This window comes from Bombina bombina, chromosome 7 (genome assembly GCF_027579735.1).
Source record: "Bombina bombina isolate aBomBom1 chromosome 7, aBomBom1.pri, whole genome shotgun sequence".
NCBI classification, from domain to species: Eukaryota; Metazoa; Chordata; class Amphibia; order Anura; family Bombinatoridae; genus Bombina; species Bombina bombina.
Window position 1 is genome coordinate 458,812,130 of NC_069505.1, and position 72,089 is coordinate 458,884,218.

The following is a 72,089-nucleotide window of genomic DNA, read 5'->3' on the forward strand; positions in this document are numbered from 1 at the left end:
AAATCATAGTCGATGAAGTCTCCAGTGGCTCCGGAATCAATCACGGCTCGAGTACGTACTTGACGTTGCACCCACTGCAGAGAAACAGAGAAGCATAGGTGAGATGTTGATTTATAATTTGTGACATGACAGACAGATTCTCTTGTGTTATAGAACTTACCCTTCCTTTGTCTGGTGAGGTTAGGGCAGTCCTTCACTGTATGGTCGGTACTAGCACAGTACATGCATAGGTTCAGTTGCTTGCGGCGGGCTTTCTCCTCTGGTCTGAGGGGCCCCTTGACGAAGGCGATCTCCATGGGCTCCTCTATTGATCTAGAGGGCGCAACTGTACTGAAGTGCTTCTTTACATGATACTCAGGGGTACCCCTTTCGGATTTCCTCTCCCGGAGACGTCTGTCAATTGAGATGCAAAGTGAAATGAGACACTCCAAACTGGTGGGCATAGTGATACGTGCCAACTCATCTTTGATGCTTTCGCTGAGGCCCATTCGGAATTGGTTTTTGAGCGCATGCTCATTCCAGAGTGTGTCAGGGGCCCATCTTTTGTATTCGGCTATGTAGTCTTCTACGGGGCGTCTGCCCTGTCGGATTCCCCTTATTGTGGTTTCGGCAGTGGCTTGCCTGTCCTGGTCCTGATACAGAAGTGCCATTGCCGAGAAAAACAAGTCCAGTGAATTGAGGATAGGGTCATTGGACTCGTAGAAAGTATTAGCCCAGGTTCTGGCCTCTCCAGAGAGGTAAGAGATCACTGTCAGTACTCGAATGCGATCATTTGGATAGGTTTTGGGTTTCAACTGAAAGAATAGGGTGCAGGAATTCTGGAAATCCCTGAACCGTGCCCTATCCCCTGAGAATTTTTCAGGGGGGCATATCTGTGGTTCAGGTGAATCAGTTGTTTCTGGTTTTACTTGCATTTGTTCATTGATATACTTCCTTAGTTGCTGATTTTCAGCCTTGATCTCTCGCAACCCTTGGAGCATAAGGTCCATATTTTGGGACAGGGTGCCAACCCTGGAGGATAGTTCACTTAAATCCATATTTTCTGATAGACTGGTATGCTATTCTTTTGTGGCTAAGTATTATGTAAGGTTTAGTAAGTAGACAATTTTGTGTAGCATGCAGCCTATGAGTACCGCTCCGTCTCACACCAAACCTATAGACTTTATAAGCATAAAGTCCAGATCTTGCTCATTGACGTGAGGGGACTAAGATGTAGTCAGAAAACAAGGAAGGAATGAGTGAACGAAATGTAAAATAAAAAGGAGTGAGTAGCAAGGATGAAAGACTCCTAGAGTGTGGGAGTATCAGAAAGAACACACAGATAGTTGCATGCAACCAAGCATTTAGAGTGTAAGAAGTGTGTCAATGTTTGAAACTAGCTACAGTATCCACTGAGAAAGGATTAAGCTGATTAATATGTTGCACTAAGCTATAGGTATCTCTCAATGTTCATTAGCTGAGTCAGAACAGACTCAAGGACATTCATAAGAATCCCAGTAGCGTTCCGGTTTCAACAGGAGAATAACATATAAGTACTGTCTGGCAATTTATACTTGCGGTTCCGTATGGTTCTGTGAGGAGGTATCGAGTGGTGTTTGTTAACCTCGATCTCAGCGTGGGGTATGGCGTGCTGCCAAAGAAGCGTGATGCACACAGCGTGTGGGAGAGGTGAGGTGCTGCAGAGCGCGCTGTTTACAGGCGTGCTGCCGATGCAGCGTGTGAGTTCAAACAGCGTGTGGAAGAGGAGAGGTGCTACAGAGTGTGACTCTGTGTTATGAGCAGGTTGCTTCCCAGCGGCACTTGGAGTAGATGCGGGTAGCTGAGGATTGCTCAAGAGGAGGATGGCGAAGTAACCTGCAGCCGGTTCCGATGTAAGAATTATTGTCACAGTACTTGGAAGTGGAGGTGACTGGAACTTTAAGGTATATTTAATTTGGAGAGTGAATCTCTCATAAAAGGCTAAGGAGCAACTTCTGTTCACAGTTTAGTTAACCTAATGAATCAAAATACTTAGCAATGAAACAGGATGAGGAGGGGCCTTATATAGACTTTTGAGCCATGCCTTAAAGGTACAGAACAGAACATTACACTTCCCCTCAGTGATAGTGGAAATAATAGAATCCAACTGAGAACCAAATAAATGATTACCCTGGAAAGATAGAGATAGTAATCTTGATTTAGATACCATGTCAGCATTCCATGATTTAAGCCATAAAGCTCTTCTAGCCAAAATAGCTAAATACATAGATTTAACATCAGTCTTGATGATATCAAAAATAGCATCACAGATAAAATGATTAGCATGTTGAAGCAAACAAACAATACTAGACAAATCAGGATCTGCTTCCTGATGTGCTAAGCTATCCAACCAAAAAGTTGATGCGGCCACATTATCAGCTATAGAAATGGCAGGCCTGAGAATATAGCCAGAAAATAAATAAGCTTTCATTAGATAAGATTCAATCTTCCTATCTAAAGGATCCTTAAAAGAAATACTGTCTTCCATAGGAATAGTAGTACGTGTGGCAAAAGTAGCTCTGCCAACCTTAGGGACTTCTCCCCAAAACTCTAAATTAGCCACTGGTAAAGGATATAACTTCTTGAACCTAGAAGAAGGATTAAAAGAAGCACCAGGCTTAGACCATTCCTTAGCAATCACATCAGAAACCGCATCTGGAACAGGAAAAACCTCAGGAGTAATCACTGGAGGTTTAAAAACAGAATTTAAATGTTTACTGGATTTGTTATCAATAGAACCAGACCCCTCAATATCCAAAGTAACCAATACTTCTTTCAATAAAGAACGAATATATTCAATCTTAAAAAAATAAGAAGATTTATCAATTTCAATGTCTGAAGTAGGATCTTCTGAACCAGAGAGATCCTCTTCAGGAGGATATTTCAGTATGTTGATGGAAATTACAAATTCCATCAGTCTTATGAGAAGTTTTAAAAGACCTTTTACGTTTATTAGAAGGTGGAATAGCAGACATAGCCTTTTGTATCGCATCAGCAATATCATTTTTCATATCAACAGGGATATCATGTACATTAGATGTTGAGGGAACAACAGACGCTGTACTAGTACTAATAGAAACATTATAGGCATGCAAAAGCTTATCATGACAACGGTTACATAATATAGCCAGAGATATAATCTCATCTTGCTTACAAAAGATACATTTAGCTTTGGTAGCACTGTGTTCAGGCAGCATGGTTCCTACAGTAGCTTCTGAGGCAGGATTAGACTGAGACATCTTTGCAAAAATGTGAAAGAAAAAATAACATTTAAACAAAATATCCAATTTCCTCATATAGCAGTTTCAGGTATGGGGGAAAATGCATATGCTAAAGAGGCAGAAAGCAAACAGCATAGCCCTCTAGAATATAAAGAGAGCAAAAGCATAAAAGAAGTGGGGTAAAATACCTAAAAAATATTTGGCGCTAAGTATGACGCACAACGCAAATAGAAGTGAAAATATTTTGGCGCCAACCAACATCTGGAAATGATGCAACTCGCATCATAACAAGCCTGACTTTGCGCCAAACAACCTAACGATAACAAAGACGCAGAAAATGCGAAACTTGCGTCACTATAGACAAAAATTTGCAGCAAAAATGTTTGCGCCGAAAATAACGCAATAAATAACAGCATTTTTGCGCCCTTGTGAGCCAAGATTTGTCCATGAAAATAAGAAAAAACAAGTCAAATTAAAAAAAAAGACTAAACCCTAGGTAAAAAAATAACTTCCTAAAACATGATTCCCATAATGAAACTGTTAGACTGCAAAGGGAAATGCACATAGACCTGTCTCATGGCAAATATAAGTAAATACATATGTTTAAAACTTTATATTAATACATAAAGCGCCAAACATAGCTGAGAGTGTCTTAAACAATGATATATACTTACCAAAAGACACCCATCCACATATAGCAGATAGCCAAACCAGTACTGAAAACTATCAGCAGAGGAAATGGTATGAGTATATAGTTGATCTGAAAAGGGAGGTAGGAGATGAATCCCTACGACCGATAACAGAGAACCCTTAAAAAGATTTCCCATGAGTGAAACCATAAAAATCAACAGGCGATACTCTCTTCACATCCCTCTGACAAACACTGTACTCTGAGAGGAATTGTGCTTCAAAATGCTTAGAAGCGCTTATCATAAAAGAAATCAAGCACAAACTTACTTCACCACCTCCATAAGAGGCAAAGTTTGTAAAAACTAAGGTGTGAGTGTGGTGGGAGGTGTATTTATAGGCATTTTGAGGTTTGGGAAACGTTGCCCCCTCCTGGTAGGAATGTATATTCCATACATCACTAGCTCATGGACTCTTGCCATTTACATGAAAAAAAAAAAATTGATGTAAGAATTTACCTGATAAATTAATTTATTTCATGGTGGCGAGAGTCCATGAGACCCACCTATTTTTTGGGGGTTATGATTTTTTTTGTATAAAGCACATTATCCTGTTCCTCTTTTTTATGCTTTTACTCCTTATACACCTCACTAACGTGGCTATAAATTAAACTGAGGCATGAGTGAGATGGGAGGTTTATTTATAGGCATTTGAGGTTTGGGAAACTTTACCCCCCTCCTGGTAGCAATGTATATCCAATCAGAACTAGCTTGTGGACTCTCGTCACCATGAAAGAAATTAATTTATCAGGTAAGTGCATATATATATATATATAGATCTGACGAGTCCACGGATTTCATCCTTACTTGTGGGATATTAACCTCCTGCTAACAGGAAGGGGCAAAGAGCACCACAGCAGAGCTGTATATATAGCCCCTCCCCTTCCCCTCCACCCTCAGTCATTCTCTTTGCCTGGTTTATACTAGGAAGACATGGTAAAGTGAGGTGTTGGTTTTAGTTTCTTCAATTAAGAAGCTTTTTATTTTAAATGGTACCGGTGCATACTATTTTCCTCAGGGGGATATGGAAGAAGATTTCTGCCCTGAGGTTTGATGATCTTAGCATTTGTAACTAAGATCCATGCTGGTTCCCACAAGACTTCTGAAGGTAACCATGAGACATCTTCAGTGTGGAGACCGGTTTCATGCTACAAGCAGCATTAAGGTATGTGCAGCCTTTTTTCTGAGGAGACTTGGTGTATCAGAACTGGCTGGCATTATTTCCCTGTATGGGAATGGGGTAAGCAGTAAAACCTATTTTAATAAGAGGGGTGTTACTGGAGTCCCTATATTATATTTATCATTAGTTGATATTTGGGCATTATGTGACATGGGAGACAATATAAAAAACGAGGGTTATATTGTGTGTGTATTTTTACTTTAGTGCAAAACTGCATTTCTCTTGTAAGGTGTATCCAGTCCACGGATTCATCCATTACTTGTGGGATATTTTCCTTCCCAACAGGAAGCTGCAAGAGGATCACCCACAGCAGAGCTGTCTATATAGCTCCTCCCCTAACTGCCACCTCCCAGTCATTCTCTTGCAGCTCTCGACAAGGGAAGTAGCTAGAGAGATGTGGTGCATTAATGTAGTTTATCTTCATTTTTTTTTTTTATTATTTTCAAATGGTACCGGAGTTGTACTATTTTAGCCTCAGGCAGAAAGTTGAAGAAGAGTCTGCCTGGGGTTTTTGATGATCTTAGCAGCTTGTAACTAAGATCCACTGCTGTTCTCACACATAACTGAAGAGATGGGTAACTTCAGCTGGGGGAATAGCGTGCAGGGTCTCCTGCTCTGAGGTATGTGCAGTTTTAAATTTTTCTAGAGAGATGATAAGCTAGAAAATGCTGACAATACCGGATTTATTTAAGGTAAGCCTGATTACAGTGATTTAATAACGACTGGTATCATGCTTGCTGTAAAGGGTAATATATTTGTTATTTACTCCCATTACTAAATAGATATAACATTTGTTTGAGGTATATTAATGTTTATTATATATTGTTGATAAAACTTTATTCTGGGGCCCAGTTTTTCCACATGGCTGACTAGATTTTGCCTAGGGATAGTTTTTTTTTTTTAAATAATTTTTATTTGAGGTTTTTTTTTAAAAAAAAAAAAGGCATACAAAAATCTTGAAACAGTAGTACAGAATAGCATTGGGTTACAATAGTAATATGCAATTTAAACATACATGTATGAAATGCCTAGTACTCAACCTACCTCCAAATTCACACCACTCTTGGGCCTCAAACAAAAATATACCAAGTTTAGGAGGTTATTGCTATCTGGAGAGACCACTCACGGGCCTCAATGACAAACCTTTTTATATTTAAGATAGATTTACATACATTCAAGCGTATAGCAATTTTCTTGAAGTAAATGAGATAGTTAGAGTATAACCAATATATATAATGCTATGTAAAATATAGAATAATATTCACTTCCTGTATTGATAAGCAGAGTTTGAAGTAGGGTATTTAAGTGCAACATTTGCTTCCTGTAGTTATAAATGCAATCTGAAATGGTATATTTAACCCTTTAAGGACACAGCTTTGTTTGCTCAATTGTTTTATGACAATTCCGTCATATGTCCTTAAGAGGTTAATCTAGTACCTTGATAGGGGCTACTAGACACTGTGTTAGAATCATATATACAGGTGGAAAGCAATAGAGATCAGACCTGCTGATCCGGGTGGTCTTACAGATTTTTCTCTTAAATGTTATGTGGGGATTAAAGCTTAGGAAGTGAGGGATGTGATAGTTAGGTTGCGGTATACACAAGACAAACCGCGTATTGAGCCCCTCTAAAATAGAGGGTACATTATCATGGGTGGGGGGGGGGAGGTGATTGAAATGTATGAAGTGATCCATATTTCTAATATTCTATATATTGACCTCAAGATGATTATAGGTTATGTGGGTTGTCCCACCATCTCCAAACTAGGGCTAGGGAAATGAGTGTGCAATCACTCGGCATAACTTTTCATACATAGAGACAGTTGTGAGCAACCAAAATTTACAAAGAGACGCTCTTACTCGTGACACTGCCGAAGAGAACTGGGAATACAGTTAAGGGTGGGCTGCAGGGTAAGTATACGTAGTAGAATGTGGTAGGGACTGTAATATCCTACATATAGACATATAAACTGCATTCCAAAACTCCGCCATCTATATCTGGCCCTCACCCAACTGTCATAGTTAGAGGATCACTAAGGCGTGATCTTGATATGTATGCTAACTAATATATTAATGAGATAACAAACATAAGATAGGAAGCAACATTACTCCACGCTGAAATTGGTATCTATTTAGGTCGAGGGGAGGAACAGAAGCTCACAATAGGCAGGCACAAACCTATTAGGTATTGCTATTAGTAGCTAGTTATCTAAGGGGATCTTGCCCTTGAAAATATATGAACAGGGAAGCGTCTCCTCACACCCATGAATTACAGTGTACACACTTGGACAGAAGAGATATTTGAATTTACAGAAAAGTGTAAAATACAATTGCTATCACTGGATGGTTCCTATAGGGAGAACAAACGCTGAAGCAGCTGAAAAAACTTTAGTATGCTCTGTTGCCTAGGCACATACCTTATTTAAACTGTCACCCACACCTTAGGAAGTATAAGAACTGCTATAGGCGGAGCACTTAATTAAAGGTGTAAATGTTCCTGCCAAACCTACTGCGTTATCCAAACCCCCCCTCAAATTAAACAGAACAGGGATTATACAAATTTTCAGAGGAGCATCTTATATTAACCTGTAAACAGATAGAATTTTAGTTCAACATTTAAGAACGCAATTGTAGAGCTATTATAAACAAGAAGCCAGAAAGCCTTATTACGATAGCTTAGTAGAGACATACAGTCTATATATTTTAGCACAGCAAGCAGTCCCACTAGTCATTGAGAGGGTAAATGTTCAAACTCCTCATATGCGATAACTGTTGTAAAGTACATATAACTTTAGGAGTAAATATATGTAAGACAGCACTGAACTTACTGTAACTGTAACTAAACCATTTGAACTTCGTGAGGTAGTAAACATATAAATGCAGCTGCGGCTGCAACAACAGTGAAGCAATGTTCTGCAAGTTTACCCCCCACCGGTAGCCAGAATTGTTTTTTGAGTCACCTCTCCTGATCTCAGCGTGGACTTCAGCATTGTAGCATGGTGCGCAGCGCATAGAGGCAACAAGGACAGCGTGGGGCCTCCTCTGCACGGCCATTCCTCCATCGTGACAGCGTGTTCTGAGGGTAGGGTTTTTAAGCATATCTCTCTCGAACTCCTGGTGTGGAGTAAGGGCTGAGTGGGTGTCAGTAAAGCTCTCCCAGTTGTGCATTGTGGCTATGGTAGTAGCGGGTTCCAAGCCCTTAGCGCATGCGACTGTATTCCTCCCCTCAACTGCTGAAAGTAATGCGCCGTCCAGAGTCGGCTCTCTCTTGGCACTGTGACAGGTATAAGTTAAGTCCCTGGGCTCCGAACCTCTGCCATCTCCTCGGTCCATCATACCTGGGCTTTGAACAGGAGGTGAGGAGGTGGTTGTAGGTTGGAAAGCATCAAGCAACGCTGCTTCCAGAGCAGTGTGATGGTCCTCCACGAGACATAGCAGATCCTCTAGGAAGCCGGTAGTGAACTCCATGCTAGACTGCCTTTTAGCGTTGTACTGAACGCAATCTGTAGCCTTGTACTTTGGATTAATTAGTATCCTCGTGGTCACCAAAATGGCCGGCCTGAAGCTGTGCATTGGTCTCTTCGGCAAATATTAATCTCTGATTTCAGGTATCTTAATGCATCTCAGGTAGCACTAACTTGATCCTTGGTACTAGATAGATCTGTGATAGCATTTGATAGCATTTTAAGCTGGGTTGAACAGTCTGAAAACAAAATAATAAAACATTGCAATGGAGCTGAAGTAATATGCGTCTGTTCAGTTGCTAGGCTTGCTCCGCCCCCTAGGGATAGTTTTTTAAGGCCCTCTCACTGTGAGTACAGGTTGGGAGGGGCCTAGTAGTTTTTGCAGCTTGACACATCCAGCTTCCCTGAAGGAGTCCCCTGAACATATAGGACCTCTCTAAAGGGTTTTTGTGCCTTCCAAAGTCTTTGTATGGGCAGGTAGGGCCACAGCAGAGCTGTGGCAGTTGGTTGTGACTGTTTAAAAACATTTAAATCGTTTTTTTGACCCGGTTTTGAAACTAAGGGGTTAATCATCCATTTGCAAGTGGGTGCAATGCTATTTCAGTCTATTATACACACTGTAAAAATGTCGTAAGATTTACTGCTTTTTTCACTGTTTTGCAGTTTCTGTGATTGTTTTTTTCTCTTAAAGGCACAGTACCGTTTTTATTTTTTGCTTGTTCACAGTTATTAAAGTGTTTTCCAAGCTTGCTGGTCTCATTACTAGTCTGTTTAAACATGTCTAACTTAGAGGAACTCGTTGTTCATTATGTTTAGAAGCCATTGTGGAACCCCCTCTTAGAATGTGTACCAAATCCACTGATTTTACTATAGATTACAAAGACCATATTCTGGCTTTAAAAAATTTATCACTAGAAGAAATTGACGAGGAGGAAGTTATGCCGTCTAACTCTCCCCACGTGTCAGAACCTATAAATTCCCCTCAGGGGACGCCAAGTACATCTAGCGCGCCCATTGCGTATACCTTGCAAGACATGGCGGCAGTTATGAATCATACCCTTACAGAGGTATTATCTAAACTGCCAGGATTGCAAGGAAAGCTAGACAGCTCTGGGACTAGAATAAATACAGAGCTCTCTGACGCTTTAGTGGCTATGTCTGATACACCCTCACAATGTACTGAAGCTGAAGCAGGGGAGCTTCGATCTGTGGGTGATTTTTCTGATTCAGGGAAGATACTTCAACCTGATTCTGATATGTCTACATTTAAATTTAAGCTTGAGCACCTCCGCGTATTGCTCAGGGAGGTCTTAGCAACTCTGGATGACTGTGACACTATTGTAGTCCCAGAGAAATTATGTAGATTGGATAAATTCTATGCAGTACCTACTTACACTGATGTTTTTCCAATCCCTAAAAGGTTTTCTGAAATTATTACTAAGGAATGGGATAGACCAGGTGTACCGTTCTCTCCCCCTCCTGTTTTTAAAAAGATGTTTCCTATAGACGCCGCTACACGGGACTTATGGCAGACGGTCCCTAAGGTGGAGGGAGCAGTTTCTACTCTAGCTAAGCGTACCACTATTCCTGTCGAGGACAGTTGTGCCTTTCTAGATCCAATGGATAACAAATTAGAGGGTTACCAAGGTTTTATTCTCCAGCCTCTTGCATGCATTGCCCCAGTCACTGCTGCTGCAGCTTTCTGGTTTGAGTCTCTAGAGGAGGCTCTACAGGTTGAAACCCTGTTGGAAGATATTATTGACAAGCTTAAGGCTCTTAAGCTAGCCAATTCATTTGTTTCTGACGCCGTTGTTCATTTAACCAAACTAACGGCTAAAAATTCAGGTTTTGCTATTCAGGCGTGTAGGGCGCTATGGCTTAAATCCTGGTCAGCTGACGTGACTTCAAAGTCTAAACTTCTCAACATTCCCTTCAAAGGACAGACCCTATTCGGGCCTGGACTGAAGGAGATAATTTCTGACATCACTGGAGGAAAAGGTCACGCCCTTCCTCAAGATAGGTCCAACAAATTAAGGACCAAACAGTCTAGTTTTCGGCCGTTTCCGGCAGCTTCAATTTCCTCTAACACAAAACAAGAGGGAACTTTTGCCCAGTCTAAGCCGGTCTGGAGACCTAACCAGGCTTGGAACAAGGGGAAACAGGCCAAAAAGCCTGCTGCTGCCTCTAAGACAGCATGAAGGAGCAGCCCCCGATCCGGAAACGGATCTAGTAGGGGGCAGACTCTCTCTCTTCGCCCAGGCTTGGGCAAGAGACGTCCAGGATCCCTGGGCATTGGAAATTGTGTCCAAGGGTTATCTTCTGGAATTCAAAACCTCTCCCCCAAGAGGGAGATTTCATCTCTCACTTTTATCTGCAAACCAGATAGAGAGAGGCATTCTTACATTGTGTTCAAGACCTCCTAGTTATGGGAGTGATCCACCCAGTTCCACAGGAGGAACAGGGACAGGGCTTCTATTCAAATCTGTTTGTAGTTCCCAAAAAAGAGGGAACATTCAGACCAATCTTAGATCTCAAGATCTTAAACAAATTTCTCAGAGTCCCATCCTTCAAGATGGAGACTATTCGAACCATCCTTCCTATGATCCAGGAGGGTCAATATATGACTACCGTAGACTTAAAGGATGCTTATCTTCACATCCCGATACACAAAGATCATCATTGTTTTCTCAGGTTTGCCTTTCTATACAGGTACTACCAGTTTGTGGCTCTTCCCTTCGGGTTGGCCACGGCACCAAGAATCTTTACAAAGGTTCTAGGGTCCCTTCTAGCGGTCCTAAGGCTGCGGGGTATAGCAGTAGCCCCTTACTTAGACAACATTCTGATACAGGCGTCGACTTTTCAAATTGCCAGGTCCCACACGGACATTGTTCTGGCATTTCTGAGGTCCCATAGGTGGAAGGTGAACAAAGGAAAGAATTCTCTATCACCTCTAACAAGAGTTTCATTCCTAGGGACTCTGATAGATTCGGTAGAAATGAAGATTTACCTAACGAAGGCCAGATTGTCAAAACTTCTAGACTCTTGCCGTGTTCTTTATTCCACTTCTCATCCTTCAGTGGCTCGGTTTAATGGTAGCGGCAATGGACATAGTAGCGTTTGCCCGCCTACATCTCAGACCGCTGCAACTTTGCATGCTCAGTCAGTGGAATGGGGATTACACAGATTTGTCCCCTCTACTAAATCTGGATCAAGAAACCAGGGATTCTTTTCTCTGGTGGCTATCTCGGGTCCATCTGTCCAAGGGGATGAGCTTCCGCAGGCCAGATTGGACTATAGTAACGACAGATGCCAGCCTTCTGGGCTGGGGTGCAGTCTGGAACTCCCTGAAGGCTTAGGGTTCGTGGACTCAGGAGGAGGCCCTCCTTCCGATAAACATTCTGGAACTAAGAGCGATATTCAATGCTCTTCAGGCTTGGCCTCAGCTAGCTGCGGTCAGGTTCATCAGATTTCAGTCGGACAACATCATAACTGTAGCCTATATCAACCATCAGGGGGGAACAAGGAGCCCCCTGGCAATGTTGGAGGTTTCAAAGATAATTCTATGGGCAGAGGTTCACTCTTGCCATCTCTCAGCTATCCATATCCCAGGAGTAGAGAACTGGGAGGCGGATTTTCTAAGTCGGCAGACTTTTCATCCGGGGGAGTGGGAGCTCCATCCGGAGGTATTTGCCCAGCTGATTCAACTTGGGGCAAACCAGAACTGGATCTCATGCCGTCTCGTCAGAACGCCAAACTTCCTTGTTATGGATCCAGGTCAAGGGATCCCCAGGCAGCGCTGATAGATGCTCTAGCAGCGCCCTGGTCCTTCAGCCTGGCTTATGTGTTTCCACCGTTTCCTCTGCTCCCTCGGCTGATTGCCAAGATCAAGCAGGAGAGAGCTTTGGTGATTTTGATAGCTCCTGCGTGGCCACGCAGGACTTGGTATGCAGATCTGGTGGACATGTCATCCTTTCCACCATGGACTCTGCCGCTGAGGCAGGACCTTCTACTTCAAGGTCCCTTCAAACATCCAAATCTAATTTCTCTGCGTCTGACTGCTTGGAGATTAAACTCTTGAGTTTATCAAAGCGTGGTTTTTCCGATTCGGTCATTGATACCTTAATTCAGGCTCAAAAGCCTCTCACCAGGAAAATCTATCATAAGATATGGTGTAAATATCTTCATTGGTGTGAATCCAAGGGTTACTCATGGAGTAAAGTCAGGATTCCCAGGATATTGTCTTTTCTTCAAGAAGGATTGGAGAAGGGATTGTCAGCTAGTTCCTTAAAGGGACAGATTTCTGCTCTGTCTATTTTTTTGCACAAGCGTCTGGCGGATGTTCCAGACGTTCAGGCGTTTTGTCAGGCTTTAGTTAGAATCAAGCCTGTGTTTAAACCTGTTGCTCCGCCATGGAGTTTAAATTTAGTTCTTAAAGTTCTTCAAGGGGTTCCGTTTGAACCTCTGCATTCCATAGATATCAAGATTTTATCTTGGAAAGTTCTGTTTTTGGTAGCTATCTCTTCGGCTCGTAGAGTTTCAGAGTTATCTGCCTTGCAGTGTGATTCCCTTTATCTGATCTTCCATGCAGATAAGGTAGTTTTGCGTACCAAACCTGGGTTTCTTCCTAAGGTGGTATCTAATAAGAATATCAATCAGGAGATTGTTGTTCTGTCACTGTGTCCTAATCCTTCTTCAAAGAAGGAACGTCTATTACACAATCTTGACGTGGTTCGTGCTTTAAAGTTTTATTTACAAGCTACTAAAGATTTTCATCAAACATCTGCATTGTTTGTTGTCTACTCTGGACAGAGGAGAGGCCAAAAGGCTTCAGCAACTTCTCTTTCTTTTTGGTTAAGAAGTATAATCTGCTTAGCTTATGAGACTGCTGGCCAGCAGCCTCCTGAAAGAATTACAGCTCATTCCACTAGAGCGGTGGCTTCCACATGGGCTTTTAAAAATGAGGCTTCTGTGGAACAGATTTGTAAGGCTGCGACTTGGTCTTCGCTTCATACTTTTTCTAAATTCTACAAATTTGATACTTTTGCTTCTTCGGAGGCTGAGTGTATTTTTATCTATCTTTTGACTACATGTTGATATAAGTACTTCTAAAGCCCTATTTCTGCCCTTGCTTCTGGGTGCAGTAATTTTTGGATTAACCAACGATCTTCACAAAGGTTCTAGGGTCTCTTTTGGTGGTCCTCAGACCACAAGGGATAGCGGTGGCGCCTTATCTGGACGATATTCTGATTCAGGCGTCAACATATCATCTGACAAAATCTCACACGGACACAGTGTTTTCTTTTCTGAGAACTCACGGCTGGAAGGTGAACATAGAGAAGAGTTCACTTGTTCCACAGACAAGGGTTCCTTTCTTGGGAACTTTGATAGACTCGGTAGTCATGAAAGTATTTCTGATGGAGGTCAGAAAATCAAAGATTTTGAATGCTTGGCGAGCACTACTGTCCATTCCTCGGCCATCAGTGGCTCAGTGTATGGAGGTAATCGGATTAATGGTAGCGGCAATGGACATCGTTCCTTTTGCTCACCTTTATCTCAGACCACTGCAACTGTGCATGCTCGGTCAGTGGAATGGGGATTATGAGGATTTATCTCCAAAGATAATTCTGGATCAAGAGACCAGAAACTCTCTTCTTTGGTGGTTGTTGCCAGATCATCTGTCTCAGGGGACTTGTTTCCGCAGACCCTCGTGGGTGATAGTGACAACAGATGCCAGCCTTCTGGGCTGGGGTGCAGTTTGGAACTCCCTGAAGGCTCAGGGTGTTTGGACTCAGGTGGAGTCTCTACTTCCAATCAATATTCTGGAACTGAGAGCAATATTCAATGCGCTTCAGGCGTGGCCTCAGTTGGCTTTGGCCAAATTCATCAGATTCCAGTCGGACAACATCACAACTGTGGCATATATCAATTATCAGGGGGGGAACAAGGAGTTCCTTAGCGATGATAGAAGTATCCAAGATAATCCGTTGGGCGAAGGCCCACTCTTGTCATCTGTCAGCGATCTACATCCCAGGGGTAGAGAACTGGGAAGCAGATTTTTTTTAAGTCGACAGACTTTTTATCCGGGGGAGTGGGAACTTCACCCGGAGGTATTTGCCTCATTAATTCTCAGATGGGGCAGACCGGAATTGGATTTGATGGCATCTCGTCAGAATGCCAAGCTTCCAAGATACGGATCCCGGTCAAGGGATCCTCAGGCCGAACTGATAGATGCCTTGGCAGTACCTTGGTTGTTCAGCCTAGCTTATGTGTTTCCGCCGTTTACTTTCCTCCCACGCGTGATTGCTCGAATCAAACAGGAGAGAGTTTCAGTGATCCTGATACCGCCTGCATGGCCACTTCCGTTGAGACAGGACCTTCTCATTCAAGGTTCTTCCCAACATCCAAATCTAATTTCTCTGCAACTTACTACGTGGAGATTGAACGCTTGATTTTATCGAAGCGAGGATTCTCTGATTCAGTTATCAATACTTTGATACAGGCTAGAAAGCCTGTCGCTAGAAAGATCTATCATAAGATATGGCGTAAATATCTTTTATTGGTGTGAATCCAAGGGTTACTCATGGAGTAAAGTTAGGATTCCTAGGATTTTGTCTTTTCTCCAAGAAGGATTGGAGAAAGGGTTATCAGCAAGTTCCTTAAAGGGACAAATTTCAGCTTTGTCAATTCTGTTTCACAAACGTTTGGCAAATGTATCAGATGTTCAGTCTTTTTGTCAGGCTCTATCTAGAATTAAGCCTGTATTTAGACCTATTACTCCTCCCTGGAGTTTGAATTAAGTTCTTCGAGTTCTGCAAGGGGTTCCGTTTGAACCTATGCATTCCATAGCTATTAAACTATTATCTTGGAAGTTCTGTTTTTGGTTGCTATTTCTTCTGCTCGAAGAGTTTCTGAGCTTTCAGCATTACAGTGTGATTCGCCTTATCTCATATTTCATTCTGATAAGGTGGTTTTACGTACCAAACCTGGGTTCCTTCCTAAGGTTGTTTCAAATAAGAATATAAATCAGGAAATTGTTGTTCCTTCCTTGTGTCCTAATCCTTCTTCTAAGAAGGAGTGTCTGTTACATAACTTGGACACGGTCCGTGCCTTAAAGTTTTACTTACAGGCAACTAAGGATTTCTGTCAATCATCTTCATTATTCATTGTTTATTCTGGAAAGCATAGGGGTCAGAAAGCTACGGCTACCTCTCTTTCTTTTTGGCTGAGAAGTATCATCCGCCTGGCATATGAGACTGCTGGACAGCAGCCTCCTGAAAGAATTACGGCTCATTCCACTAGGGCTGTGGCTTCCACATGGGCTTTTAAAAACGATGCATCTGTGGAACAGATTTGTAAGGCTGCGACTTGGTCGTCTCTTCACACTTTTTCCAAAGTTTTCAAATTTGATACTTTTGCTTCTTCTGAGGCTATCTTTGGGAGAAAGGTTCTTCAAGCAGTGGAGCCTTCCGTTTAGGTTCCTGTCTTGTCCCTCCCTTTCATTCGTGTCATATTGCTTTGGTATTGGTTTCCCACAAGTAAGGATGAAATTCGTGGACTCGTCATATCTTTGTAAAAGAAAACTAAATTTTATGCTTACCTGATAAATTACTTTCTTTTACGATATGACGATTCCACGGCCCTCCCTGTTATTTTAAGACAGGTTTATTTTATTTTTTGAAAACTTCAGTCACCTCTGCACCTTTTTAGCCTTTCCTTTTCTCTTCCTATAACCTTCGGCCGAATGACGGAGGGGAAGGGGAGGGGCTATATATACAGCTCTGCTGTGGTGGTCTTTGCCACTTCCTGTTAGCAGGAGGTTAATATCCCACAAGTAAGGATGAAATCCGTGGACTCGTCATATCATAAAAGTAATTTATCAGGTAAGCATAAATTTAGTTATATGTATACACTAGTGGGAAAGCCTGCCCAGAGGGCAGTCTATTGTGGTGACGGAACCAACGAACCACTGTGCTTTTTTCGGAATCCACCTGGATGCAGCGATTTCAAAAATGGCAGGGTGGAAAAAGAATCCAACCAGGTGGATTCTTTCACCAACCCTTTTGCTCTCTCTCCCCCCTCTCTTTTGCTCTCTCTCCCCCCTCTCTTTTGCTCTCTCTCCCCCTCTCTTTTGCACTCTCTCCCCCCTCTCTTTTGTGCTCTCCCCCTCTCCTTTGCTCTCTCTCCCCCCTTTTTTGCTTTCCCTCTGTTGCTCTCCCTCTCTTTTGCTCTCTCAATGACATTTTTGGAATCCACCTAGATGTAGCTTACGCTGCATCCACGTGGATTCTTTCACCACCCAGGTGGATTCCGAAAAAGGCAGGGTGGTGAAAGAATCCATCCAGGTGTATTCTTACACCACCCCTTTTGCTCTCTCTCTCCCCCCTTTTGTTTGCTCTCTCTCTCCCCTCTTGTTTGCTCTCCCTCTCTTTTGCACTCTCTCTCTCCCCCCCTTTTGTTTGCTCTCTCTCTCCCCTCTCTTTTGCTCTCCCTCTCCCCCCTCTCTTTTGCTCTATCAATGACATGTAGCTTACGCTGCATCCATGTTGATTCTTTCACCACCCTGCCATCCAGGTGGATTCCGAAAAAGGCAGGGTGGTGAAAGAATCCATCCAGGTGGATTCTTTCATCACCCCTTTTGCTCTCACTCCCCCTCTCGTTTGCACTCTCTTCCCCTCTCTTTTGCGCTCTCTCCCCCTCTCTTTTGCTCTCTCTTCTGCTCTCCCTCCCCCTGTCCTTTTTTTGTTTGTTTTAGGGCACTTCAACTCCCACACCTCCCGCTGGCATCAGCAGAGGATCGTTAGACTGTGACACACACAGTGTCACCGTCTGTAAGGATCAGGCATCTGGCCTCATATGGAGGAGGAGCACCGATCGCGCTCCGGCTCCATATGCGGCAGATGCCTGAAGTTTCAGGAGCTCCAGCTCTCAGCTGTTATGTTACAGCTGAGAGTTGCAGCTCCTGGAGCTGTCTCGCGCTGAGGTGGCTGCGTGTGCATCCAACATTCCTTTGAGGATGAGTGCGCAACTGGCGACAGATGCTTTACAAACGTGATTATAGTTTTATTTATATATATATATATATATAATCGCTAGGTGCGTTATCATATGGTATGTTGATATTTTTAAATAAAAAAAGGATTAAGAGATATTCTGAATAGAGTTTTTTTCTTTTTAAAACCCCATTACATTTTTCTATTTTTAGTAAATATTAATGGTATTTTTATGTGACCAATTGTGAAAATAACAAAACACCCAGAAGGTGGCGCTGCAGGACAAGTCGTCCTATTTTTTCTCATCTGTATACAACGTTTAAAAAAAAGTTTATTTTAGACCAAATGAATAAGCACAGCACAACACAAGTACTGTATGTAGTAACGTGTCCCTGGTCTATAAGTACAACTGTGTAGGTTTAAGGTTTTAAATTGCCACTTCATTCACAAACATTACACTTATAACGTTTACAGCTAGAGCTCAGCAGCATAACTAGTCTCTGTAAAGTAATATAAACCCTTAATATACAGAATTAATCATCTATATAGACACAGTGGCTGGAATGGGTATCATTCCAGGTGTATTTCCTATTTGTAAGGATAGGAATTTATGGACTCTCACTACCATTAGAAAGAAAAGTTTACATTACAATCTGTGTTTAATGTACATTTCACCCCTTAGCTGCTGAACTAGCAGATTCAAACTATTCCATTATTTCATCTATATCATATGACAGAACTCTACAACAAAAGGGGAAAAATTTATATTTTATTACAATTTTAATAAACAAGGTTGTTGGAAAATAAAACAATGCTTTTCTATAGAAATTGGCAATTGAATGATTTTTTTTTTCTCACCACAATGCATTTTATGTAGCTAGGGGGATATCCTATTCTAGACACGTGCTTTTGGAGCCCTCTTGTATTTTTGATATTGTAAGGGCTTACCCTGTACACCTCAGTGATCACCTAACTATAATGCCCTCAACAGTATCTAAATTTCATTATATAAATAAGGGCTTTTTGTTATATTTATAACTTAAATACAAAGGGGCTCCAGGTAATCACTTGGCTATTCAAACCTATATAGGAACACTTTTAAATGCTTGAGGTGCAGAAGGGGTCTTAAACAGCTCCAAAACTGCACCCCCCCCCCAGGGGATCACATGTAGTCATCATCAGCACTAGGTATTGTGTGGATGATAATTCCAGGATTTCCTTTATTATGAGTTTTCTGGTGCTTAACAAGAGTCGATCTCAGAGTAAAACATTTCCCACATTTAGAACATGAATATGCTTTCTCTCCTGTATGAATTTTCTGATGGCCAATTAGAGTCGATTTCAGAGTAAAACATTTTCCACAGTCAGAACAGGAAAATTCTTTCTCTCCTGTATGAATTTTCTGATGGCCAATAAGAGTTGATTTCCGAGTAAAACATTTCCCACAGTCAGTACATGCAAAGGCTTTCTCTCCTGTATGAATCTTCTGATGATTAGTAAGAGTTGATTTCCAAGTGAAACATTTCCCACAGTCAGAACATGAATATCCTTTCTCCCCGATATGAATTTTCTGATGCATAATAAGATTTGATTTCCGATTAAAACATTTCCCGCAGTCAGAACATGAAAATGCTTTCTCCCCTGTATGAGTTAGCTGATGCATAATAAGATTTCTTTTACAACTAAAACGTTTCCCACAGTCGGAACATGAAAATGCTTTTTCCCCTGTATGAATTTTCTGATGCTTCTTAAGATTTTTTTTACGACTAAAACGTTTCCCACAGTCAGAACATGAAAATGCCTTCTCCCCTGTATGAATTTCCAGATGGACAAAAAAATCTGATTTTATAGTAAAAAATTTCCCACATACAGAACATGAAAATCCTTTTCTTTCTTCATGAATTTTCTGATGAGTAACAAGACTTCTTTTCTGTGTAAAACATTTCCCACATTCAGAACATGGAAATGCTTTTTCACCTGTATGAATTTTCTGGTGACTAATAAGATGTGATTTCTGAATATAACATTTCCCACATTCAGAACATATATTTCCAACTTGGTTTCTTTGATTTTGAAGATTTAAATAAACTTCTGCACTCTCATTATAACGGCTAGGATCATTGCAGTTTGTGAATTCACCTGTCAATAAGAAACACAATGGAAGTAACGTTATTTATTATAAGTACACTAAAGTTAAAGGGACATAATACTCATATGTTAAATCCCTTGAAACTGATGCAGTATAACTGTAAAAAGCTGACAGGAAAATATCACCTGAGCATCTCTGTAAGGTAAAATATCTTCCTTTTTTACATCTCCTCAGCTCACCAGAGTAAGTGCTGTGTAAAAAGTTATACTTCAGCTGCTGCCCAGCTGCAGGTAAAAAAAAAAATGAAGAAATGAACAGCAGCCAATCAACAGTGCTGAGGTCACTCTTTTACTGTGATCTCATGAGATTTCACTTAACTCTCATGAGATTTCATTGTAAACTTCCTTAAGCTGAATAGGTAAATAAGGTGAGAGTGCACATAAGCTCGCTCCTTTCGCTGTCCCGAGACAGACATACTGATTTGCTGCTTAGAAGTCCTTTACAATGGGATGTGGCTACTGAGGAACTTTTGAGATAAAATATCTTTCTTTTTACATAGAGATGTTCAGGTGATATTTTCAGCTTTTTACAGCTATGCTGCATCACTTTCAAGTGTTTCAACATTTGGGTATCATAGCCCTTTAAAATAAGCTTTCATTATTCAGAAAGAGCAGCAGTTTTAAATAAACTTTCCAATTTACTACCATTATCAATGTTTGCAGTATTTTTATATGCACACATTCTGAGGCACCAGCTCACAGGGTATACATATACTAGTCGGTGATCGGCTGATGTCTGTCACATGAAACAGGAGGCCTTACAATTGCACGCCTGAAACCAACAGATTTGTCAGTTTGCGGGTGAGCGATAAATAACCAGCCATGACAAGTGGCTGGTTATTGCTACATCGAGCGTGTGGTAGCAATTAGCACTGAGAAAATTAACCAGAGATCAGATCTCTGGTTAATTTTATAAATGTCCACTAAATGCCCCCATAATACAGTGTAATATACTTTATTCAAAAACAAAGACAGTAGCATCTTTATTTTTTAATAAAGTAACTGCACTGCAGTTTTTGGGGGCTAAAGTTTGCGGCTGTAGGGTGTTTGCAGTGCCGTTTTGTTCTATCTATGGGAACTGTGTGTTCCCTGTAAATATATATGTATATGCTTAGCACGTAAATATATATACACATATAAACATAAATATATATGTATATATTCATATCCATTTACAATTTGCTTCTCATCTCTGCAAGACATACCCCCTTCACGGCATGAGAACGATGTTATCATTCGAGCCTATGGAAGCACGCTCTTGAGAGTGTAATGCTTCTCATTTGTCTGTGCTGGTATTACTTAGTGGAGCTCAAGTGATATTTTGTACTTCACTTATAATCTAGCCCATAATTATTTTTATTATGAGAGTTAGCCAGGAACCCTTACCCTTGTAGCGGACACTGTGACCCCTACACCTTTCCCCGGCTCTATGCTAAGGCTTACGGGCAGTTTACTGAACATTAGGGACTGTTTTTAAGTACCACTTAGTCAAAGACTGAACTAAATGGAAATTCATGTTGTTGTCATTTTCTACCTAAAGTATTTAGACCTTTTAAAATTGTGTTCACAGAAAAGTTTAGTAATACAATTGTTTCAGTCCAAAAAGAATCTTTATAAACTACTGCTTGTAGACAACTAAAACAAAGGCCCCAGGTGGTATAGTAGATATAAAATATATATATATATATATATATATATATATATATAGATATAAAAAATATATATATATATATATATATATATATATCTCTATCTTCAATAGAGAAAAGAATATCACTCTTGTGGTGGGTGTCACTTTACCAAGTGTCAATGACACCCACCACAAGAGTGAGATTATTTTCTCTATTGAAGATATATGTAAATATATTATCCCTTCTGGGATAATTAGCAGCTCCCCAGCTAGCTGTATACCATACGGATGATAAGGATTGGTTACCTGGAAAGACTTAGAGACCCAAATACTGGTAAAACCAAAATGGTATCAACTTGTGCCAAATTTCTAAAATAATAACATGTATTTTTACCTGATAAATTATTTTCTTTCTTGGAAGTGAGAGTCCACAAAATCCTATTCTTACATAGGGGACTTATCGCCTGGCCACCCTGAGGAGGCAAAGACACCCCAAACAGAGCATTTAACTATCCCTCCTACTTTCCTTCCCTCCCATAGTTCATAACTGAGCATAGGGAAAAGTACGTGCGATAAGAGGTGCAAACTAGGACTGCCGCTACCAAAAAACAAGGCGGTTTGTGGACTCGTACTACCAAAAAAGAAAATAATTTATCATGTAAAAATAAATTTTATTTTCTTTCTAACAGTAGTGAGAGTCCACAAAATCCTACTCAAATATATTGGAATCTATACCCAAGCTGTGGAGTCCACAAAGCATTTAGGGTGGGATTAATAGGTAAGGCAGTCACCTAATAAGTATAGAATACTAAGCTCAGGACAAATAGGGGGTCTGGACAAAGGTATGAATATATATATATATATATATATATATATAAAATTAGAGGAGAAAAAAAGAGATATCATAACAGCACTCTTGTAACATATTAGACCGACTTTAATCACTTAAGGAATTATATCCTATGGGGCCTATCTATCAAGCTCCGAATGGAGCTTGACGGCCCATGTTTCTGGAGAGTCTTCAGACTCGCCAGAAACACAAGTTATGGAGCAGCGGTCTAAAGACCGCTGCTCCACATCCCTGTCCGCCTGCTCTGAGCAGGCGGACAGGAATCGCCACAATTCAACCCGATCGAGTACGGGTGGCTGGCGGCCCATCTTGTGAGCTGCTGGTGCAATGCTGAATACGGAGAGCGTATTGCTCCCCGCATTCAGCGAGGTCTTGCGGACCTGATCCACTCTGTCGGATCAGGTCCGCAAGACCTTTGATAATTCGGCCTCTATATGTAAGTAAACAAAAAACACTATCATCAGAAAAAGACAATTTACAAAATATCATACAAATATGTTCTGTACAATAATGAACACCAGGAGAGATACTAATAGCAGAAGAACAGCTTGCAAGCTTACTAGCACTCAAGCACAAATACAGCAAGAGGGCTACTTAGCTCAGGTGTAGGCATAAGCTACAATAACAAAGGTAGTGTCCTCTTCGAATCAGAGAGTTTAACTCTTACCACCTATATGGAATAGTCCTCCTTGCGTGTTGTGGTGAAATCTTTGTTCGGTAAAGAAGAGGGAATCCTTCCCTTAGAAGCTGTTCAATAATCTCCGTATAGGTTCTTGTAGTGTTCAATTATCTGATATGGCAGCCCTAGGGGAGTGAACAAAATCTCAAACGTGGTCGGCAGCTAAGAAATCTTAACCTATCCAAATCATAGAGAAGTCGGGGTAAGTGGCCGACGCCTGCTCCCACATCGGGCTGTCAGATCTATTATTATTGATGGATGCAAAGATTAGTACTATACTAACTACACAACCACTGACTGCTCGTAGAGCACCAAATCTTTGTGACAGTCTAGTACATAGTCACTATGTCCGACCTTCTGCCCCAATCAACTGGTTACAAAAATCTAAGATTGAACCTGGTTGTTACCCTTGCAGATTGTGTAAAGCATGCAATCATATTGAGCGTGCAAGATACTTTGCAGCAAAAAATGGTACGGTATATAAGTAGGGTGACCATATTGCCGCTTTAAAAAGGGACACATATGAAAAATACATATGTCAGGGTTACCTTTTTAAAGCGGCAATATGGTCACCCTATATATAAGATACGTGAAAAAATTACTTGTAGAACACAGGGACTTGTATATTTAGCAAAATGCAGTTGCTCCCTGTTCTACATAGGTAAAACGACACGGCCACTACGTGACAGAGTATTAGAACACCTTAGAGACATAAAAAGAAGTAGATGACTCAAGCATTGCACAACACTTCAAAATGACCCACAACTCAAATCCTCATGACTTTAAAGTAATATGCATAGATCGGATTAGATTGGGTATTAGAGGTGGGGATCGAGAGAGAATCATTCTGCAACATGAGAGTAGGTGGAATTTCGATCTAGACACACTTGGTCCCATAGGCTTAAATGAAGAATTAAACCTAGGACATTTCCTCTAAATAGAAAGTAAAAAACAATGCTTCTTCCCAAATGTCTAATTGCTGTCTACTAATGTTCTATTTATTTAAAATATTTTGTTTTTGTAAATAGCAAATTTTGTTCTATTTAAAGTTGTACCAATACTGCTGTAGTACTTTGTAATATAATTGTAAAGTAATTGTAAATGTTCTGTACTTTAGTTTCAAGCACAAATAGTTATACCACATATAACAATGTTACTTTTCGGACTCATTTTAGCTTTCCTACATCAAATAGGAACTTATATTCACCGGCATACTTTTCCGGAGGGCAACACACCTGGTTCTCCTTTTATAAGGAGGAGCTTACAACATGATACAAATGCCCGGAAGAAGCCTTTTCAAAGGTGAAACTTACATTGGCTTTATCCTTACACCAAGGAGTATACACTCATCTTTATCTGGCTCATGCTGAGGCTTTTTTACTTAGGTGTTGTATATACCACTGTTAACTGAGTCCAAGGTGGGAGAAGGCGTTGGGCTATTTAACCGACATCTCAGCAGCTTTGTTTAGGCAGGGGCAACCCGGTTGCTGGCTGCATATGAGATTTAGCACACTCCAATCACCGACGGGACTGGCAGCACACACCTTTGTTCCTAGTCTATCAGCTGTCTTCAAAAACTGACAGACCGTTGTGGGAGCAGGCAACAGCCACTTACCCCGACTTCTCCGTGGTTTGGATAGGTTAAGAATTTCTTAGCTGCCGACCAAGATCCTATACGGAGATTATTGGACAGCTTATAAGGCTCTTTTTTACTGAACAAAGATTTCACCGCAACACGCAATGAGGACTATTCCATATAGGTGGAAAAGGGAATTGGACTCTGATTCGAAGAGGACACTACATTTTGTTATTGTAACTTACGCCTACACCTGAGCTAAGTAGCCCTCTTGCTGTATTTGTGCTTATGTATCTCTCCTGGTGTTCATTATTGTACAGAACATATTTGTATGATATTTTGTAAATTCTCTTTTTCTGATGATAGTGTTTTTGATCACTTACATATAGGATATAATTCCTTAAGTGATTAAACTCGGTCTAATATGTGACAAGAGTGCAGTTGTGAGATCTCATTTTTTTTCTCCTCTAATTTAGCTAAGGCAGTCACCTAGTTTCTAAGCACCACCACCTGAAGAACCTTTCTCCCAAATTATGCCTTAGCCGAGGCAAAAACATCAAACTGGTAACATTTTGTGAAAGTTTGTAGGGACGAACAGGTAGCAACCTTGTAGATCTGTTCAACTGAAGCCTCATTCTTAAAGACCAAAGACGCTGACACCAAACGAGTGGAATGAGCAGTAAGACAAGCTGAAGGCTATGCCAAGTAAGCCATCATAAGAAACAGCAGTAGCCTTTTGACCCTCCATCTACCAGAAAAAAACTACAAACAAGCTAAAAGATTGACGAAAATCCTTGGTAGCATGAAGGTAAAACTTTAATGCTCTGACCACATCCAGATTGTGTAATCTCTCTTTAGGAGAACCGGGCTTAGTACAAAGAGACAGCACAACAATTTCCTGATTTATTTGGTACATATTTGGTAAATAAAAAGATAAGGAGGATCGCACTGAAGAGCAGACAGTTCTGAGACTTTGAGCAAAAAAAAAAAAGGCAACAAAAAAATACGTTCCAACATAACAACTTAATATCAAGGAAATGCATAGGCTAAATTGGAGAATGCTGTAAAACTCAAAGAATAATTTTAAGATTCCAAGGAGGAGCAAAAGGTTTGAAAACTGGCCTGATTCTAGCCAGAGCTTAAACAAAAGATTGATCATCAGGCAACATTGCCAACTTTCTATGTAATAAAACAGAAAAAGCAGATATCTGGCACTAAATAGAACTAGTTGATAGACCTTTCTGAAGTCCCTCTTGTAAAAACTGAAGAATAGGCAGAATTCTAACTTTGTGTAAGGAGGAATTCAGCACACCAAGATAAGCACACCTTCCACACTTTATGATAGATACGTCTTGTAACAGAAAAACCTCTCTGAGCTCAAATTAATTGTTCAATCTCCATGCAGTCAGCCTCAGAGAATCTAAATTTTGATAAAAGAAAGGACCCTGAGCTAGAAGGTCCGATCTCTGGGGGAGATGCCATGGAGGAGCAGACGGCATCGTTATGAGATCTGCGCACCAAGTCTTGTGTGGCCACATTGGACATACAAGGATTGCAGACACCTTCTCCTGTTTGATCAGAGCTATAACTCAAGGAAGGAGCACAACCGGAGCAAACCAATAAACTAGTTGATAAATCCAAGGTACCTCTAACGTGTCTACTAACTCCGCCTGAGGATCTCTTGACCACAATCCAGACCTAGTAGAATGAGCCGTAATTCTTTCAGGAGGCTGCTGTCCAGCAGTCTCATATGCCAGGCGGATGATACTTCTCAGCCAAAAAGAAAGAGAGGTAGCCGTAGCTTTCTGACCCCTATGCTTTACAGAATAAACAATGAAGATGATTGACGAAAATCCTTAGTTGCCTGCAAGTAAAACTTTAAGGCACGAACTATGTCCAGATTATGTAACAGACGCTCCTTCTTAGAAGAAGGATTAGGACACAAGGAAGGAACAACAATTTCCTGATTAATATTCTTATTGGAAACAACCTTAGGAAGGTTTGGTACGTAAGACCATCTTATCAGAATGAAATATGAGATAAGGTGAATCACACTGTAACGCTGAGAGCTCAGAAACTCTTCGAGCAGAAGAAATAGCAACCAAAAACAGAACTTTCCAAGATAACAATTTTATATCTATGGAATGCATAGGTTCAAACGGAACCCCTTGAAGAACTCGAAGAACTAAATTTAAACTCCAGGAAGGAGTAATTGGTTTAAATACAGGCTTAATTCTAGATAGAGCCTGACAAAAAGACTGAACATCCGGCACATCTGCCAAACGTTTGTGAAACAAAATTGACAAAGCAGAAATTTGTCCCTTTAAGGAACTTGCTGATAACCCCTTCTCCAATCCTTCTTGGAGAAAAGACAGAATCCTAACTTTACTCCATGAGTAACCCTTGGATTCACACCAATAAAGAAAGATATTTACGCCGTATCTTATTGTAAATTTTTCTAGTGACAGGCTTTCTAGCCTCTATCAAAGTACTAATAACCGAATCAGAGAATCCTCGCTTTGATAAAATTAAGCGTTCAATCTCCACGCAGTCAGCTGCAGAGAAATTAGATTTGGATGTTGGAAAGGGCCTTGAATGAGAAGGTCCTGTCTCAAAGGAAGTTTCCGCGGTGGCAGAGAGGACATGTCCACTAGATCCGCATACCAAGTCCTGCGTGGCCACGCAGGCGCTATCAGGATTACTGAAGCTCTCTCCTGTTTGATTCGAGCAATCACACGTGGAAGGAGAGGAAACGGTGGAAACACATAAGCTAGACTGAACAACCAAGGCACTGCCAAGGCGTCTATCAGTTCGGCCTGAGGATCCCATGACCTGGATCCGTATCTCGGAAGCTTGGCATTCTGACGAGATACCATCAGATCCAATTCCAGTCTGCTCCATCGGAGAATCAATGAGGCAAATACCTCCGGGTGAAGTTCCCACTCCCCCGGATGAAAAGTTTTTCAAATTAGAAAATCAGCTTCCCAGTTCTCTACTCCTGGAATGTAGATTGCCGACAGATGACAAGAGTGGGCCCCCGCCTAACAAATTATCTTGGATACTGCTCTCATCACTAAAGAACTCCTTGTTCCCCCTTGATGATTGATATAAGCCACAGTTGTGATGTTGTCCGACTGGAATCTGATAAATTTGGCCGAAGCCAACTGAGGCCACGCCTGAAGCACATTGAATATTGCCCTCAGTTCCAGAATATTGATTGGAAATAGAGACTCCACCTGAGTCCAAACACCCTGAGCCTTCAGGGAATTCCAGACTGCACCCCAGCCCAGAAGGCTGGCGTCTGTTGTCACTATTACCCATGTGGGTCTGCGGAAACAAGTCCCCTGGGACAGATGATCCAGCAACAACCACCAAAGAAGAGAGTCTCTGGTCTCTTGATCCAGATTTATCTGAGGAGATAAATTTGCATAGTCCCCATTCCACTGTCCGAGCATGCACAGCTGCAGTGGTCTGAGATGAAAGCGAGCAAACGGGACGATGTCCATTGCCGCAAACATTAATCCAATTACTTCCATACACTGAGCCACTGATGGCCGAGGAATGGACTGAAGTGCTCGGCAAGTGTTTAGAATCTTTGATTTTCTGACCTCCGTCAGAAATATTTTCATGGCTACCGAGTCTATCAGAGTCCCCAAGAAAGGAACCCTTGTCTGTGGAACAATTGAACTTTTCTCTATGTTCACCGTCCAACCGTGAGTTCTCAGGAAAGACAACACTGTGTCCGTGTGAGACTTTGTCAGATGATATGTTGACGCCTGAATCAGAATATCGTCCAGATAAGGCGCCACTGCTATGCCCTGCGGTCTGAGAACCTCCAAAAGAGACCCTAGAACCTTTGTGAAGATTCTGGGTGCTGTGGCCAACCCGAAGGGAAGAGCCACAAACTGATAGTTTGTCCAGAAAAGCAAACCTTAGAAACTGATGATGATTCAAGCATCCTTTAAGTCCACAGTAGTCATACATTTTTCGCCGCTAATTTAGCAATTTGAAAAGCGGCATCAGTAATAAAAGAATTAGCTAGCTTGAGAGCTTTAATTCTATCCAAAATGTCTTCTAACGGAGTCTCCACCTTAAGAGACTCTTCTAGAGCCTCAAACCAAAAAGATGCTGCAGTAGTTACTGGAACAATGCAAGCCGTAGGTTGTAAAAGAAACCCCTGATTAATAAATAATTTCTTTAGAAGACCCTCTAATTTTTTATCCATAGGATCTTTGAAAGCACAACTGTCCTCAATGGGTATAGTTGTACGCTTAGCCAGGGTAGATATTGCTCCCTCTACCTTAGGGACCGTTTGCCACGAGTTCCGAATGGCGTCTGATATGGGAAACATTTTCTTAAAAGTAGGAGGGGGAGAAAACGGTATACCTGGTCTATCCCATTCCTTTTTAATAATTTCCGAAATTCTCTTAGGAACCGGAAAAACATCAGTGTAAGTAGGTACTTCTAGATATTTATCCATTTTACACAATTTCTCTGGCGGTATCACAATGGGGTCACAGTCATCCAGTCGCTAAAACCTCCTGAAGTAATAGGCGGAGGTGTTCAAGCTTAAATTTAAAGGACATAGTGTCCGAATCTGTCTGAGGCAATACATTCCCTGAGTCTGAAATTTCTCCCTCAGACAGCAATTCCCTGACCCCCAACTCAGAACACTGTGAGGGTACATCGGAAATAGCTAATAAAGCATCAGAGGATTCAGTATTTACATTAATACCTGACCTACTGCGTTTACCCTGTAACACTGGTAATTTAGATAATACCTCTGTAAGGATGGTTGACATAACTACAGCCATCTCCTGCAGAGTAAAGGAATTAGACGCACTAGATGTACTTGGCGTCGCTTGCGTGGGCGTTAAAGGTTGTGACACTTGGGGAAAATTGGATGGCATATCCTGATTCTCTTCAGACTGAGAATCATCCTTAGGCACACTTACTTTATTTAAAATATGCTTTTTACATTGTAAGGCCCTTTCACAAGAGGCACACAATGTAAGAGGGGGTTCCACAATGGCATCTAAAAACATAGAACACTGAGTTTCCTCAATGTCAGACATGCTGAACAGACCAATAAGTCATTTAAACACTTTGGTTCACTTTATTATTTAAAGGCACAGTACACGTTTTTTTGTAAACGGTTTAAAGCATTTATCATTTTTAAAAAAATGCTTATAAACGTTAATTTGACTCCAAAATTAACACTATCCTAAATAATGCTTCCAAAAATTATTGCACCCTAATTATTGAGGGAAAAATAAACTGGAGAGGAAGAACTCTGTTTAAGCACCACCGGAGCTAAAGCCAGCTGCCTTCTAGTCAGAATACAGAGAGCGTCTAAGCACGCGAAAATAGGCCCCGTCCATCAGGACCGATGACCGAGTAGGCCCAAAACAACCGCATGAGGAGCAGTTTAGCAAACTTAGCCATGTGGAATAAAAACCCCAAGTAACAAGTAACGGTCATTAATGTTAACCACCGTAAACATATAAAACCCCAGTGTCTTATAATGAAAAATGCAGCACCTAGCCCTCATTATAAACCTTGCCCAAACGTCAACATAATATAAAAATGAACAGGTTTCAGTAACACCCTCATTGAAAATAGGTCTACTGCGAAAAAACATAATTTATGTAAGAACTTACCTGATAAATTAATTTCTTTCATATTGGCAAGAGTCCATGAGCTAGTGACGTATGGGATATACAATCCTACCAGGAGGGGCAAAGTTCCCCAAACCTCAAAATGCCTATAAATACACCCCTCACCACACCCACAATTCAGTTTAATGAATAGCCAAGCAGTGGGGTGATAAAGAAAGGAGTAGAAAGCATCAACAAAGGAAATTTGGAAATAATTGTGCTTTATACAAAAAAATCATAACCACCATAAAAAGGGTGGGCCTCATGGACTCTTGCCAATATGAAAGAAATGAATTTATCAGGTAAGTTCTTACATAAATTATGTTTTCTTTCATGTAATTGGCAAGAGTCCATGAGCTAGTGACATATGGGATATCAATACCCAAGATGTGGAGTCTTCCACTCAAGAGTCACTAGAGAGGGAGGGAATAAAATAAAAACAGCCATATACCGCTGAAAAAATTAATCCACAACCCCAAAAAATAAGTTTATTTTCATTTTTGAAAGAAAAAAACTTAAATCAAAAGCAGAAGAATCAAACTGAAACAGCTGCCTGAAGAACTTTTCTACCAAAAACTGCTTCCGAAGAAGCAAATGCATAAAAACGGTAGAATTTAGTAAATGTATGCAAAGAGGACCAAGTCGCTGCTTTGCAAATCTAATCAACTGAAGCTTCATTCTTAAAAACCCACGAAGTAGAGACTGAACTAGTAGAATGAGCTATAATTCTCTGAGGCGGGGCTTGACCCGACTCCAAATAAGCTTGAAGAATCAAAAGCTTTAACCAAGAGGCCAAGGAAATAGCAGAGGCCTTCTGACCTTTCCTAGGACCAGAAAATATAACAAATAGACTAGAAGTCTTCCTGAAATCTTAAGTAGTTTCAACATAATATTTCAAAGCTCTCACCACATCCAAAGAATGTAAGGATCTTTCCAAAGGATTCTTAGGATTAGGACACAAGGAAGGGACAACAAGTTCTCTACTAATGTTAGAATTCACAACCTTAAGGAAAATTTCAAATGAATTCCGCAAAACCGCCTTATCCTGATGAAAAGTCAGAAAAGGAGATTCACAAGAAAGAGCAGATAGCTCAGAAACTCTTCTAGCAGAAGAGATAGCCAAAAGGAACAACACTTACCAAGAAAGTAGTTTAATGTCCAAAGAATGCATAGGCTCAAAATGGAGGAGCATGTAAAGCCTTCAGAACCAAATTAAGACTCCAAGGAGGAGAAATTGATTTAATGACAGGCTTAATACGAACTAAAGCCTGTACAAAACAGTGTATATCAGGAAGTATAGCAATCTTTCTGTGAAATAAAACAAAAAGAGCGGAGATTTGTCCTTTCAAGGAACTTGCAGACAAACCCTTATCCAAACCATCCTGAAAAAACTGTAAAAATTCTAGAAATTCTAAAAGAATGCCAGGAGAATTCATGAGAAGAACACCATGAAATGTAAGTCTTTCAAACTCTATGTTGGATGTAAAGTCTAGCGGTTGAGATAATCCACTTCCCAATAGTCTACACCTGGGATATGCACCGCAGAGATTAGACAGGAGCTGGATTCCGCCCAAACAAGTATTCGAGATACTTCTTTCATAGCTTGGGGACTGTGAGTCCCACCCTGATGATTGACATATGCCACTGTTGTGATAATGTCTGTCTGAAAACAAATGAACGGTTCTCTCTTTAACAGAGGCCAAAACTGAAGAGCTCTGAGAATTGCACGGAGTTCTAAAATATGTATTGGAAATCTCGCCTCTTGAGATTTCCAAACCCCTTGTGTTGTCAGAGATCCTCAAACAGCTCCCCAACCTGAAAAATTTGCATCTGTTGTGATCACAGTCCAGGTTGGCCAAACAAAAGAAGCCCCTTGAACTAAATGATGGTGATCTATCCACCATGTCAGAGAGTGTCGTACATTGGGATTTAAGGATATTAAATTGAGATATCTTTGAATAATCCCTGCACCATTGATTCAGCATACAAAGCTGAAGAGGTCTCATGTGAAAATGAGCAAAGGGGATCGCGTCCGATGCTGCAGTCATGAGACCTAAAACTTCCATGCACATAGCCACTGAATGGAATGACTGAGACTGAAGGTGCCGGCAGGCTGCAACCAATTTTAAACGTCTCTTGTCTGTTAGAGAAAGAGTCATGGACACTGAATCTATCTGGAAGCCTAAAAAAGGTGACCTTTGTCTGAGGAATCAAGAAACTTTTTGGTAAATTGATCCTCCAACCATGTTTCCGAAGAAACAATTCTAGTTGATTCGTGTGAGATTCTGCAGTACGTAAAGATGGAGCTAGTACCAAGATATCTTCCAAATAAGGAAACACCGCAATACACTGTTCTCTGATTACAGAGAGTAGGACACCTAGAACCTTTGAAAAAGATTCTTGGAGCGGTTGCTAAGCCAAATGGAAGAGCAACAAATTGGTAATGCTTGTCTAGAAAAAAGAATCTTAGAAACTGAAAATGTTCTGGATGAATCGGAACATGAAGGTATGCATCCTGCAAGTCTATTGTAGACATATAATGTCCTCGCTGAACAAAAGGCAGAATAGTCCTTATAGTCACCATCTTGAAAATTGGTACTCTAACATAACGATTCAAAATTTTCAGATCCAGAACTGGTCTGAATAAATTTTCCTTCTTTGGGACAATGAATAGATTTGAATAAAACCCCAAACCTTGTTCCAGAAGAGGAACTGGCATGATTACCCCTGAAGACTCCAGGTCTGAAACACACTTCAGGAAAGCCTGAGCTTTTACTGGATTTTACTGGGATATGTGAGAGAAATTTTTTTCTCACAGGAGGTCTTACTCTGAATCCTATTCGATACCCTTGAGAGACAATGCTCTGAATCCATTAATTTTGAACAGATTTTATCCAAATATCCTTGAAAAACCTTAATCTGCCCCCTACCAGCTGAGCTGGAATGAGGGCCGCACCTTAATGCGGACTTAGGGGCTGACTTTGGTTTCCTAAAAGGCTTGGATTTATTCCAATTTGAGGAAGGTTTCCAATTGGAGGCAGATTCCTTGGGGGGAGCCTTAGATTTACCCTTAGGTTTTTTTATCCTGAGGCAGAAAAACTCCTTTACCCCCAGTAACAGTTGAAATAATAGAATCCAACTGAGAACGAAATAAATTATTACCTTGGAAAGAAAGAGATAGTAATCTAGATTTAGATGTCATATCAGCATTCCAAGATTTAAGCCACAAAGCTCTTCTAGCTAATATAGCTAAAGACATGGATCTAACATCACAAATAAAATGATTAGCATGTTGCAGTAAGCAAATAATGCTAGATACGTCAGAATCCAATTCTTGTTGCGCTAAATTCTTCAACCAGAAAGTTGATGCAGCCGCAACATCAGCCAAAGAAATTGCAGGTCTGAAAAGATGACCTGAATATAAATAGGCCTTCCTTAGATAAGGAATAGTAGTACGTTTAGCAAGAGTAGAAATAGCCCCATCAATTTTGGGGATCTTTTCCCAAAACTCTATAAATTTTGCTGGCAAAAGGATACAATATTTTAAACCTTAAAAAAAGGAATAAAAGAAGTACCTGGCTTATTCCATTCCTTAGAATCATATCAGAAATAGGAAAAAAAACTCCTGGAGAAACCACAGGAGGTTTAAAAACAGCATTTAAACGTTTATTAGACTGAACGTCAAGAGGACTGGTTACCTCAATATCCAAAGTAATTAACACTTCTTAATAAAGAACGCATATACTCAATTTTAAATAAAGAAGTAGATTTGTCAGTGTCAATGTCTGAGGAGGATCTTCTGAATCAGATAGATCCTCATCAGAAAAGGATAAATTATCATATTGTTGGTCATTTGACATTTCATCAACTAAATGAGAAGTTTTAAAAGACCTATTACATTTATTTGAAGGTGGAAATGCAGACAAAGCCTTCAGAATAGAATCAGAAACAAATTCTTTAAAAATTTACAGGTATTATGCACATTAGAAGTTGAAGAAACTGCAACTGGCAATGTACTATTACTGATGGACACATTATCTGAATGTAAAAGTTAATCAAACAACTATTACAAATGACATTCAGTGACATAATTTCTACAACTTTACAACAAATGCACTTAGCTTTGTAGAACCGATGTCAAGCAGCAATGTTCCAGCAGAAGCTTCTGAGGCAGGGTCAAAGCGACATATAAAGCAAAATTATCTATTTCCTTATATGACAGTTTCAGGAATGGGAAAAAATGCAAATAGCATAGCCCTCTGATAGAGAAAAAATCAAGAGGCAAACATCAATGGGGTATTGAAATAATGAAAAAGTTTGGCGCCAAAAAATGACGCACAACGTAACTAAACTTTTTTGGCGCCAAAAAATAACCGGAAATGACACACTTGCGTCACTAACGACGCAACCATGTGAAAGGTCTCGGTGTCAAGTATGACGCCGGAAATGACGAACTTGTGTCATAGATGTACCTTTTCGCGCCAAAAAAAAAATAATTACGCAATAAAGTTTAGCATTTGTCGCACCCGCAGGCCTAATACCGCCCGCAATTTGTAAGAAGTAGTCAATTGAAAAAAAGACTAAACCCCAGGTAAGAAATACATTTCATTTTTAAAAGATGTTTATATTCCCCAAATATGAAACTGACAGTCTGCAGAAGGAAATACATGAACCTGACTCATGGCAAATATAAGTACAATACATATATTTAGAACTTTATATAAATGCATAAAGTGCCAAACCATAGCTGGGGTGCCTTAAGTAATAAAAAACATACTTACCAAAAGACACCTATCTACATATAGCAGATAGCCAAACCAGTACAGAAACAGTTATCAGTAGAGGTAATGGTAATTTGAGAGTATATCGTCGAACTGAAAAGGGAGGTAGGAGATGAATCTCTACGACCGATAACAGAGAACCCATGAAATAGACCCCCGTTAGGGAAATCATCGTATTCAATAAGTGATACTCCCTTCACGTCCCTCTGACATTCGCTGTACTATGAGAGGAATCGGGCTTCAACAATGCTGAGAAGCGCATATCAACGTAGAAATCTTAGCACAAACTTACTTCACCACCTCCATAGGAGGCAAAGTTTGTAAAACTGAATTGTGGGTGTGGTGAGGGGTGTATTTATAGGCATTTTGAGGTTTGGGAAACTTTGCCCCTCCTGGTAGGATTGTATATCCCATATGTCACTAGCTCATGGACTCTTGCCAATTACATGAAAGAAAAACAACCGCATGAGGAGCAGTTTAGCAAACTTAGCCATGTGGAATAAAAACCCCAAGTAACGGTTATTAATGTTAACCACCGTAAACATATAAAACCCCAGTGTCTTATAATGAAAAATGCAGCACATAGCCCTCATTATAAACCTTGCCCAAACGTCAACATAAAATAAAAATGAACAGGTTTCAGTAACACCCTCATTGAAAATAGGTCTACTGCTTACCCCTTCCCTAAAAGGAAAAACATATTCAGCCATCTTCTGAAATACTAAGTCTCTTCAGAATAAAAGGCTGCACATACCCCAAATGCTGCAGACAGCATGACACGGTCTCCACACTGAAGATGTCTCCTGTATCTGGATCTGTGGTAAACAACATGGATCTTAGTTACAGCTGCTAAGATCATCAACCTCAGGGCAGAATTCTTCTTCCAAACCCCCCTGAGGGAAACAGTACTCACGGTACCATTTTAAAATAAAAAACTTCTTGATTGAAGAAACTAACACTAACACCTCACTTTACCTCTTCCTAGTATAACACAGGCAAAGAGAATGACTGGGAGGGGAAGGGAGGAGCTATATATACAGCTCTGCTGTGGTGCTCTTTGCCATTTCCTGTTAGCAGGAGGATAATATCCCACAAGTAAGGATGAAATCCGTGGACTCGTCGTATCTTGTAGAAAAAATTAAGCTTGTAATAAATCCTGCAGCGTTGTTGTTCCAGGTAAGCATGTGAACTCACAGTTTTAAGTGATCAGGAGTTGGTTGTTGTTTTCAGCGTTGTCTCAGCAGGTGTGCTGTTGGAGTTGAAAGTATTGTGCTGTGATAGTTAGAGAAAATCCTCTGTTAATTCTGTTACAAAAGATTTAAAGGTAAAAGGCTTGTATCTCTTGGCTAGGTGCTTGCAGGAAACTCCCTAGTTACTCAATACTAAAGCAGTGTGGAAAGGGGCGTCTAGTAAACAAAAGTATGTGCATGATGGCAAAGATAGTGAAAAGAATAATGACATACCCCCCTCCCCAGGCAGCTGCCCACCAGCTGTAAACCGTGGCCTATAAGGATGCCGCCTATGGAACAAGGAGACCAAGCGTGGAGCTTGGATGTTATCAGACTGTTCCCAGGAATATTCTTCTGGCGTATAGCCCTTCCATCGTATAAGATATTGCAAGACTCCTTTGTATATTCAGGAATCTAAGATCTTCTCAACCTCGTACTCAGTCTCATCATCCGGAAAACAATCCGTAGGAAGATGTTGTGTGTCATGTCAGGTGGCCAGATAAGGTTTTAGGAGAGAGACGTGGAATGTGGGATGGATGCGGTAAGAAGGAGGGAGATCAAGAGTGACTGCATTCACGTTGACAACTCTGAGAATACGAAAAGGACCTATGAAAGTGTCACTGAGTTTCTTGCAGGGAGTCTTCAACCTGATGTGCTTAGTGGATAGCCATACCTGGTCCCCAACCTGATATGGTGGTGGAGGTCTTCTTTTGAGGTCATAGTAACGTTTTTGGGACGTATGGGCTTCAGCGATGTTCTCCTTCAGGTGATGAAAGAGATCAAGAAGGGAGTTAATGATGTTGTCTACTTGGGGACAAGTAGTATCTGTAAAAGGAATGAGCCGGAATGAGGGGTGAAATCCATAGTTGGCATAAAAAGGAGATTTCGGAGTGGTGGTGTTCACAGCGTTGTTGTACGCATATTCTGCCATTGCCAAGGTCTGTGACCATTGTGTTTGTTAATGCGAACAATAACACCTAAGATATTGTTCGAGCCATTGGTTGACACGCACCGTTTGCCCATTGCTTTGAGGATGGAACGAGGTAGAATATCGGTGTTCAATTTGCATTGTTTTGCATAATTGCCTCCAGAAACGTGACGTAAATTGGGTACCTCTATCAGATATGATCACTTGTGGCATCCCGTGGAGCTTCAAGATGTTGTGGAGGAACAGTGATGCAGTTTCGGATGATGTGGGTAGCTTGTGGTAAGGTATGAAGTGGGACATTTTTGTGAGCTGATCCACGATGACTAGAATAGTATTCTGTTTGTTGGACAGTGGTAGATCTACTATGAAGTCCAACCCAATAGTGTGCCAGGGTCTGTCGGGGATTGGTAGAGGTATGAGAAGTCCAAAAGGCCTTTTCCTTTCTGTTTTGGAGACCGTGCAAGTAGGGCATGAGAGTATGTATTCTCTTAGTTGTTCTTGGAGGGAAGGCCACCAGTATATCCTTCTAATCAGATCAACGGTTTTGGAAATACCCAGATGCCCAGCGATAGGCGAGTCATGGTTTTCACGCAGGATGGTCTGGCGCAAGTTAGTAGGTAAGTAGATCTTGTCCTTGTAGTATAAAAGACCATCTCCTTTCAATTCGAGGGGTTCCTTAGGTTTAACGGTTTCTTCTTTTTGACTTTTTTGTAGAATTTGTATGAAGGATGGTAAAAGGGCGATGATCTGGTCGGGAGGAATGATTGTGGTTGGATGGTTAATAGGAATTGGTATTGTATCTTTCCTCGATAATGCGTCTGCCTTGCCGTCTTTACTACCAGGTCGATAAGTTATATGAAATGAGAATCTGGAGAAGAAAAGATTCCACCTGAGTTGTCTGGAGGAGAGGGAACTACTGGTGCGGAGGTATTCCAGGTTTTTATGATCTGTATAAATCAGGATAGGGTATTTGGTACCTTCGAGTAGATGCCTCCAGTGTTTTATGACCAGTAATTCCTTCTCTCCTATGGGATAGTTAAGTTCGGCTGGAGTCATTACCCTCGAATAGTAAGCTACCGGATGTATTGGTTCAGCAGGGGTTTTTCGTTGTGATAGGATGGATCAGAGTGCTGTATCCGATGCATCTACTTAGAGTATATATGGCAGTTCTTGGTCTGGAAATTGAAGGATAGGGGCTTCACAAAACTTTTTTTTAAGACATTCTAAAATGTTATGCGCAACAGGGTTCCATTGGAAAGTGTTCTTGACACTTGTGAGGCTAGTAAGTGGTTTAGTGATCATTGAATAATGTTTAATAAATTTTCTGTAATAATTAGCCAAGCCCAAGAAACGTTGTAGCTCTTTCCTGGTTGTTGGCACCAGCCAATTCAGTATTGTGTCAACTTTGGTCTTGTCCATCTCAATGCCATGCGGGGAGATGTGATAACCAAGGAAGGTTATATCTGTAGTGTGGAAGAGGCATTTCTCTAGTTTGGCATAGAGACGATGGTGACGCAGCCTTGTTGGTACCCATTTCACATGTTTTTTATGGTCCTCCAAGTCTTTTGAATATATAAGGATATCATCCAAGTAAACAATAACACAGATGTCCAGAAGGCAGGGGCATTGCACAGCCCAAATGGCATTACCATATACTCATATAACCCATACCGGGTTCTGAAGGCTGTAAGCCACTCGTCCCCTTGACGAATACGTATTAAGTTATATTCCCCTCTCAGGTCCAATTTCGTGAATATCCTTGCATGACCGAGTCGTTCAATGAGTTCCGGGATTAATGGTAGGGGTATCGATTCTTGATGGTTCTTTTATTTAGCTCCCTGTAGTCAATAATCGGTCTTAGGGATTGGTCTTTGTTCTTAACGAAAAATATGCCAGCCCCAGCTGGCGAAGTAGAAGGCCTTATGAAACCCTTTTGTAAATTTTCAGAGATGTATGTCTTCAAGTGATCCAGTTCGGGTTTTGATAATGGATAGATATGTCCATAGGGTATATTGGATCCTGGAATGAGTTCTATGGGGCAGTCGTAATGCTGATGAGGTGGTAAAGTTTCTGCCTCCTTCTTGCTGAACACATGTTGAAAATCGTTATACTCAGCTGGTATCTGTATCTCATTCAAATGGCAAATACTTGGATGCGGAAAGCAGGTATCCTTACAATAAGTTGAATCGAACGAAACCTGTAGATCGTTCCACTTAATAGTAGGCTGGTGAATCTGAACCCACTGCAGCCCTAGAACTATGGGGAATAAAGGTGAAGTTATCACATCAAAAGATATATACTCTATGTGTGATGTCAAGGAAGCTACTTTGAGAGGAACGGTCTGATGGGTGATGGGCCCAGTACTGATTAGGGTCACATCAATGACTCTGATAGACACTGGTTTGCTTTTCAACACAAGGGGTATTTTATTTTTATGTACAAGATCTGCATCAATGAAACTAGCATAGGCTCCTGAATCGATGATTGCTTCACTGCAGATTTGAAAGCGGTCCCACTGTAGGAGGAGAGAGAGAGAGAACAGTAAGCTACATTTTTGACCTTGGTTGTTAGACAATTATCATGATAGTGGGACTTATGCTTTTTCTGCCTTTGTAGGAGGGGGCAGTCTCACAGAATGTGATGGCGAAGCACAATACATACACAGGTTCTTTAACCTGCAACGAATTCTCTCTTCGGGTTGTAATGGACCCTTTGCAAACCCAATATCCATTGGCTCTGCTACCTGGGTACTGCTGAGTTTAGGATGAATGGTAGGTGTTTTAACCTCAGAGGCCACCCTTTCTGATCTTCTTTCTCTGAGTCGTCTATCGATTTGAATACTCGGGGCAATCAACCCTTCAAGCCGCCTGGGTAGCTCTGTGCGTGCCAATTCGTCCTTCACGGGGTCAGACAGGCCAAGGCGATACTGGTTCCTCAGGGCTATGTCGCTCCATTCAGTGTCTTTGCAATACTGCTTGAACTCAGTCAAGTACTCCTCGACAGGTCTTTTCCCCTGCCTGAGTGATCTCATATTTGACTCAACAGTGAGCTCTCTATTCGTGTCTTCGTATAGGATTCCCATCTAAGCGAAGAAATCATCCAAGGAAGCGAGTATGGGATGTTCAGAATCAAAGAAGGAGTCTGCCCAATTCCTGGGTTCACCCCTGAGAAATTCTGTGTGATACGTCTTAGGTTTGAGCGTGAACAGGAGCTTGCAAGCATTCTTGAACTGATTGAAGAAGGCTCTGTCTCCAGAGAATTTGTCTGGCAAACAGACTTGCGGTTCAGGACAGGAGTCTCTCATTAAACTTTTGAGACTGTCAACCTGTATCTGGAGCTCTCTGAGACCCTGAGAGACTTGGTCCACTCGCTGTGAAATGGAATGCACAACCTGGGGAAGTTCCGCTGGATCCATGTTATGGCTTTAGTGTTTTGTTATGAATTGAGTGGATTTGTGGATCACAACTGCGGTGTCACTAATTAAAATGAATGTCTGCCAGACAGTGTAAGATTGTCTGAGGGTTTTACAGTAACAACCTGGTACCTTGGCAAATGTCAATATATAAAGTCTTATATTTCCATCATTTACCCACAATGGGCAGGCAGACAGGAATCAGTAGTTGAAACTGTGGTTTGAAGATGAATGGTAATATGGTCAGCGAGCTCACAGTCAGGGAGACATGCAGCAGCGCTGCACTGGTGCGGTTGTTCTTGAGACAGGCAGTCTGATCTCTCAGTAAGCCTTGTGCTGTGGCTGCGGTGTGTTCACACAGAAACAGGGAGGATGTGCAGTTCTTATTGACAGGCTGTCTGAGACTTACAGTGAGAGATGGCTGTGGCCGCTGTGGGTTCACACAGAGAGAGTGGGTGGAGCAGCAATAGGAACTTGAAACAGTTGCTGGGAAAAGGAAGGAGCTGTTTTAGCAAACAAACGAAGACAAGTGTACTCACTGAGAAACTTCTGTAATGAAATGAAGCTTGTAATAAATCCTGCAGCGTTGTTGTTCCAGGTAAGCATGTGAACTCACAGTTTTAAGTGATCAGGAGTTGGTTGTTGTTTTCAGCGTTGTCTCAGCAGGTGAGCTGTTGGAGTTGAAAGTCTTGTGCTGTGATAGTTAGAGAAAATCCTCTGTTAATTCTGTTACAAAAGATTAAAACGTAAAAGGCTTGTATCTCTTGGCTAGGTGCTTGCAGGAAACTCCCTAGTTACTCAATACTAAAGCAGTGTGGAAACGGGCGTGTCCAGGTTATATAGACTTGGTTCAGGTAAGTTGAGAATTTAAAGAGACAGCGTCTAGTAAACAAAAGTATGTGCATGATGGCAAAGATAGTGATAAGAATGAGAATCATGACAATTTGTGACAATAAGTATCTCTGAAGAGTCTCCGTGCTATTGATTTAATTATACTTTACCAAGAATACAATGTGGGAATTATTATTTTTGATGCTTTAAAAGGTAGGTCAGCACTACATAAATGCAGCAGTATTAGCAGCAGAAAAACTGTGAGACACTTTATAGATCACTAGATCTGGAGCAGGGCCACCCTTAGCATTTGTGGGGCCCCTATCCCAGTCACCTTATGTCCCGCCCACTGTATGACCCACCCCAGTCCCAACCCAAAGTTTTTTCTCTTAAAGTAGAACACACAGGTGTAAGGTTGGCCCAAATAAATGTCAGGTATATAAAATTAACATATAAAAAACAAAGGGCTATATTACAAGTGGGGCGTTATTTAGCACTCGAGCATAAACATGGCTAGAAGTAAGCTTTTTGCATGCGTGGGTTAGTGTGCATATTACCAGTTGAAAGTAAATTGCACAGGAGAAAACTTCAGATACCGCAAACGTGTTAAATTCTCCCATAGACTGCAATAGAGCGAAAATGTTGTGCAAAGAGAACACTGCTTGTAAATGTTGATTATCATTGGTAGCGCTGATAACTGACACCAGGAGCTTTTTGTTTGCTCATACAGGCTCCACAGATTCTGACACTGGCAGCATCTCTGTGCGGGGCCCATAAGGCGGGGGGCTCGGTGCTCCTACTCCTCTTGCCCCTATCAAGAGGCGGGTCTGATCTGGAGACACCAGTTACATAGAAGCAAACATTATTAACTCTATAAAGGAGGCTACTATAACAGGGCATAGTTTCTAAACAATAATTTATAAAGAAAGACTTAGTTTTTTGGGGTTTCATATCCTATTAAGATAATTATTTTGTAATTCAGACAGAGCATACAATTTTAGAAATAGAAACTCACCTGTGTCCCTCATACACATATTTACAGTTTCTAAGATTATTCAATATAACTAAATTAGCACATCAATAAATATAACCTGTATCATGTAGTAAAATGAGTTAGCTGGGAATCAGTTACTTTACTAGCTACAAATACAGCTCCACTTTAATCCAACTGAATTCCAATGTGAGACACAGTACAGGGATTTGTGAGGTTTTCAAAATAAAATCCCACTATAGCCCATATACATTACAGTTTACATGCGTTTACATAACAGTAATACCCCTATACCTGATATGAGGACAATACAGCACTAGTATTCCAACAGCCCCTATACCTGACATGGGGATAATACAGCACTAGTATTCCAACAGCCCCTATACCTGACATGGGGACAATACAGGACTAGTATTCCAATTATCCCTATACTAGACAGTACAATGCAATATTGTGAACATGTTTAATTGCTCAGAACTGTATGTAAGATACTTGTTACTATTACCTGTGTGTACAAATGTTGCTTTATTTCTTTATATTGTTGTACTTTTAATGCCACCTTTATTGGCAACTTCATTACAACTGATGAATTAAACTCCATCTAAAATATCACTAATAGTCCGGATCTGAGTTTACAAAGGGGAAAGTTTACCAACCCGAAGCTACACACTAAAACGTCTGCCGTGTCTGAGCAAATTTAACTGTTAATTACATGAGGCAAAAATGGTAACAAAAGTAAATTGGAAAGTTGTTTAAAATTGTATTTTCTATCTGATTCCTGAAAGAAAAAAATAGGTTTCATGTCCATTTAATAAGCGCTAATCACCTGTAGACGTAGTTATAGGAACTTCATCCTCCTCAGTCTTCACCTGATCACACGTAAACATATCTTCTGTTATCTCAAATTTCACTATATCAGAGTTATCTTCATCTGTACAAATAAAGCAGATTCAGTTTTCATATCACATGGTGTAGCGTTTATATCACATGATGTAGCGTTTATATCACATGATCTAGCATTTATATCACATGATCTAGTGTTAATATCACATGATCTAGATTTATATCACACAATCTAGAGTTTATATCACATGATGTAGCGTTTATATCACACGATCTAGTGTTTATATCACATGATCTAGCGTTTACATATCACATGATCTAGTGTTTATAACCATAAACAGTTTGTGCATTTCCCAGACAGACAATAACACCAGATAACAAAACTGTGGTACTTTCCCTCTTTTTTAGATTAAAGGAACATGAAACCCAATGTGTTATCTTTCATGATTCAGACAGAATATACAACTTTAAACAACTTTCCAATTTGTTTCTATTACCTAATTCGCTTTTGTCTCTTTGTATCCTTTGTTGAAAAGCATACTTAGGTAGGCTCAGGAGCAGTAATGCAGTACTGAGAGCTACCTGCTGATTGGTGGCTGCACATGTCTTTATATTGGCTCTGTGCTCAGCTAGCTCCCAGTAGTGCATTGCTGCTACTTGAACAAAATATACCAAGAGAATGAAGCAAAGTGTATAAAATGTTATGTTCTATCTGAAAAATGTAAGGAATGGGTTTTGTTTCCCTTTAATAGACAGTAAACATCTTGTAATTACAGGAGTCTCTGCACTTGTAATAACAGGCGAATGTAAATTGTTTTTGTAATACAGAAATCAACCTCCTAGTGGGTGATGGAAGATAACTTAGCCTTTTTTTCTTTCTTGGCAGTGAGAGTCCATACATTCATTAATAACCTATAGGAAATACCTCACCTGGCCACCAGGAGGAGGCAAAGACACCTCAAGCAGAGCATTAAATATCCCTCCCACTTCCCCTACCCTCTCAGTAGTTAAAGCCGAGGATAAGGAAAAGTAGAGATAAAAAGGGGTACAGAGGTCCATTAAGACTGCCACCACTACATTATTTCAGGGCTGGTTCGTGGACTCTCACTGCCAAAAAAGAAAATAATTTATCAGGTAAGCATCAATTTATTTTCTTTTTAATGGTAGTGAGAGTCCACAAATTCATACATAATCTATGGCAAAACCATCACCCAAGCTGTGGAGTCCACCAAAAATGTAGGAAGGGAAGGCAGTCCTTAAGCATTAGGCACCACTGCTTAAAGAACCCTTTTCCCAAAAGACTCCTCTGCTGAGGATAAAACATCAAATCTGTACAATTTCAGGAAAGTGTGCAATGAGGACCAAGTAGCAGCCTTACATATCTGTTCAACTAAAGCCTTATTCTTGAAGGCCCAGGAAGAAGACAACGCATGAGTAGAATGTGCCGTAACCCGGGATGGAGGCTGCTGACCCACTTTTATATAAGCCACATAGATTATGCAACAAATTCTCCTTAGAGGAAGGACTGGACAAAGAGACAGATAATGTGAGTTGAGACAACCTTAGGTAAAACCCCCATCTTTGTCCGAACTACAGCCTTATCCAAATGGAATATTAGATAAGGGGATCACACTGGAGGGCAGGCAATTCTAAGTTAGTAACTTTATATCAATAGAATACATGGGCTTAAACGGAGCCTGTTGAATAACTCTAAGAACAAGATTAAGACTCCATGGAGGAGTAACAGGTTTAAAAACAGGTCTAATTCTAGCAACAGCTTGAACAAGAAGAGATACATTTGAGAGAGCGTCTCTTTTCAATTGTAGTTGGATAGAGGTCTTGGAAGATTTGGAGTTTTCTCCCTTGGAAGGATATGGAGCCTTGGGTTCTTGCTTGTTTCCAAATAGCTTCCTTATGTTGAAAGAAGACAAATTTCTTGATTATATCCAGTGGGGGACTTGCTGGGTTTGGTCTCAGTCTTTAGGCTGAATGAGCTCTTTCTATTGAAGATTCTGGTAGTTCTAGCGGGGGGGTCAAGATGTTTAAAAAGTTGGAGGAGATATGTAGTTAAAGCTTCCTGGGTGACTTCTTCAGGGACTCCTATTATCCTGAGATTACTGCGCCTATTCCTATTATCCAGATCCTCAACTTTCAACTGTGGCTCTTGGATAATGGAATCTTGGCAGTTAAGGTGCTGGGTGTTATTGCTGACTATTGATTCCAGGTTTTCTTAAACTTCTTCCAGACATTCAATTCTGGAACTTAACTCATTGATATCTTTCCTTATAGAACATATTTCTGATTTTATGAGGGATTTTAGGTCCGCAATATCAGATTTTGATGGGAGAGCAGCTATTGTGCTCTGGATTTGGGATAGTTAGTCGGATTGAGGGAGTGCTGCTGAGGTTTGTGCTGCCATGCTGTCAGGTTGTTTAGCACTTTCTGGTGCAGATTGGGATTCCTGTTCTTGTGCTGAGAAAAAGGAGCTTACTGATGGTGTATTTGAGGCTGTCTGTTTTTTGCTCACTCTGTTAGATTTCCTTGCTGCCATAAGCAGAAAAAAGCAAGTTTGTGCTACCTGCTTTTTTAGCTAAGTGTTCCTGTTAATGTCTGAAGTATTTTCTTTTAGATGCATTTTATACAGGGTTCAAAGGTGTTTATATAAAGAATATTCCTGACTCCCCTGTAGACAGTATTCCCTCCAGATAGATGTTGTATATGGGGTTGTTACGCGCTATGTAAAGACTATTTGTCTGGGTTATTTTTCCATTTCTTATGGTTTAGATTGTTTATTCTGGGATAGCTGGCTTGTTGCACACGCTTAGGTGCCTGTGAGTGTGCTCCTCCCCTTTAATACTGGACAAGTTTTTCTTCAAGGGAGGCCAAAAGAGAGCTAATCCTCATTATGGTTAGTAAGCGTTTTAGAATAAGTGCTGGTTAGTTCTATATTACAGTGAGCAAGGAGTATTGAGGATCACAGCACTCTTTCAGTCTGTCAGTTAAGTGGGGTTCATAATGAAAATGTGATGCGTCATTACAGAGCTCAGCGACCTGCTATATTGTTTTTATCAAGTGCGTAGTTTTGCCTCAGACATTTCTCACCCCGATTGTTGTTGCCACACTGTGAGAGGATATGTTCTCCAGCTCCGAATCAAAGGCTGGTGTGCTAATCTTTGTAGTGCATCGATCCACCGGTTTAGCAGGGTCCTGAGAGCCATTAGGATGTAGGCCGGCTTCAAAGATTGCGACCGGGCTTCTTCTTACAAGACGGCTTTCCTGTGCGGTAACATGCTGAACAACGAATTGCCGACTTGTTCTGGTTCTGGATAGACTGCTTAGTGAACGTATTCACCCATTTTTGTAGCTATAGAGAGCCAAATGAGCAGAAAAGGCTACGGACATTCACTGCAGTGCAACCACTTCCCTGCACGGCTACGCCCCGCCAGAAAAATTTCTTTAACTGTCTCACGATGTTAAATATTATACATGTTATTTTATATTAAAGTTTCTAAATATTGTCTTTATTTATTGCATTGTTTAGGTCTCTGAATGAAAACAGAATTTATGTTTACCTGATAAATTACTTTCTCCAACGGTGTGTCCGGTCCACGGCGTCATCCTTACTTGTGGGATATTCTCTTCCCCAACAGGAAATGGCAAAGAGCCCAGCAAAGCTGGTCACATGATCCCTCCTAGGCTCCGCCTACCCCAGTCATTCGACCGACGTTAAGGAGGAATATTTGCATAGGAGAAACCATATGGTACCGTGGTGACTGTAGTTAAAGAAAATAAATTATCAGACCTGATTAAAAAAACCAGGGCGGGCCGTGGACCGGACACACCGTTGGAGAAAGTAATTTATCAGGTAAACATAAATTCTGTTTTCTCCAACATAGGTGTGTCCGGTCCACGGCGTCATCCTTACTTGTGGGAACCAATACCAAAGCTTTAGGACACGGATGAAGGGAGGGAGCAAATCAGGTCACCTAAATGGAAGGCACCACGGCTTGCAAAACCTTTCTCCCAAAAATAGCCTCAGAAGAAGCAAAAAGTATCAAACTTGTAAAATTTGGTAAAAGTGTGCAGTGAAGACCAAGTCGCTGCCCTACATATCTGATCAACAGAAGCCTCGTTCTTGAAGGCCCATGTGGAAGCCACAGCCCTAGTGGAATGAGCTGTGATTCTTTCGGGAGGCTGCCGTCCGGCAGTCTCGTAAGCCAATCTGATGATGCTTTTAATCCAAAAAGAGAGAGAGGTAGAAGTTGCTTTTTGACCTCTCCTTTTACCGGAATAAACAACAAACAAGGAAGATGTTTGTCTAAAATCCTTTGTAGCATCTAAATAGAATTTTAGAGCGCGAACAACATCCAAATTGTGCAACAAACGTTCCTTCTTTGAAACTGGTTTCGGACACAGAGAAGGTACGATAATCTCCTGGTTAATGTTTTTGTTAGAAACAACTTTTGGAAGAAAACCAGGTTTAGTACGTAAAACCACCTTATCTGCATGGAACACCAGATAAGGAGGAGAACACTGCAGAGCAGATAATTCTGAAACTCTTCTAGCAGAAGAAATTGCAACTAAAAACAAAACTTTCCAAGATAATAACTTAATATCAACGGAATGTAAGGGTTCAAACGGAACCCCCTGAAGAACTGAAAGAACTAAATTGAGACTCCAAGGAGGAGTCAAAGGTTTGTAAACAGGCTTAATTCTAACCAGAGCCTGAACAAAGGCTTGAACATCTGGCACAGCTGCCAGCTTTTTGTGAAGTAACACAGACAAGGCAGAAATCTGTCCCTTCAGGGAACTTGCAGATAATCCTTTTTCCAATCCTTCTTGAAGGAAGGATAGAATCTTAGGAATCTTAACCTTGTCCCAAGGGAATCCTTTAGATTCACACCAACAGATATATTTTTTCCAAATTTTGTGGTAAATCTTTCTAGTTACAGGCTTTCTGGCCTGAACCAGAGTATCGATAACAGAATCTGAGAACCCTCGCTTCGATAAGATCAAGTGTTCAATCTCCAAGCAGTCAGCTGGAGTGAAACCAGATTCGGATGTTCGAACGGACCCTGAACAAGAAGGTCTCGTCTCAAAGGTAGCTTCCAAGGTGGAGCCGATGACATATTCACCAGATCTGCATACCAAGTCCTGCGTGGCCACGCAGGAGCTATCAAGATCACCGACGCCCTCTCCTGATTGATCCTGGCTACCAGCCTGGGGATGAGAGGAAACGGCGGGAACACATAAGCTAGTTTGAAGGTCCAAGGTGCTACTAGTGCATCCACTAGAGCCGCCTTGGGATCCCTGGATCTGGACCCGTAGCAAGGAACTTTGAAGTTCTGACGAGAGGCCATCAGATCCATGTCTGGAATGCCCCACAGCTGAGTGACTTGGGCAAAGATTTCCGGATGGAGTTCCCACTCCCCCGGATGCAATGTCTGACGACTCAGAAAATCCGCTTCCCAATTTTCCACTCCTGGGATGTGGATAGCAGACAGGTGGCAGGAGTGAGACTCCGCCCATAGAATGATTTTGGTCACTTCTTCCATCGCTAGGGAACTCCTTGTTCCCCCCTGATGGTTGATGTACGCAACAGTTGTCATGTTGTCTGATTGAAACCGTATGAACTTGGCCCTCGCTAGCTGAGGCCAAGCCTTGAGAGCATTGAATATCGCTCTCAGTTCCAGAATATTTATCGGTAGAAGAGATTCTTCCCGAGACCAAAGACCCTGAGCTTTCAGGGATCCCCAGACCGCGCCCCAGCCCATCAGACTGGCGTCGGTCGTGGCAATGACCCACTCTGGTCTGCGGAATGTCATCCCTTGTGACAGGTTGTCCAGGGACAGCCACCAACGGAGTGAGTCTCTGGTCCTCTGATTTACTTGTATCTTCGGAGACAAGTCTGTATAGTCCCCATTCCACTGACTGAGCATGCACAGTTGTAATGGTCTTAGATGAATGCGCGCAAAAGGAACTATGTCCATTGCCGCTACCATCAACCCGATCACTTCCATGCACTGAGCTATGGAGGGAAGAGGAACGGAATGAAGTATCCGACAAGAGTCTAGAAGTTTTGTTCTTCTGGCCTCTGTCAGAAAAATCCTCATTTCTAAGGAGTCTATAATTGTTCCCAAGAAGGGAACCCTTGTTGACGGAGATAGAGAACTCTTTTCCACGTTCACTTTCCATCCGTGAGATCTGAGAAAGGCCAGGACAATGTCCGTGTGAGCCTTTGCTTGAGGAAGGGACGACGCTTGAATCAGAATGTCGTCCAAGTAAGGTACTACAGCAATGCCCCTTGGTCTTAGCACAGCTAGAAGGGACCCTAGTACCTTTGTGAAAATCCTTGGAGCAGTGGCTAATCCGAAAGGAAGCGCCACGAACTGGTAATGCTTGTCCAGGAATGCGAACCTTAGGAACCGATGATGTTCCTTGTGGATAGGAATATATAGATACGCATCCTTTAAATCCACCGTGGTCATGAATTGACCTTCCTGGATGGAAGGAAGAATAGTTCGAATGGTTTCCATCTTGAACGATGGAACCTTGAGAAACTTGTTTAAGATCTTGAGATCTAAGATTGGTCTGAACGTTCCCTCTTTTTTGGGAACTATGAACAGATTGGAGTAGAACCCCATCCCTTGTTCTCTTAATGGAACAGGATGAATCACTCCCATTTTTAACAGGTCTTCTACACAATGTAAGAATGCCTGTCTTTTTATGTGGTCTGAAGACAACTGAGACCTGTGGAACCTCCCCCTTGGGGGAAGTCCCTTGAATTCCAGAAGATAACCTTGGGAGACTATTTCTAGCGCCCAAGGATCCAGAACATCTCTTGCCCAAGCCTGAGCGAAGAGAGAGAGTCTGCCCCCCACCAGATCCGGTCCCGGATCGGGGGCCAACATTTCATGCTGTCTTGGTAGCAGTGGCAGGTTTCTTGGCCTGCTTTCCCTTGTTCCAGCCTTGCATTGGTCTCCAAGCTGGCTTGGCTTGAGAAGTATTACCCTCTTGCTTAGAGGACGTAGCACTTTGGGCTGGTCCGTTTCTACGAAAGGGACGAAAATTAGGTTTATTTTTTGCCTTGAAAGGCCGATCCTGAGGAAGGGCGTGGCCCTTACCCCCAGTGATATCAGAGATAATCTCTTTCAAGTCAGGGCCAAACAGCGTTTTCCCCTTGAAAGGAATGTTAAGTAGCTTGTTCTTGGAAGACGCATCAGCCGACCAAGATTTCAACCAAAGCGCTCTGCGCGCCACAATAGCAAACCCAGAATTCTTAGCCGCTAACCTAGCCAATTGCAAAGTGGCGTCTAGGGTGAAAGAATTAGCCAATTTGAGAGCATTGATTCTGTCCATAATCTCCTCATAAGGAGGAGAATCACTATCGACCGCCTTTATCAGCTCATCGAACCAGAAACATGCGGCTGTAGCGACAGGGACAATGCATGAAATTGGTTGTAGAAGGTAACCCTGCTGAACAAACATCTTTTTAAGCAAACCTTCTAATTTTTTATCCATAGGATCTTTGAAAGCACAACTATCCTCTATGGGTATAGTGGTGCGTTTGTTTAAAGTGGAAACCGCTCCCTCGACCTTGGGGACTGTCTGCCATAAGTCCTTTCTGGGGTCGACCATAGGAAACAATTTTTTAAATATGGGGGGAGGGACGAAAGGAATACCGGGCCTTTCCCATTCTTTATTAACAATGTCCGCCACCCGCTTGGGTATAGGAAAAGCTTCTGGGAGCCCCGGCACCTCTAGGAACTTGTCCATTTTACATAGTTTCTCTGGGATGACCAACTTGTCACAATCATCCAGAGTGGATAATACCTCCTTAAGCAGAATGCGGAGATGTTCCAACTTAAATTTAAATGTAATCACATCAGGTTCAGCTTGTTGAGAAATGTTCCCTGAATCAGTAATTTCTCCCTCAGACAAAACCTCCCTGGCCCCATCAGACTGGGTTAGGGGCCCTTCAGAAATATTATTATCAGCGTCGTCATGCTCTTCAGTATCTAAAACAGAGCAGTCGCGCTTACGCTGATAAGTGTTCATTTTGGCTAAAATGTTTTTGACAGAATTATCCATTACAGCCGTTAATTGTTGCATAGTAAGGAGTATTGGCGCGCTAGATGTACTAGGGGCCTCCTGAGTGGGCAAGACTCGTGTAGACGAAGGAGGGAATGATGCAGTACCATGCTTACTCCCCTCACTTGAGGAATCATCTTGGGCATCATTGTCATTGTCACATAAATCACATTTATTTAAATGAATAGGAATTCTGGCTTCCCCACATTCAGAACACAGTCTATCTGGTAGTTCAGACATGTTAAACAGGCATAAACTTGATAACAAAGTACAAAAAACGTTTTAAAATAAAACCGTTACTGTCACTTTAAATTTTAAACTGAACACACTTTATTACTGCAATTGCGAAAAAACATGAAGGAATTGTTCAAAATTCACCAAATTTTCACCACAGTGTCTTAAAGCCTTAAAAGTATTGCACACCAAATTTGGAAGCTTTAACCCTTAAAATAACGGAACCGGAGCCGTTTTGAACTTTAACCCCTTTACAGTCCCTGGTATCTGCTTTGCTGAGACCCAACCAAGCCCAAAGGGGAATACGATACCAAATGACGCCTTCAGAAAGTCTTTTCTAAGTATCAGAGCTCCTCTCACATGCGACTGCATGCCATGCCTCTCAAAAACAAGTGCGCAACACCGGCGCGAAAATGAGGCTCTGCCTATGCTTTGGGAAAGCCCCTAAAGAATAAGGTGTCTAAAACAGTGCCTGCCGATATTATTATATCAAAATACCCAGATAAAATGATTCCTCAAGGCTAAATATGTGTTTAATAATGAATCGATTTAGCCCAGAAAAAGTCTACAGTCTTAATAAGCCCTTGTGAAGCCCTTATTTACGATCGTAATAAACATGGCTTACCGGATCCCATAGGGAAAATGACAGCTTCCAGCATTACATCGTCTTGTTAGAATGTGTCATACCTCAAGCAGCAAGAGACTGCTCACTGTTCCCCCAACTGAAGTTAATTGCTCTCAACAGTCCTGTGTGGAACAGCCATGGATTTTAGTGACGGTTGCTAAAATCATTTTCCTCATACAAACAGAAATCTTCATCACTTTTCTGTTTCTGAGTAAATAGTACATACCAGCACTATTTCAAAATAACAAACTCTTGATTGAATAATAAAAACTACAGTTAAACACTAAAAAACTCTAAGCCATCTCCGTGGAGATGTTGCCTGTACAACGGCAAAGAGAATGACTGGGGTAGGCGGAGCCTAGGAGGGATCATGTGACCAGCTTTGCTGGGCTCTTTGCCATTTCCTGTTGGGGAAGAGAATATCCCACAAGTAAGGATGACGCCGTGGACCGGACACACCTATGTTGGAGAAAAGAGTGTTGTTTTGTGGAAAATTACAAATAAAAGGAATTTTGATTTACTTAAAACTCTGTCTTGTCCTTCTGAAATAAACCCTGCAGTTGCACACTATAACACTCTGGTAACTGGTTTTCTAGTCTGAACCAGAGTATCAATCAACACCTCAGAGAATCCTTTCTGGGACAAAACTATGTGTTAAATCTCTCTGAGGCAGCCTCCATGGAGGAGCAGATGATATTCTCACAGGGTCTGTATACCAAGTCCTGCATAGCCATGCAGGAGCTAATAGAATTGTTGATGTTTCCTCCTGTTTGATTCAAGTTATGACTCAAGGGAGCAGATCAATTGGAGGAAAAAGATGCACTAGATTGAAATGCCAAGGAACTACTAAGGTGCCCACCAACAACGCCTGTGGATCTCTCAATCTCGACCCGTATTTCGGTAGTTTGGTATTGAGAAAGGAAGCCATCCGATGTGAGTGATCTCGCAAAACACCTCCTACTTTAGTAACTATTCCCCGGAGTGCAGAGTCTGTCTGCTCAAAAAATCAGCTTCCCAATTGTCCACACCTAGAATGTGGATGGCTGACATTTGGCATTGGTATGTCTATTCGCACATTTCTATACTCACAGCTCTTTTAGAGCGCTCCCCACACCCACCCCTATTCTCACATTTCTATACATCCGATATTGGGAGCATATCAGATTTGGGGAAGCTAGTTGAGTCCTATCTACATATCACTCCACACTTTCCTTTTCTCCTATTGGTATGTCTTTGCCCATTGGATAAGAGACACTTGCGCATTACAAAAGAACTGCGAGTTCCGTCCTGGTGATTGACATAGGCCACTGTAGTTATGTTGTCTGATTGAAATTGAATAAAAGGATGGAACGTAACTGGGACCACAACTGAAGGCCACTGAAGATGGCCCTCCGCACCAGAACGTTGATTTGAAGGATTGCTTCCTCGTGTCCCCAGGTTCCTTGAGCTCTCATAGAACCTCACACAGCAAGAAATGATAGTGAGTGCGCCCAAGGCTAAAGATACTGAAAAGGATTTAATAATATCTGAAAAAATACTTTGTACACACACTTTATATTACAGTTTAATTATCAGTTAAAAATGGGACGTCTCTCAATACAAGTAAAAAAGTAAAAATAAAACACTTGAATGGTCTAAAATCTCCTAAAGTACAAATATATAATATCCAGTAGGATTAAATGTAGATACTGAAAGATATAGTATGTTCAAATGGCCAGATTAAATAACAGGAAAAAAGATTAACATTGCTATGTTTAACTTTACATCATAGTGAAATCACAATTTATAGTCATCCGTTTAGATAATAGGGCACACATCAATGCAGTTAAATAAAATAGGGATTAAAAAAACAAAACAAAAAAAGTCATGTATTATTGTAAAGTCTCCTAGCAATATCTGATCCATAGACCTGGGCACACTCACTATCATTTATTGTAATAGTTACCATTAACCCTAATAGAGAAGGAGTTAGGGTCTGTGTAGTGCTTGATACTTTTAGCTAAACGCAGTTTTCTTGGTATATTCAAAATAACCCCACACAGCAGACCAGCCTGTCAAACTCACATCTGTTGTTAAGATTTCCCAGGACGGGCACAGGAAGCACATGCCCTGGAGAACGGGTTCCTAAGACAGCCACCAGGAAATAGACTCTTGTCTCTGAAACCACATATATTACCTGAGTCAGGTCTAAATGATTCCCGTTCCATTGCTTCAGCATAGGTAACTGTAGAGGTCTCAGATGAAAGGGAGCAAAAAGGAATATCGTCCGAAGCCACAACCATAAGACCTTCCACCTCCATGCGTTGAGCAACCGGAGGCCGAGTAGTGGATTGAAGTAGACAACTGGCAGCCTGAAGCTTCTTCCTGCGTTGAACTGTGAGATAGATACGCATGCTGATAGAATCTATGATGATCCCCAGAGAGTTCACTCTCATGTTGAGGGAGAGGGAACTTTTTTCAAGAATTAATTTCTATCCATGAATCTGAAGATGCCAGAGTAACTGCTCTGTGTGAGATATCCCTAATGTAAAGATGGCACAGAACCAAGATGTCGTTAAAGTATGGCAACACAGCAATCCCCTGTAGTCTGACTACAACAAGTAGAGCCCCTAGAACTTTTGTAAAGATCCTGGGAGCCGTAGCTAAACCAATTGGAAGAGCTATGAACTGGTAATGCTTGTCCAGGAAAGCAAAATGTAGGTACTGGTAATGATCTTGGCTAATAGGAATCTAAAAAGGTATGCATCCTTCAGATCTATGGTAGTCATGAACTGACCCTCTAGCACTAGATGAAGAATGGACCTGATGGTCTCTATTTTGAAGGAAGGTACCCTTAAGAATTTGTTGAGGCACTTCAGGTCTAAAATGGGATGAAAGGTTCCCTCTTTTTTGGGAACAATGAATAGGTTTGAATAAAACCCTCCTCCCCTCTCTGTCTGAGGCTTGGGGACAACAACTCCCATAGATACCAGATATTCTACACAGCATAGGGAGACTGTTATTTTTTTCCGGCTTCCTTTGGATCCTTGAAAGGAGGAACCTGCCCTTTGGAAAGCGAGATCAGAAACCTATTTTGTATCCCTGGTATATGATGTCCAGAATCCAAGGGTCCTGAAAGGACTGAGCCCAAACTTCCTGAAACAGAGATAATCTGCCCCCTAATTGACGTGAGCCCAGGTCGGGAGCTGACCCTTAATGCTGACTGTTGTTTGGGTTGATTTCTTGGGCTTGTTTCACATCAGGTTGGTCTTCCAGGTACTCTGCAGCATTTCAGACTTGGTTGTTGAAGCACTCCTCTGTGTCTTGTTCTGATGAAAGGAGCGAAAACATCCCACAGGATGTCTCTTAGACCTAGATTTCTTATCCTGAGGTAGAAAGGCACCCTTACCACCAGTGACAGTAGAAATTATTGAATTCAGGCCTGGCCCAAATAAGGATTTTCCCTTAAAAGCCAAAGATAGTAATCTAGTCTTGGAAACCATGTCCACTGAACAAGACTTTAGCCAGAGCCCTCCTGGCTAGTACAGCAAATCCAGAGTTCTTAACATTGATACGGATGATTTGAATAATGGCATCACCTTTGAAGGAACTGGCTGTTTTTAGGGCCTGAATGTGGTCTTGGATAACCTCCAAAGGAGATTCTACCGAAATCAGTTCAGATAAGGCATCATACCAAAAAGGTGGCAGCTCTCGCCACTGCAGCAATACCTATGGCAGGTTGGAAAAGCAAGCCTACCTGGAGAACGACCTCTCAGATATCCCTCTAGCTTCCAATCCATTGGGTCCTTAAAGGATATGCTATCCTCCAGAGGGATAGTAGTGTGTTTAGCCAAGGTGGAAACATTCCACCTACAGGAAACATTCTCTTAAAGCTTGGAGAAGGAGAAAACAGGGACACCAGGTTTTCCCACTCCTTGGTTATAATGTCTGTCACCAATGAGGTTATTGGAAACACTTCAGGGGGCTTCAATTTTTTTAAACACCTACATTTATGTACCTGTTTTTCCACAGTGAGTTTAGACTCAGGTACTCCTAGTGTGCTTAAAACCTCTTTAAGTAAATATCTTAGGTGTTCAATTTTAAATCTAAAATTAATATCCTCAGATTCCCTCCAGAGGAGTTAGACGATGAAATTTCTCGTTAGGAACTAGCCAAGGAATCGTCTACTTCAGAAAGCTGTATATGGCTGACCGCTGCAGCTCCAACAGAACTGCTGGTTCTAGATTCAGAGGAACAGTGTTTAACCTTCCTCTGTCACTTCGCTCCTGTGTCCCCGCTCCTGTTGCCATGGGCGCAGCAGTTCCAGTGGGTGTGGGGCAATGATGTCATCACCGCACTCCACTTCCATTCTGATGCCTGCCGGATCACCTGTGGGCCCTCTTTTGGCGTGGGTCTGCGCCTATGTAATTATGTGTAGTGTGATAGGAGCGCCTAAAGGTGGATTCCTGCTGCTAAAAAAGTTCTTCCCTCAAAGAGAACTAAATGGTGGATAAGAAGAAAAAAAAATGGGGTTTATTTAGCAGCGCTAAAAAAAGCTAGGAAATGATGATACCAATCTAATTTATGTTTTATACAATCTAGTTTATTTAAAAATTCTTATAACACATAAAAACAACAGCAAATGCTTTTCCTAATTAATAAAGGGACGTCTCCCTTATACAACACTTATAAAAACAGACTAGAACCATATAATCCTAGAATTCCAGGTATAAAGGAATTAATTCTATAGATAACATATGGCAAGCAACAAATTTCTAAGATAAATGGTGAATTGAATATTTAAAAGGCACAAATGTATCAATCCTAACAGCTTTACAGTTCTTCAGTAACAAATACAGTTATAAAGTTACACAGTTACTTTCCTTGGACATATAATTGGCTCAGGTGTGCTGGATAGTTAAAAAGGCAAAAAACAGCCGTTATTCTGATTTAGGTGCCAAAGCAATCGTGGTTAATGGAAATGGTTAATTTAACAGATGAATACCTTGATGTCTTTCAAAGTTCAGTTTGCATGTTTTAAAAAACGTAGCGCAAATTAGTGTAGAGGTACCTTAATCTGTCCTGGTTGCAACCGCTGATATTCTTCACTGTGAGGGATTCACAGACTGTTTGTTCCTGGTGCTTCTGATAAGTCACCTGACCTTCTCTTTGATTCAGAGGTCAGGGGTGATGATCCATTCTGGTGATGTAGTTATCCTTTTTTTTGTTTTCCTTTTTTTTTTTTTTTAAATATTCGAAAAATTGGTTCAGGACGATATTAAGAAAATAAAAACTAACAATAAGATACCAAAAAATTTAACTTACAAAGAAAGAACAGTTCTTAAAGAATTGCAAAATGATACCAGCATAGTAATTAAACCGGCAGATAAAGGGGGTGGGGTTGTAATCATGGACAGGAATGGGACCTGCTACACTCTACTAAACTTAATTTACTACTGTCACAAAGCTGTGTGACCCTGCAACTTTAAACTTTTCTCCTGACCCTGCAAGTTAAAATCTACCTTTGGTAACTTCAGGGAATACGGTGTTACTGCTAAACACTGACCAAAGATTTCTTCAAACCTTAAGAAGTCTGAGGGAACCCAGATGAAAACAATATTTGGGCTATAAGAAGAAAGGAAAACAAAAAAAAGGATAACTACATCACCAGAACGGATCATCACCCCTGACCTCTGAATCAAAGAGAAGGTCAGGTGACTTATCAGAAGCACCAGGAACAAACAGTCTGTGAATCCCTCACAGTGAAGAATATCAGCGGTTGCAACAGGACAGATTAAGGTACCTCTACACTAATTTGCACTACGTTTTTTAAAACATGCAAACTGAACTTTAAAAGACATCAAGGTATTCATCTGTTAAATTAACCATTTCCATTAACCACGATTGCTTTGGCACCTAAATCAGAATAACGACTGTTTTTTGCCTTTTTAACTATCCAGCACACCTGAGCCAATTATATGTCCAAGGAAAGTAACTGTGTAACTTTATAACTGTATTTGTTACTGAAGAACTGTAAAGCTGTTAGGATTGATACATTTGTGCCTTTTAAATATTCAATTCACCATTTATTTTAGAAATTTGTTGCTTGCCATATGTTATCTATAGAATTAATTCCTTTATACCTGGAATTCTAGGATTATATGGTTCTAGTCTGTTTTTATAAGTGTTGTATAAGGGAGACGTCCCTTTATTAATTAGGAAAAGCATTTGCTGTTGTTTTTATGTGTTATAAGAATTTTTAAATAAACTAGATTGTATAAAACATAAATTAGATTGGTATCATCATTTCCTAGCTTTTTTTTAGCGCTGCTAAATAAACCCCATTTTTTTCTTCTGCGCCTATGTAAGTTTGAGGATTTCTTTCCTCTGTGCCCAAGTATAGGCTGTCTTGTGCTCCCTGGGTGCTACGTGTTACTGTTCTTGAACTGCTGATTGCCTTATTGATGCTGAACTCTGCCTGTCTGTGACCACTCTCTAATTAACCCCTGAACTGCTGATTGCCTTACTGTTGCTGAACCCTGCTTGTCTCTGACCATACTTCTGTTTAACCCCTGAAATGCTGGAACTCTGGATTGCTTTGTTGTTGCCAAACTCTGCCTGCCTGACTACTCTCCTGTTAAACCCCTCTGGTGCTGTGAAGGATTGCCCTCTCTGCTGTGAGTACCGCTAACCTCATTTAATTATCTGTTCTCTTGTTCTGGGATATTTCCTTATCATTCCAATTGACACTGGGATAAGAAGACTACTGGCCAAGTTTGGTCTGATAGGGAAATTTCCCACAAGCATTACATTATACTTGAGCCATGGACCCAAATGAGGTAGCAAGAGCAATCTCTCTGCATGGACAAATGCTGGGAACCCACAACACCCACTTGCAGAGTCTAGATTCTAAGTTAGAGACTATTACCGCTATGCCCTCTACCTCTTTTGCACCTCCAGTTACCTCTGAGGAGGAACTTTTGGATCTCTCTTCCCTTAAGTACTCTGAATCTAAAAGACAGAGAAGGAGGTTGAGACTATGCTTTTATTGTGGTTCTGATTCACATAAACGAAAGAACTGTGATATTCTGCCGGGAAAAGCCAACGCTTAGAGAATAAGTGCGGGGTACCTCTAAGCATGGCCACTACCAATTCCCCTCACTCTTCTCGGATCTTGGTACCCATTACCCTCACATTTCTTCAGAACTCTGTTCACACACAAACCTTTGTTGATTCAGGGGCAGCTGGAAATTTCCTAGATCACTGTTTCATGATCCAAGCAGGTTTGCCTCTTCTGCCGAAAAAAACTATGTCTCAAGATAACCACTCTGGATGGCACACCCATTGGATCAAGCTAAATCTGCCTCACTGCCCTTACGACTGCAAAATCTACCTCTTTCCTGGAGCTCCGCTTCATAAAAGGACTTAACCGCTCTCCAACGCTGAAACCAAGGCCATGGAGGAATATATTCAAGAGAACTTAGCTAAAGGCTTTATGCACCCTTCCTCCTCTCCTGCTGGGACTGGTTTCTTTTTTGTCAGTAAGAAGGATGGTGGTTTGAGACCCTGCATTGACTACAAAGCCCTAAAGAACATAACTAAAAAGAACCATTATCCTATTCCCTTAATCACTGAACTATATGATTCGCTCCAAAATGCTTGTTAATTTACAAAACTAGATCTTCGGGGGGGGGGGTGGTGGTGTATATCATTTCATTCGTATCTTCTTGGGACATGAATAGAACACTACCTTCAACACGAGATCTGGGCACTATGAATATTTAGTAATGCCTTTTGGGCTATGCAATGCCCCTGCTGTTTTTCAAGCTTTCGTCGACAATGTCTTTCATGATCTCCTAAATCGTACTGTCATTGTCTACTTGGATGACATCCTCATATTCTCCACCACCCTGAAGGAGCATCATGAGCATGCAAAACAGGTACTTCTTTGTCTCAGAAACAATTCTCTGGTAGCCAAGTTGGAGAAGTGCGAATTCGATCAAATCCAGATTCAGTTCCTTGGATATGTTATCTCAAAAGAAGGTTTCACCATGGATCCTACTAAGCTAACCACAGTTCTAGAATGTCCTTAACCCACCACATTGAAGGAACTACAGAGATTCTTGGGGTTTTCCCAACTATTATCGCAAGTTCATAAATAACTTCTCCAGAATTGTTGCCCCACTCACTGAGCTGACCAAACCAAACAGAGATTGCAGAAATTGGCCTCCAGTAGCTGTGGACGCTTTTTCTCATCTAAAGAAGGCCTTTTGTACTGCTCCTGTACTACATCATCCTGACCCTGACCTGCAGTTCACTTTAGAGGTTGATTTATCTGAAATAGGAGCTGGTGCTGTACTGACTCAGAGGGACCCTTCTACCTCCAAGTTGCATCCTGTAGCCTTTTTCTCTAAACATTTTACCCCTGCAGAAAGGAACTACGATGTGGGGAATCGTGAGCTCCTAGCCATTAAGATGGCCCTTACTGAGTGGCGACATTGGTTGGAGGGTACTGTCAACTCCATTCAAATCCTCACAGAGCACAAGAACCTGACGTACCTAGACTGCTCATCGACTAAATACTCAACAGACCAGGTGGGCCTTATTCTTTTCTCGTTTTAACTTTATAGTCTTACCTTCCTGCGACCAAGAATAAAAAGGCTGATGCTCTTTCCCGTCAGTTTCCTCAGTCTAATGACTCTTCTGAAGCTCCTATCGAACACATCATTCCTCTCTCCTATGTGGTTGCTCAACTTAACACCTCTCTTATTCAACGACTGCAATGTGCCCAGTCAAAAAAAAACTTCTGAAGCCCCTGCAGCTACTGAGATCCTTTATGTTCCTTCAAACCTTTGCACACCTGGGCTCATGACAGGAAGCTATCAGGTCATCCTGGTTTGACAAGAACCTTTAAACTCCTTTCCCGACACGTTTGTTGGCCTACCATGAAGTCGGACTCACAGGACTATGTCAAGGTTTGTCATACTTGTGCTGTAAATAAGACTCCCCAATCCTTACCTCATGGCCTGCTTCACCATTGTCCATACCCAAACAACCATGGACACACATAGCCATGGATTTTGTTGTTGACCTCGCTCCTACTGACCATCATACAGTCATCTGGAGAACCGGTCCACCACTACCCAAACTTACTGACTTTGTACCCTTACATAAGCTACCTACAGCCCAAGAATTGTCGAGTTTCTTTCTGTTACACGTGGTACGACTCCATGGTATACCCGTAAACATAGTCTCTGACAGAGGACCTCAATTTGTTTCTACTTTTTGGAGAAGCTTTTGCATACTGCATGGGACCACTGTTTCTTTGTCCTCTGGCTATCATTCCCAAACTAAACAGGCAGACTGAGACAACAAGTCAGGATCTTGAAGCCTATCTCAGAGCATATGTCAATTCTCAGCATACCAAATGGTCTGAATTGTTGCCCCTAGCTGAACTGGAAAAGAACAGTCATTGGCATTCTTCTCTACGATGCTCTCCTTTCCAGCCCGCAGCTGGTTATCAACCTCGTGTTTTTCCTCTTTCCGCTCAGACCACAGGAGTCCCTGCTACAGAACGTTGCGAATATGCTCTTAGTTACACTCAACCGTCTCCAGATACAAGTGGTTTGCTGACCATCATCAAGCTAGTATTCGTGTCTTTTCTGCAGGTGATCGTGTCTGGGTCTCTACCCGACATATTCGCTTACGTAAACCTTCTCACAAATTAGGGCCTCGGTTTATTGGCCCTTATAAAGTCCCCAAATACTTTCTCCTGTTGCCTATAGAGTGGCCTTGCCTAAGGTCTTGCACATTCATCTGGTCTTTCACATCTCCCTGCTCAAACCTTACATCACGAATAGATATACTCGACTCAGATGTCCTCCTCCTCCTCTCCTGATTCATGGTGAACCAGAGTACGAGGTTGCTAGAATCCTGGACTCCAGAATCAAACGCAGGCAATTCCAATACCTCGTGCACTGGAAGGGTTAATCTGTGGCGGAGCGTTCCTGCCCATGAAGTGCACGCTATATCTTTGGTCTCCAAGTTCCATGTTGTTCACTCTTTGAAACCGATTCTGGTTCCCAGAGGGAACCCTTGAGTGGGGGGCTATGTCACGCCGCCCCTGCTGGCTCTTGTGTCACCGTTCCTGTTGCCATGGTCGTTACTATGGACGCGGCGGTTCCTGTGGGCGTGCAGCGATGATGTCATCGCTGCACGCCACTTTCATTCGGATGCCGGCCGGATCATCTGTGGGACCTCTTTTTGCACGGATCTGCACCTATGTAAGTATAGGTTGTCTTGTGCTCCCTTGGTGCTACGTGTTTTTGTTCTTGAACTGCTGATTGCCTTATTAATGCTGAACTATGCCTGTCTGTGACCACTCTCTGATTAACCCCTGAACTGCTGATTGCCTTATTGATGCTGAACTCTGCCTGTCTGTGACCACTTTCTGATTCACCCCTGAACTGCTGATTGCCTTACTGTTGCTGAACCCTGCTTTTCTTTGACCATTCTTCTGTTTAACTCCTTAACTGCTGGTACTCTGGATTGCTTTGTTGTTGCCGAACTCTGCTTGTCTGACTACTCTCCAATTAACCCCTCTGGTGTTGTGAAGGATTGCCTTGTTGTTGCCGAACTTTGCTTGCCTGACTACTCTCCTGTTAACCCCTCTGGTGCCGTGAAGGATTTCCCCCTCTGCTGTGAGTACCACTTAACTCATTTAATTATCTGTTCTCTTGTTCTGGGATATTTCCTTATCCTTCCACTTGACACCGGGATAATAAGACTACTGGCCAAGTTTGGTCTGATAGGGAAATATCCCACGAGCATTACATACTCTTCCTTTTACCTGAAACTGGCATAGCACGTAGGGCAGCCAAAACTGCAGATTGTAACTGGGCTGCAAAATCACAAGGAAAAAGGGATTGAGTTTGAGACTCAGGGTTACAGAGAACAGAATGTGCCAGACTAGGGGCCACCGTTTGCGGTTGTAATACTAGCATATCTGGGCATACTGAGGTCTGCAAGTCCACAGAACATCAAGGGGGAGAAAGAGACTGCTGCGATACTGCTGATGTCTGTATAACAGGCCCCCCTGAATGAGACAGTAGCACAGATGTAAGACATGAGCTGCATAATTCAGCAGGAGGACACACAGTCTGATTCTTTTATAGCATACATTTATTGTAATCAAATTGGGGGATGGGGCAATCTTTCTTCTGACTAGGTTCTTTTGAGGAGTCATCCATCTTTTACTGTGGAATGTAAGGTGTAAATAGCGCTGTGTGCACCCCAATAAAATGAGTGCTAACCCTGTAGATATGACAACCTAGCTGAGCCCACTAACAATGCCGAGCCCACTAACAATGCTCTGTAAGAGGTATCTCACCGCTCAGGAACTATCCTGTGTGCTGCACACTTGTTAGAAGAGCAGAAGGCGGGGAAGACGTCAAAACTGCCTGCTGCGAGAGTATATGTATCTGCCCACCACCACAAGTTATGCAAGAAATGATGCTGTGCAACGCGATTAAAGCGTGTAGCCATAGATGCTACTAGGAGCTAAAATTAATAAAGCATGCCTTGGAGGCAAGAGACCATCTAGCCCCTACTGTAAAAGAACTGCTACACGTCATATCAGCGGCGTGCACCTTATCCGATTGTTGGAGGACCCGGTGCCGCTTTTGGGTATGATAAATGAGCCTCTATGAAGGTGCGACCTATCAGATGGTCCCCTTCTTTTAAAGGTTGCCCCATGCAGCTTTGAGGCCCCATTCTCTGGGAGGATCCTAGATATCTGTGACCCTTATATAGCCTAGATTTTATGCTATCTGAATGCTCACCAATTAACTGAGAAGGTCCTTGGCTATAGAAGGTCCTTGGCTATATATCCTCCAGATCATGCAATCTAAATACTCCCTTATCTCCTCAGTCAACAAGCCATTAGTCAGTGAAAGGTAAAACAGGACTTACACAGCTTCTTGTGTAACTAACACTGTTTGCCTAGGAAAGCGAGGATAGTAGCATAACCCTAAAGGAAGTCTGGAAACTTCCCTGCGACCACCAGAAGCTAACATACCCCAAAACTCTACTGAAAGAATTACATGGTCTTTACCAACTCCCCTGCCCTCTTTTGCAGGAAACAATGCATTGAGGACAATAACAAACTGAATCTTCAGCAAAGCACCTCTCCATGAAATAAGGCAAAGAAATACTGGGAGGGTTGGGGATGTGGGAGGGATATTTTATGCTTCATTTGGTGTGTCTTTGTTTCCTCCTGGTGGCCAGATGAAGTATTCCCCATAATTTATGAATAGATTAGTGGACTCTCATTTTTTATTTCTAATGGCAGTGAAAGTGTACTGCAAAGATTTTTTATAACACATAAACTGTTTTTATTACACTGTTTACTGTCCCTTTAAGGCCTATATTCTGGGCCGTGATCCTCTATAATTCAGTATAAAAAAAACATAATTTATGCTTACCTGATAAATTCCTTTCTCCTGTAGTGTAGTCAGTCCACGGGTCATCCATTACTTATGGGATTATAACTCCTCCCTAACAGGAAGTGCAAGAGGATCACCCAAGCAGAGCTGCTATATAGCTCCTCCCCTCTACGTCATACCCAGTCATTCGACCGAAAACCAAACGAGAAAGGAGAAACTATAGGGTGCAGTGGTGACTGGAGTATAATTCAAAATTTAGACCTGCCATAAAAAACAGGGCGGGCCGTGGACTGACTACACTACAGGAGAAAGGAATTTATCAGGTAAGCATAAATTATGTTTTCTCCTGTTAAGTGTAGTCAGTCCACGGGTCATCCATTACTTATGGGATACCAATACCAAAGCTAAAAGTACACGGATGACGGGAGGGACAGGCAGGCTCTTTACACGGAAGGAACCACTGCCTGAAGAACCTTTCTCCCAAAAACAGCCTCCGAAGAAGCAAAAGTGTCAAATTTGTAAAATTTGGAAAAAGTGTGAAGTGAAGACCAAGTTGCAGCCTTGCAAATCTGTTCAACAGAGGCCTCATTCTTAAAGGCCCAAGTGGAAGCCACAGCTCTAGTAGAATGAGCTGTAATTCTTTCAGGAGGCTGCTGTCCAGCAGTCTCATAGGCTAAACGTATTATGCTACGAAGCCAAAAAGAGAGAGAGGTGGCCGAAGCCTTTTGACCTCTCCTCTGTCCAGAATACACGACAAACAGGGAAGAAGTTTGTCGAAAATCTTTAGTTGCCTGTAAATAAAATTTCAGGGCACGGACAACGTCCAGATTGTGCAGAAGTTGTTCCTTCTTTGAAGAAGGGTTAGGACACAATGATGGAACAACAATCTCTTGATTGATATTCCTGTTGGTAACTACCTTAGGTAAGAACCCAGGTTTAGTACGCAGAACTACCTTGTCTGAATGGAAAATCAGATAAAGGGAATCACAATGTAAGGCCGATAACTCAGAGACTCTTCGAGCCGAGGAAATAGCCATTAAAAACAGAACTTTCCAAGATAACAGCTTGATATCAATGGAATGAAGGGGTTCAAACGGAACACCCTGTAAAACGTTAAGAACTAAGTTTAAGCTCCATGGTGGAGCAACAGTTTTAAACACAGGCTTAATCCTGGCCAAAGCCTGAACGTCTGGAACTTCTGACAGACGTTTGTGTAAAAGGATGGACAAAGCTGAGATCTGTCCCTTTAACGAACTAGCGGATAAACCCTTTTCTAAACCTTCTTGTAGAAAAGACAATATCCTAGGAATCCTAACCTTACTCCATGAGTAACTCTTGGATTCGCACCAATGCAAGTATTTGCGCCATATTTTATGGTAAATTTTCCTGGTGACAGGCTTCCTAGCCTGTATTAAAGTATCAATCACTGATTCCGAGAATCCACGCTTTGATAGAATCAAGCGTTCAATCTCCAAGCAGTCAGCTTCAGAGAAATTAGATTTGGATGTTTGAAAGGACCCTGCACCAGAAGGTCCTGTCTCAGAGGTAGAGACCATGGTGGACAGGACGACATGTCCACTAGGTCTGCATACCAGGTCCTGCGTGGCCACGCAGGCGCTATTAGAATCACTGATGCTCTCTCCTGTTTGATCCTGGCAATCAATCGAGGAAGCAACGGGAAAGGTGGAAACACATAAGCCATGTTGAAGGCCCAAGGTGCTGTCAGAGCATCTATCAGAACCGCTCCCGGGTCTCTGGACCTGGATCCGTAGCAAGGAAGTTTGGCGTTCTGGCGAGACGCCATGAGATCCAGATCTGGTTTGCCCCAACGCCGAAGTATTTGGGCAAAAACCTCCGGATGAAGTTCCCACTCCCCCGGATGAAAAGTCTGACGACTTAGAAAATCCGCTTCCCAGTTCTCCACGCCTGGGATGTGGATCGCTGATAGGTGGCAAGAGTGAGACTCTGCCCAGTGAATTATCTTTGAGACTTCCATCATCGCTAGGGAACTCCTTGTCCCTCCCTGATGGTTGATGTAAGCCACAGTCGTGATGTTGTCCGACTGAAACCTGATGAACCTCAGAGTTGCTAACTGAGGCCAAGCCAGAAGAGCATTGAAAACTGCTCTTAATTCCAGAATGTTTATGGGAAGGAGACTCTCCTCCTGAGACCAAGATCCCTGAGTCTTCAGGGAGTTCCAGACAGCGCCCCAACCTATCAGGCTGGCGTCTGTTGTTACAATCGTCCAATCTGGCCTGCTGAAGGGCATCCCCTTGGACAGATGTGGCCGAGAAAGCCACCATAGAAGAGAATTTCTTGTCTCCTGATCCAAATTCAGCATAGGGGACAAATCTGAGTAATCCCCATTCCACTGACTTAGCATGCACAATTGCAGTGGTCTGAGATGCAGGCGTGCAAAGGGTACTATGTCCATTGCCGCTACCATTAAGCCTATTACCTCCATGCATTGAGCCACTGACGGGTGTGGAATGGAATGAAGGACACGGCAAGCATTTAGAAGTTTTGTTAACCTGTCTTCTGTCAGGTAAATTTTCATTTCTACAGAATCTATAAGAGTCCCTAAGAAGGGAACTCTTGTGAGTGGCAATAGAGAACTCTTTCCTTCGTTCACTTTCCACCCATGTGACCTTAGAAATGCCAGTACAAACTCTGTATGAGACTTGGCAGTTTGGAGACTTGACGCTTGTATCAGAATGTCGTCTAGGTACGGAGCTACCGATATTCCTCGCGGTCTTAGTACCGCCAGAAGAGAACCCAGAACCTTTGTAAAGATTCTTGGAGCAGTAGCCAACCCGAAGGGAAGAGCTACAAACTGGTAATGCCTGTCTAGGAAGGCAAATCTTAGGTACCGGTAATGATCTTTGTGAATCGGTATGTGCAGGTAGGCATCCTTTAAATCCACTGTGGTCATGTACTGACCCCTTTGGATCATGGGTAAGATTGTCCGAATAGTTTCCATTTTGAACGATGGAACACTTAGGAATTTGTTTAGGATCTTTAAATCCAAGATTGGTCTGAAGGTTCCTTCCTTCTTGGGAACCACAAACAGATTTGAGTAAAACCCTTGTCCGTGCTCCGACCGCGGAACCGGGTGGATCACTCCCATTAGTAAAAGATCTTGTACACAGCGTAGAAACGCCTCTTTCTTTATCTGGTTTGTTGACAACCTTGAAAGATGAAATCTCCCTTTTGGAGGAGAAGCTTTGAAGTCCAGAAGATATCCCTGAGATATGATCCCTAACGCCCAGGGATCCTGGACATCTCTTGCCCAAGCCTGGGCGAAGAGAGAAAGTCTGCCCCCTACTAGATCCGTTTCCGGATTGGGGGCCCTCACTTCATGCTGTCTTAGGGGCAGCAGCAGGCTTTCTGGCCTGCTTGCCCTTGTTCCAGGTCTGGTTAGGTTTCCAGCCCTGTCTGAATCTAGCAACAGATCCTTCCTGTTTTGGAGCGGAGGAAGTTGATGCTGCTCCTGCCTTGAAGTTACGAAAGGCACGAAAATTAGACTGTCTAGCCCTTGGTTTGGCTCTGTCTTGAGGCAGGGCATGGCCCTTACCTCCAGTAATGTCAGCGATAATTTCTTTCAAACCGGGCCCGAATAATGTCTGCCCTTTGAAAGGTATGTTAAGCAATTTAGATTTAGAAGTCACATCGGCTGACCAGGATTTTAGCCACAGCGCTCTGCGCGCCTGAATGGCGAATCCGGAATTCTTAGCCGTAAGCTTAGTTAGATGTACTACGGCATCAGAAATAAATGAATTAGCTAGCTTAAGGGCTTTAAGCTTGTTTGTAATCTCATCCAATGGAGCTGTTTCAAGGGTCTCTTCCAGAGACTCAAACCAGAATGCCGCCGCAGCCGTGACAGGCGCAATGCATGCGAGTGGTTGTAATATAAAACCTTGTTGAGTAAACATTTTCTTAAGGTAACCCTCTAACTTTTTATCCATTGGATCTGAAAAGGCACAGCTATCCTCCACCGGGATAGTGGTACGCTTAGCCAGAGTAGAAACTGCTCCCTCCACCTTAGGGACCGTCTGCCATAAGTCCCGTGTGGTGGCGTCTATTGGAAACATTTTTCTAAATATAGGAGGGGGGGAAAAGGGTACACCGGGCCTATCCCACTCCTTGGTAATAATCTCTGTAAGCCTCTTAGGTATAGGAAAGATGTCAGTACACGCCGGTACCGCATAGTATCTATCCAGCCTACATAATTTCTCTGGGATTGCAACCGTGTTACAATCATTCAGAGCCGCTAATACCTCCCCTAATAGTACACGGAGGTTCTCAAGCTTAAATTTAAAATGTCTGAATCCAGTCTATTTGGATCAGATCCGTCACCTACAGAATGAAGCTCTCCGTCTTCATGCTCTGCCACTTGTGACGCAGTATCAGACATGGCTCTAACATTATCAGCGTACTCTGTTCTCACCCCAGAGTGGTCGCGTTTACCTCTAAGTTCTGGCAATTTAGATAAAACTTCAGTCATAACATTAGCCATGTCTTGTAAAGTGATTTGTAATGGCCGCCCTGATGTACTTGGCGCCACAATATCACGCACCTCCCGAGCGGGAGATGCAGGTACTGACACGTGAGGAGAGTTAGTCGGCATAACTTTCCCCTCGATGTCTGGTGAAATTTTCTTGACATGTACAGATTGGCTTTTATTTAAAGTAGCATCAATGCAATTAGTACACAAATTTCTATTGGGCTCCACATTGGTCTTAGAACATATTGCACAAAGAGATTCCTCTGTGTCAGACATGTTTAAACAAACTAGCAATTAGACTAGCAAGCTTGGAAAATACTTTTCAAACAATTTTCAAATAATATAAAAAACGTTACTGTGCCTTTAAGAAGCACACAAAACTGTCACAGTTGAAATAACAATGAACCGGATTAGTTATAGAAACCAATTTTTTACAGTAAATGTATTGATTTAGCAAAGGAATGCACCCACTAGCAAATGGATGATTAACCCCTTAATACCGGAAAAAACGGATAACAATAAAATATAAACGTTTTTATCACAGTCAAAACACAGTCTCACAGGTCTGCTGTGAGTGATTACCTCCCTCAAAACTAGTTTTGGAGACCCCTGAGCTCTGTAGAGACGTCCTGGATCATGCAGGGAGAATAAGGAAGACTTGTGACTGAATTTCTACTGCGTAGAAAAGCGCCAAAATAGGCCCCTCCCACTCCTAATACAACAGTGGAGAAGCTCAATAAACTGATTTTATTTAAAAATAAACGACAACCAAGTGGAAATTAATGCCCATAAAATTTTTCACCAAGTACCTCAAAGCTAAAACGATTAACATGCCAGTAAACATTTTAAATATAAATACATGAAAGTTATAAAAAAGCCTGTTGCTAGTCGCTTTTACTGCAGAAAGGCTATAAGTTATATGTATACAGTATTTTCTTAGAGAAATGCCATTCCCCAGAAATACTTTAGTGCCAACATACATACATAACAGCCTGATACCAGTTGCTACTACTGCATTTAAGGCTGTACTTACATTTTAACGGTATTAGCAGTATTTTCTCAGTCAATTCCATTCCTTAGAAAATAATATACTGCAACATACCTCTTTGCAGGTGAACCCTGCCCGCTGTCCCGTGTTCTGAAGTTACCCCGCTCCTCAGAAGGCCGAGAACAGCAAATGGATCTTAGTTACGTCCGCTAAGATCATACACAAACTCAGGTAGATTCTTCTTCTAATGCTGCCTGAGAAAAAACAACACACTCCGGTGCCGTTTAAAATAACAAACTTTTGATTGAAGAAATAAAAACTAAGTTTTAATAACCACTGTCCTCTCACACATCCTATCGATTAGTTAGGTGCAAGAGAATGACTGGGTATGACGTAGAGGGGAGGAGCTATATAGCAGCTCTGCTTGGGTGATCCTCTTGCACTTCCTGTTAGGGAGGAGTTATAATCCCATAAGTAATGGATGACCCGTGGACTGACTACACTTAACAGGAGAAACAAGGGTTAAACTCATTTTGTTATCTGCACTTTTAAACCAGTAAACTACACGAAAGAGCAGTAAGTAACTGTGTGCACCACCCCAGCACTTATAAACCAGACAGTAAACTACATGAGAGAGCAGTAAGAAACTGTGTGCACAGCCCCAGCACTTATAAACCAGACAGTAAACTACATGAGAGAGGAGTAAGTAACTGTGAGCACAGCCCCAGCACTTATAAACCAGACAGTAAACTACATGAGAGAGCAGAAAGTAACTGTGTGCACAGCCCCAGCACTTATAAACCAGACAGTAAACTACATGAGAGAGCAGAAAGTAACTGTGTGCACAGCCCCAGCACTTATAAACCAGACAGTAAACTACATGAGAGCAGTAACTGTGTGCACAGCCCTAGCACTTATAAACCAGACAGTAAACTACATGAGAGCAGTAAGTAACTGTGTGCACAGCCCCAGCACTTATAAACCAGACAGTAATCTACATGAAAGCAGTAAGTAACTGTGTGCACAGCCCCAGCACTTATAAACCAGACAGTAAACTACATGAGAGCAGTAACTGTGTGCACAGCCCCAGCACTTATAAACCAGACAGTAAACTACATGAGAGCAGTAAGTAACTGTGTGCACAGCCCCAGCACTTATAAACCAGACAGTAATCTACATGAAAGCAGTAAGTAACTGTGTGCACAGCCCCAGCACTTATAAACCAGACAGTAAACTACATGAGAGCAGTAAGTAACTGTGTGCACAGCCCCAGCACTTATAAACCAGACAGTAAACTACATGAGAGAGCAGTAAGTAACTGTGTGTACAGTAAACCAGACATGAGAGAGCAGTAAATAACTGTGTGCACAGCCCCAACACTTATAAACCAGACAGTAAACTACATGAGAGAGCAGTAAGTAACTGTGTGCACAGCCCCAGCACTTATAAACCAGACAGTAAACTATATGAGAGCAGTAAGTAACTGTGTGCACAGCCCCAGCACTTATAAACCAGACAGTAAACTACATGAGAGCAGTAAGTAACTCTGTGCACAGCCCCAGCACTTATAAACCAGACAGTAAACTACATGAGAGAGCAGTAACTGTGTGCACAGCCCCAGCACTTATAAACCAGACAGTCAACTACATGAGAGAGCAGTAAGTAACTGTGTGCACAGCCCCAGCACCTATAAACCAGACAGTGAAGTACATGAGAGAGTAGTAAGTAACTGTGTGCACCACCCCAGCACTTATAAACCAGACAGTAAACTACATGAGAGAGCAGTAAGAAACTGTGTGCACAGCCCCAGCACTTATAAACCAGACAGTAAACTACATGAGAGAGGAGTAAGTAACTGTGTGCACAGCCCCAGAACTTATAAACCAGACAGTAAACTACATGAGAGCAGTAAGTAACTGTGTGCACAGCCCCAGCACTTATAAACCAGACAGTAAACTACATGAGAGCAGTAAGTAACTGTGTGCACAGCCCCAGCACTTATAAACCAGACAGTAAACTACATGAGAGAGCAGTAACTGTGTGCACAGCCCCAGCACGTATAAACCAGACAGTAAACTACATGAGATAGCAGTAAGTAACTGTGTGTACAG

General features: G+C 41.8%; 1 protein-coding gene across 1 annotated transcript; it reads right to left on the reverse strand.

The window, feature by feature from the left end:
• Positions 1 to 18,315: 18,315 nt before the first annotated feature.
• LOC128635990 (gastrula zinc finger protein XlCGF8.2DB-like) lies at positions 18,316 to 43,952 on the reverse strand. The gene is made up of 2 exons (XM_053689064.1): positions 43,098 to 43,952; positions 18,316 to 19,698 (listed from the first exon to the last, which is right to left on the reverse strand). The coding sequence occupies exons 1-2, from the start codon at positions 43,156 to 43,158 to the stop codon at positions 18,722 to 18,724; spliced, it is 1,038 nt and encodes a 345-aa protein (XP_053545039.1). The 5' UTR covers positions 43,159 to 43,952; the 3' UTR covers positions 18,316 to 18,721.
• Positions 43,953 to 72,089: the final 28,137 nt, after the last annotated feature.

Excerpts from the sequence above, each read along its gene's own strand:
- LOC128635990 (XM_053689064.1), bottom strand. The coding sequence starts at position 43,158 with ATGTTTACGTGTGATCAGGTGAAGACTGAGGAGGATGAAGTTCCTATA. Across the intron at positions 19,699-43,097 it reads TCCTATAACTACGTCTACAG|GTGAATTCACAAACTGCAAT; the intron begins GTGATTAGCGCT and ends TCTTATTGACAG.